The sequence below is a fragment of the Eschrichtius robustus genome, chromosome 14, assembly GCF_028021215.1.
Source record: "Eschrichtius robustus isolate mEscRob2 chromosome 14, mEscRob2.pri, whole genome shotgun sequence".
In the NCBI taxonomy this organism is placed as follows: domain Eukaryota; kingdom Metazoa; phylum Chordata; class Mammalia; order Artiodactyla; family Eschrichtiidae; genus Eschrichtius; species Eschrichtius robustus.
Window position 1 is genome coordinate 87,613,229 of NC_090837.1, and position 63,968 is coordinate 87,677,196.

The 63,968-nt window shown below is 41.6% G+C and overlaps 4 protein-coding genes across 7 annotated transcripts; all 4 read right to left on the reverse strand.

Annotated features, from left to right (window-relative positions):
* Positions 1 to 301: 301 nt before the first annotated feature.
* Positions 302 to 7,433, reverse strand: LOC137776407 (serpin B3-like). The gene is made up of 8 exons (XM_068562860.1): positions 7,327 to 7,433; positions 6,531 to 6,720; positions 5,840 to 5,896; positions 4,464 to 4,592; positions 4,032 to 4,149; positions 2,771 to 2,913; positions 2,318 to 2,473; positions 302 to 706 (listed from the first exon to the last, which is right to left on the reverse strand). Exons 2-8 carry the CDS (start codon positions 6,693 to 6,695, stop codon positions 302 to 304), a joined length of 1,173 nt encoding a protein of 390 aa, XP_068418961.1. The 5' UTR covers positions 6,696 to 6,720; positions 7,327 to 7,433.
* A 9,394-nt stretch (positions 7,434 to 16,827) lies between these two features.
* LOC137776377 (serpin B3-like) lies at positions 16,828 to 24,167 on the reverse strand. 2 transcript variants are annotated; one of them, XM_068562800.1, is made up of 8 exons: positions 24,067 to 24,167; positions 23,137 to 23,326; positions 22,448 to 22,504; positions 20,940 to 21,068; positions 20,508 to 20,625; positions 19,283 to 19,425; positions 18,826 to 18,981; positions 16,828 to 17,232 (listed from the first exon to the last, which is right to left on the reverse strand). In XM_068562800.1, exons 1-8 carry the CDS (start codon positions 24,165 to 24,167, stop codon positions 16,828 to 16,830), a joined length of 1,299 nt encoding a protein of 432 aa, XP_068418901.1. The 2 variants fall into 2 exon arrangements, with proteins under 2 accessions (XP_068418901.1, XP_068418903.1); XM_068562802.1 differs by lacking the exon at positions 24,067 to 24,167 and having other exon boundaries at positions 22,436 to 22,504; positions 23,137 to 23,301.
* A 10,480-nt stretch (positions 24,168 to 34,647) lies between these two features.
* Positions 34,648 to 41,987, reverse strand: LOC137776383 (serpin B3-like). 2 transcript variants are annotated; one of them, XM_068562815.1, is made up of 8 exons: positions 41,887 to 41,987; positions 40,957 to 41,146; positions 40,268 to 40,324; positions 38,760 to 38,888; positions 38,328 to 38,445; positions 37,103 to 37,245; positions 36,646 to 36,801; positions 34,648 to 35,052 (listed from the first exon to the last, which is right to left on the reverse strand). In XM_068562815.1, the coding sequence occupies exons 1-8, from the start codon at positions 41,985 to 41,987 to the stop codon at positions 34,648 to 34,650; spliced, it is 1,299 nt and encodes a 432-aa protein (XP_068418916.1). The 2 variants fall into 2 exon arrangements, with proteins under 2 accessions (XP_068418916.1, XP_068418917.1); XM_068562816.1 differs by lacking the exon at positions 41,887 to 41,987 and having other exon boundaries at positions 40,256 to 40,324; positions 40,957 to 41,121.
* Positions 41,988 to 49,821: 7,834 nt separating this feature from the next.
* On the reverse strand, positions 49,822 to 57,182 carry LOC137776382 (serpin B3-like). Of its 2 annotated transcripts, XM_068562813.1 has the most exons (8): positions 57,082 to 57,182; positions 56,157 to 56,346; positions 55,468 to 55,524; positions 53,960 to 54,088; positions 53,528 to 53,645; positions 52,276 to 52,418; positions 51,820 to 51,975; positions 49,822 to 50,226 (listed from the first exon to the last, which is right to left on the reverse strand). In XM_068562813.1, the coding sequence occupies exons 1-8, from the start codon at positions 57,180 to 57,182 to the stop codon at positions 49,822 to 49,824; spliced, it is 1,299 nt and encodes a 432-aa protein (XP_068418914.1). The 2 variants fall into 2 exon arrangements, with proteins under 2 accessions (XP_068418914.1, XP_068418915.1); XM_068562814.1 differs by lacking the exon at positions 57,082 to 57,182 and having other exon boundaries at positions 55,456 to 55,524; positions 56,157 to 56,321.
* Between the last annotated feature and the right edge of the window lie 6,786 nt (positions 57,183 to 63,968).

Consider the following 63,968-nt stretch of genomic DNA (forward strand, 5'->3'; position numbering starts at 1 on the left):
TAGATACGATGTTTGAAACAGCAGCTATGTTATTTCAAATTCAGGTGAAGATAGAGTGTTGAAATATCCTTTTATCATATCTTGAACATTTTGTCCACATGAGAGTTACCATGGGGAGATACAGTAGGTTTACATGGGTTTGTGGAAAGAGAGAGACATGGTATTTCAACCAACACATTCTTAGTGATGACTATGAGTTTGGAAAGGAAAATGAATCAAAGAGAACCTGTTACTTCCAGCAATCAAGGTTCAGGAACAGCTCTGTGAATGTCCCCTGAGTGTAGCCGCTGGCTAATCACATCTAAGGGGAAGAGACTCTGCCGTAGAAAAGGATGTTGTTGGTCTTGTTGTGCTTGATGAAGAACAGGAAAGGGTGGTCACAACGGAAACTGTCTGGAATTAATCTTGTTTTTGTACGAATTTCTATTCCAGTCGCAGCTGCGGCCTCTGTGCCCTCCTCATTCACCTCCACGAAGGACTTGTGGAGGACTTTCGACACCACCACATCTTGTCTCCCGGTCATGCCTGAGAAGTCGGTGTCCTGGTCACTGAAGGCGTCCACCATCCCCAGAGCTCCCAGCGTGGCCTTGAGGTCATAGCTCTCCTCCACTTTGAACCAAGGTAGGTGTAAATCCACTTGTCTCTCCCTCATATTCTGTGGGCTCGTCCAATCTATTAACTTCTCAGCAGTGAGTTGATCTTCAAGCTATAACAATGGAAAAAGGAAAAACTGGCACGATTGTCAGTGGACATCGAGTCCCCTTAACATTGGATTGAAACATGTGGAAAACCTTTATTTTAACAATAAATGTAAATACAGGAGATTCAGTTATATTATATATATATAAACGTATGTATTTTATAAATATAATATTTATGTATTGTATATAATCTTATTATATATTATAAACTGAATCTTCCATAATATATATGTGATAAACTGAACCTTCTGTATTTTACATGTATAACAGCAGAACCATTAAATAAACTTATTTTGTAAAAGATAAACTATATATCTTCATTTCTCAAGCTGCCAGACCACTACATATTTCATTTTCAAATAACCTTTTCTTGTTAATGCCTTTTTGTATATAACTTTTTACATGGTATAATTATAGTGTACAACCCCTTTTTATTCCTTTTTCTTGCTTGACCTATTTGCAAACTTGTGCTGTATAGATATATATTTCTCTAATCAAGTTTAAATTGTTACATAACACTACCATTAAACAGATATTCAGTGTATATGTCTTTACTAAATTAACATTTTCAAGCATTCACTGTGTGTCAGTCCCTAAGCTAAACTATTGGTAATACAAACATTCACCATGTTTCTTGTTTTAAACTTTTCATTATTTTGAGGCGGTTCTGTCCAAGAGCTTTTCCCTTGTTTATACTTACTGCTGTAGGAATCAATCCTAGGACTGGGGTTCCCGATGTCACTGATGACAGGGATTGCTGAGCTGAAACATAAACATTGTGATGGTTCTTTATATGTCTTGGCATATTACGTTCCCTGAGGAGTTCCAATTTCCAGTGTTACCTTGTATATATTTTGAGCGTGGCTAGTTCACCACAACTTCAGCATCACTGGCTATTATAGTAGTTGCAGATGGCCATTTATGGAATGTCCTCTATATGGCAGATATTGTTATTGGTATTTTTACACATTATCTTGAACCAATATAACAACGCTAAGAGGGAAATTCACTTTTTTTTTCTTTCTCCCAGCAACAAGGCTCTGAATGACTCTGAGAGAATACTTCTAAATAGAAAAGTGAGCATCAAGATAAATCTATGTGTCTCCTGGCTACAAACCACTGTGATTTAGCATCAACAGTGGTATCCACTATTGTATCAATTTGCTTGATTTGGTTTATGAGTGAATATGCATGTATTTTCCCTGTGTCACCTACACCTGAGTCTTAGTTTCCCAGTCTTCAGATGAAGAGACTGGAATAGATGAGGTTATGACGGTTGTAAAATATTAATGTGTGAGCCAAGTATATCGTTTTATCTGAACTGATATTCTAGTTTTCTGAGAATATTACTGGGGCCTGTGACGTTAAGATTTTCTACATATTCATCCATATCACACTGTGATATTTATTGTTTGGAAAGTGACAGGATACCAGGTTCTCCTTCATGATGTTCCCCCGGGCTCTATCCAGGGAAGAGAAGGATGCACTCTAATATCGAGCTCTTACCCCACATCACCAGCGTTCTATGAGCATTGCTTCCATGAGCAGCCCGTACGAGCAGTGTCTCACTAGGAATTTAAGCAATAGTAGGCAGCATTGGAGGTACCAGCTTTTACCTTCTGCAGACCATCTACTTCATTGGGCAGCAGCACCATCATGCTTAGCTCTTGGCCTTTGTACGGTATTTCCAGGATCTTGACTTGCATGTCCTCCAGTGACGTGAAATTGAAGTGATCGGTTTGTTTCATCATCTGCACAGATTTGCTTGTATCCTGCAATAAATTCATGTGGCAAAAAATGCTAAGTGAGCATAAGTCAAAAAGAAAGATAATATCATTGTAATACCAAACACACCCTCCTTCTAAGAGATGATCTCGGAAATCTGTGAATTAGAGACAAGAGTTTCTTCAAGGACTCCCAACTAAATAAAGTAAAAAAGAAAAAAAAGACAAGAAAATAAACCTTGACAACTATCTTCTACCCACAGTTATATATTAATTACTATGTATTTAAATTTCACACTGAATGTGTAGCTATGTTATATTATATACATAATTTATAGACAATACCTTGTTCAGCCAAAATTTTTCCTCCCCAGTGTTTTCTTTCTTAAATTTCTGGCACCACTGCCCTTTGAAATAGACTGCGTTCACCAGAACCAGAACGGTCACGCTACCAAAAGAGTCTTTGGGAAAGAGATCCTTGATTTTTTCTGCAAAGAAAGAAAATCAAAGGTTTGTCATGAAAGGCACAAGTGGTTTGTCTGGAAGATGCTTTGAGAGTTACAACTGATGATTAAATATTCACACAAATCACCACATTAGGGACTCTGTGCCCGATTGTTCACAAGGTGAAGCTCTCCTCATGGCGCCAGCCTGATGGAGTCGCCCTCATGCAGACCCCCCTTCTTCTGACTGGGAACGTGTTTGGTCTCTGTGGTGACATCAGTCACCTCACACTGAATTCTGATGAACTGATGTCAGCTGATCTTTCCACTGGTCAGTTTTCCCCCTCCCTCCCTACTACCCTCCCTGTCCCCTCAATAACCGCCACCCTCCCTTGTTTCCTCCATCCTTCCTTCTATTCTTTTCTTCTTCACTTTCTTCTTTGCTTTCTATTTTTTCAAACTGAACTCACTGCTCAGAGGAAATGGGCCTGAATGTTCTTTAGGACAAATGACATGAGGGCTAAAATCTAACACACGTGTCCAGATACCATTCCCTGGGTGTCTTCCTGTTCATTCTCCACTTTGAATTGCTTAGGTTTGGCCAGTATTTAGGATGGGACGTAGGATATGGTTCATAGGATGGAGACATCGTCCAGCTGCCCGCCATGGTTGGGGAGGACAGCTGTGACCATCCCTGCAGGGTGGGGGGATGGAGAGGTGGGCCGGGCAGCTCCTGCTGCAGGTGGTAGTTTCTACAAGAAGCCTAGTTTAGAGGAGAGTGGCTCGTTTCCCAATTAACAAAGGATAAGGGAACCCTTTCAATATTTTCTCTTTGGGATCATAATCTAGACGTTATGCCTCGAATTTAAAGAAAAAGATGAGAAATCAACCTGAAGTTTGAGCAGAGACTTGGGATCCACAAAGACACTGTCATCTACAGACTCAGCTGAGTTTCCAGGTAGCTGGTCCTGGGATCCCTCCTGGGCTCCCCTTGTTTCTCTCCACACTGACGTGGACCATTCCACCCTCTGCAGTGCCCTCGTCCATCTTCTGTAATCTCATCTCACCCCAGCTCCTGGCACCCCATGCAGGGGCCAGCACAGCATTCACACACAGCGGGGACTCTACAGTGATTTTTAAGGAGTGACTCTCTCATAACCTACCATTAGTTTGGCTTTCCACCCAGGAATTAATCATCTTCCGACTTTCTTCTGCAGCATTGACAAAATCAGCAGATTCCACACTGGCTAGGTAAAATTTCTTAACATTATCCATGTATGCCTATGACATGGGCAGGAAGAAAGGAGGGATTAAGAGTAATTTGTCAGTAACCGTCTAGGTATTCCCAGATTAAACTGTGTTCAGTGATGACCAAAGAGAGTACCTGAAACGATCCTTACACCCACTTCCCCGGTGGGTTGTCAGGCTCTGGGACACTCCAGTGGGGGGCGTCGTGGTCCAGGAGCCGAATGCCCCTGGGGCAAATGCTCCCCATGTGGGTCAGCCAGGCTCCTCTGCCTCCCCCTCCCCCATTAGGAGATGGGATCAGAGGACCCAGGATGCAGACCAAAGGTGTGCCAGGCCATGAAACTTACCTGCAGAAACAGAAAAGTCTTTTCTCCATAGAGCCTGTTGGCTATGTTCAGCTCATAGGCATCAGTGGGTTTCTTTAATTCGGTCAGAAGAGTTTGAAATTGATGATGAACATTTCCTGTATTTTCAACCTTCAAACACCAGAAAGTGAGCTCATTGGATTCTCATTGTACGTAAATACTACACCCCCATAGGTCTGTTAGATCCGTACATAGAGTTTGGTATCCCCACGGATGATGTTTGTTGTTATTTCCCCATATTTGGTGTATTTTACTGGAAATATCCTTTATAATCCTTACATTTGGTCTTCCAGGTAATTCTTCCTTCCTGCTCTAACACACTCCAATCTTTTCTCTTTTGAACTGAGATGCAGAACCATTCCACTATTGGATCGTGTCTTAATTGTTTCAAATGGTCAGGTTTAACTTCCCAGCTTAACTTAAGCTCCTTGAGGGCTAGAATCATAGTGCATGCTTAACAGTCAGGAATTGTATGAGAACATCACATTTGTATATTGTCCTATATTATGATATGATGCCCTGTTATACTCCTTGGTGGGATTACCTTCTAAGACCATTTGACTGTGATCTTCGGCTGTTCACTCATGATGGTCACAGTTTAGGAAGGGTGTGTGCCTGGTACACTGCTAATAGATTTACACCAGCATCTCTAGGTCTTTAGTTCAATTCAGATGAAAACAAGAGAGATCAGAGAACTAAGAGACTTCTCTGTAGAGACAGAGCCAATTTTTCAACTCAGGCTTGTCTCAATCCAGAACCTTCCACTTGCTAGCTAAGAGTTTTGAACTATTTAGACTATAAACCATAAATCTCACAGTCATTTTCCAAAATATATTTGGATGCCTGCTTATTGCTCTTAATCTAATTTATGAGTTAATTAATATTATCCAATTTTAGCAACATGTTGTGATTACTATAATTATTATTATTCTATAATAATAATAAAAGTACATAACATTTATCAGGGTTTCCATTTTCTAGGCACTGCTGTCCTGTTTCACATGTATTTGCATGTCTTGCAGCAGACATTTTATTGCTCCTACTTAATGGAGATGAAGTCACTGTGGCTCAGAGCAGTTGTATTTTGGCACCTTCCTCATTCCTGAACAACAGAGCACAATTGGAAGCTCCTTTGGGTTTCAGAGCCCCCTGCTGTGACGCACATGCTACTCTCCTCTCAGGAAAACAAAGAAATGAAATAAATAAGTATGTAATGTGATATGAGAAACAACTCTGTTTGTCCAATCTGTTTTGCCTAAGATGTCCCCTAAAAATGGACTTTCCCTGTTTATCTGAAATTCCCAGTTTGAACTCTTGGATATGTGATCTCCTTCTAGATTCAATGCTCTGTGACTCACGGGATCAACTGTAGTTCCTCCTTTTTTGTTCCCTGCGATTTCATTAGAGTGCAGGACCTGGAGGAGACAGGGAGTGGGACAAGAAAACTTTACTCTGGTAAATAAAAAAGAAAGAAAGTAAGGAAGGAAGGAAGAAAGAAGGGAGAAAGAAGGAAGGATAGAAAGAATCCAAACAAAACAAAATACCTAACCAATCAAAAAAAACCCAGAAGAAACAAAGAAAAAGAACAAAGAAATGTTCCGTGCAAGCATTTGCTCCTTGAAAAACACAACCTGTGTGTGAAAAACACAACCTGCGTGTGAAAAACACAAAGCTGGTTGATCACCAGCCAGTTCAAAGAATCCTGATTCATTTTTCATTCGTTGCTGAGGAAACATGTAAAGATGTTTCCCATGGATTTTAGTCAATGCACCACTTCTACCTGAACTCTACCATTTAAAGCCTCACCTGTGGTCACTGGGCAGTTGTAGGGTTCATCCCAGCTCCCAAGGGAAGTCTCGGCACAGGGAAGAGATGGGGCGGATCACTGGGGGGAGAGCATATGCTCCCACAGCTCTGTGCCCGCCCAGTCATGGGGAGTTTGCAGCTTGCTGTGCTACCCCTGGGGACAGCCAGATCTGTGATCATCTGCACAGAAGCCGACAGACAAACCTGGACAAACTGGTAAATGTAAAGGAAGCTGCGACCTACCTTCTGGATTTCTGATGCCGTTTGTTCTCGGGCCCCCAAGGAAGTCATGGCTAAGGCTGACATGATACTCAAAGGGGAAAAGAAGATATTTTCCTTCTCTGATTGTCTGATCTGTTGGAACAGGTTGACTGCAAAGTGGTTGATTGCTTCACCGAGTGAACTCATGGTGGCTTGATGTGGTCTGGAACCCCTGGAGAAGCATCAGATTCATTTTATAATGACTTTACTGAGGGGAAGGTTAGTCTGTAATAAGATTTTCCTAAAAGAAATGCCTTATATACTGGCTGTGGGATTCTGGCAAGTAAGGTTTTTCCTCTTTTCACTCTTCAATCATTTCAAAACGTATACATTTCATAATTAGAAGACTGTGAACTTAGTATTTAAAGAAAACTTTTTTGAAAAAGTAATAGAATATCTTTACCTTTTCTTCCTTACTGACTGTATTAAGACTGGGTAGAAAATGCTTTATAACAGATCCCAATACAAAGACTGATGTGGTAACATCCTGCCATCTCCCATTAGGTACCTCCCTGCCTTTTCTTGAAGGACCTCTGGGTTCGGAACATCTACCAGATGTAATCAGGGGACATCTACCCCTGATTACATGTGCTCCTAAGGGAGCATTGGTTTTTTGGGAAATAAATAAATTCTCTAAGGATTAAATCAGGAGAAAACGGTCTTTTGCTCTGGCAGAATAAGTACCATCATACCGAATGAAATAGATGCATGATTTTTAAAAAATGTGCGTTATTATTTTCAGGAAGGATTCATGTAGTCAATCAGAGCTGCTGGAAGCACTTATCTGTGAGCTTGGAGTGAACAGAGGTGGGCAGGCAGCCTGTGAGCTGATGCGCCGTGAATGGTCAGGTCTGGACTATATAACTCTCTCTTGCTGCCTCCCATCCCACACAACAACTGGTATTTCAAATAAAGCAGCTTCTGATTTCTTCACCAGGCTACCCATCACCTTCATGAGCATGAAGTCTCTATGAGTAAAGGCAAGATTATTGTTCTATTCTCGTACATCCTTTTCACCTGCAGAGGAAATTGTGACCTGCGATCACTGGCTCATATGAAATGCATGTAGGTGCCTTTCCAACACCAAGGAGAATAACGTGAAATTGTAACTTCTTCACATGCCCTGAGCTACTGCGCCCAAGCAGAAATAACCCTTAAAGAATCTTTCTTGTCTTACATGTTGAATTGTCTTTAAGACCACTTCTAACACCAACAATGAAAAAGCTTATATTTTCTATTTTATGTTCTGAAAGGGCTTCTCCAACCTGACCATTTCCTTCAGAATTATTCTGTATAACCAGGAAAATAGCTCCAATTCTCAACTTAAGAGATACTGGCGAAGTGTCTCAGCAGTAGGTGGAGAACAGGCATCATTTGCCTTCCCCTAAAGGCTGGACCGTGGCCGTGGTCCTCCCTGTGACCCCCATGCCCCTTGCAGCCAATCCCAGATGGCCAATGACTTCTAAGGTCAGTGGGAAGCTCATTTCCCTGCAGTGTAATCAGCTCTCAGTGAGAAGGACAATGGATCCAAACAGGGGCCATTTTGGTGGCAGTATTCCAATTCTTTGTACAAAGATGTATCAGGAAAATAAATTGTTTCAACTCCAGAATTAAGACTTTTCTCAGTCAGCCTGCTCTTTAGCACGACAGCTTCTGATTCATGGTCTGGACAGTGGAGTAAAATTCCTGAAAGAAAAAATGAGAAGAAATATGTTCATTGAATGCCATGGATAAGTCTGTTATCACTGGAGTCTCATTCTCTTCATGGGCCTCGCGTTCTCATAGCGGAAGTATATTAATAACTGTTGACATTTACTGAGGGGGGATATGTATTCACTCATTACCCGCTTTAACACCTTATTCAGGTCAGCAGCTTTGTTTTCCCCATGTCACAGATGGCAGAAACCAGCACAGAGAGTCTGAGGTTTCTAAGGTAGTTAATTGCCCAGGTGAGGTATCCAGGCAGGCAGCTGGTTCAGGAAGCTGGGTGTGTGTCTGCTCCCAACAAGGTAGACTCTTAGACAGACTCTGGGCTTTTAGTGACATACCTCCACGCGTTGAAATGAAAGAAACTGTTTCTTCTGCACTCTCAAAAGAGATAACATCCTCCCACAAAATCTGAAGGCGTGGGAATGCATCCCCAAAATTCTCCTTTGTGAGCCCTTCAGTCACTAGGAGGGAAGGCCGGGGTTCAGACACTCTTTTCGGGCTGTGTAAAATTTAGGTATTTCAGTGTGGACGTGTGTTGTAATTTCTCAAGCATTTACCTACGAGTGAAACCCTGGGTCAATGGCAAGTCTATGTTTGATTTAGAAGAACTGCCAGACTGCCTTCCCCAGAAGCTGCACCATTTATATTCCCCCCAGACTCTGATGGCAGCACGTGTGTGTGCCGTTCTGATTCTCTGCACGTCTCCAGCACTTGTTACCGTCTTTGGTCCTTTTTAACACCTGCCAGGAACAGAGTCTGTAGTCTCAGCACGTCGCTTATTCACAGGAAGATTCACCTACAACAAGGTCCCAGAAGCACAGGGGATGGAGACACGAGGTGAAGGGAAGAGGAGATCTGTGTTTCTCAACCTGAAAGATGATTCTGCCTGATCCCCCAGCCCCCAGCCCTGCTGCTCTTAGGGCTCCTCTGTCGATATGTGTGCAGTGACCCCTGAGTGATACTGTAGGCCAACGATCCCTGAGCTGGGACCGGGTGGGGCTGAGTGAGGATGTACACTGTTGGCGTTTGATGAAGGAATTAAGTCCCCAAATAGAGGGAAATAAGACAAGACCCAAGATGAAAAATGACAAACACGAGGAATAGGAACTTCTAGTCAAGGTTGCATCACAGGCCACTGGGTTTCTTTGGGCTCAAAGAGAAAGGGATCTGACCTCCATAGACAGTAGCAAGAAGCTCAGCCTGGGCCTGGAGGAAGCAACAGGGGGACAAAGTAGGACAAATGGACACAAGGGAACTACTGACTAAGCTGATTCTTCCTGTGACTAAATTACGGAGGTTTGTCATGCAGAGGTTGGCTTTGAGGAAAAGGCACTAATTGATAAGGACCAGGAATTTGCATAGATTTAGAGAGAACTTGGGTTACTTCAAATAAGAAACCATGTCATGCTTTTTTCGCCCTCTTAATGAAAAGTGCTTCTGGCGTGTAATAGACAAGGTTACGACACCGTGATGTCATACAGTGTCATAGGCGACTCAGCAATTCTCAGAAGATTTTGCAAGTCAGTACTGGCCAACCTATGTCTTTGGGTATTTCTTAAATATACACCAATATCATTGTCGTTAGGAATCCACGAACCCAATACAACTGAAGAGCAAATGACACTTTCTGGAACCATCCTGCTGTTTCCAATTCCTTTATAGGTGGGTTAAGAAATAACTCCTCTGTTTTTCTAAATCTTACTTCCTTGTGAAGGGTGTGAAGATATGTCAGCATTATTGAATTGCCCTTCCTAGGGTGCATTTTATTTCTTCCTTCTTGCAAAATAGGTTGTTGTTCCTGTTTGCAGGTAAACTGGTTATTGTAGAAGATCCTTTGAGCATCCAGTAATTGGATATCTGCCAATTACAGTATCCACTACAGATATAGATGTAGATATACACATGCACGTTGTGAATAACATCCAAACAGGATGAATCAGTGTTGCCTTGATTTTCGTGAGTTAGGGAATGGTCTCACATGTAGGTATGTCATGGAAGATCGAGACAATTCATGTCATCTCCACCTGTCCCCCCCATTTCCATGCCTCCAACTGCACCCGTGACACTCATCCTACTCTGTGCTCATCACCATTTAACTCTGTTACCTTCTGATCTCTTACAAGTCCCTCTTGTTTCATCTTGTCTTTCCTGTTCTGCTGCCAATAAACCTATTGTATTTTCTCCCTTTTCCTGTGACTGTGCTGCTTCCTCCTTGCTTTATCTGTAATATGGATTTTCCCCATGACTGCATGTCCCTTCACCTCTCTTTATGGGCAGCTCCCCGTTCTCCTATTACATACTGTAAAGAAAAGAAAACGTGGTCCACTGGTTCTTTTGTTTCCACTATCTTTTCTAGCCATTGTTCTCTCTTTGTCTCAATGTCCATTTTCCAGTTTCTGGCCATGCAGGTATTTTACCCTGTGCCCACCTACCATCTTGTATGTTACTCTTTGATACTCACTAAAAATCAGTTGCCCCTCCACCATTTATGATTTTGCTCTTCTTGCCAAGTGTGTGCACTTTTCTGGGTGACGTCAAAACTTTTATTCCATAGGCACGGGACGGAATCCATGCTTATTTTATGTTACATCTCTATTCCTGTTGAAGCTCCTCCTTTGTGAAAATCTTGTCATGTCTTTTGTCCTTTTGTTAATTGGATCCATGAGCTTTCTTATCTATTTGGATATGCTTTTCATATAAGGAGCCACTAATTATCGCTGATGCCTGTCACTGGAGTATTAATGGAGATGGAGAGTTCTAGAGGGAAGGAGGAATTTGATTACATGGGATATTGTGTGCTGGGGATTTTATTTTGCTTCTCCAGTTTCACCCTTCACTGGCTCAACCTCCCCTGGTCCTAGGAGGCAGAGATGTAGGGAGACATAATCTGGGTCCTTCTCCTTTAGGGAACCTTGCATCTGGCCTGTGAGTGGAAGCAAGAGTAGACTCGCAGCAGGGTGAGTGCAGGGTGCTCGGTCACCTGCTTCCTCTCAGCGAGGTTGCCAAACAATGGCTGCATTTCTTTACCAAAGACTGCAGATCTTATCGGGCAGCTTTTCTGCAGCTACAGCTACTTTCTGTGGATTTTGGTCACCATTCCTGCCCTTGCCATGTGCGTCTAGGCGTGGCAATGTCCCCCTACTGTTGTTAGCCATGGGTTGCTTCACCATCCTTTCTTGGTTTCTCTTAGCCCTGACCATGCTTTGTATAGTCCCTTTGTTAAACTTTCCTGAATTACCGAATTTGACTGTGTCATTTGTTTTCTGCTATAGCCTTGACTATTACGGTAAGTAAATGGCTTTGGGAAAAACATCTTGGAATGGAATTTTTGGGATCAGGTTGGTCCCATATTGAGAAGAAATGTGGTGAGAGGAGATGGGGGAGTGGTGTAGGGCAAGGCACATGTAGCAGCAAATTCAGAATGGAGGCAAGACGTGAAGTGCAGGTGTAAGACGGGTGTTGGGACATCAGAGGCTGTGGTGCTTAGTAGCTATTGGGACAAGTTGTGGGATCAGCTGCTTTGTTATGATGGGCGTGGGAAAGTCATTCAGCAGAAATTGAAAAACAATGTTAAGGGAGAGAGTAGGGTGGCAGGGAGAGAAGGAGAGGGAGAAAGAGAGGGTGAGAGAGCTTAGAAGGGAGGAAACTGGACAGGGAGAAGGAGAGACTGAAGCCGCTGAAGTGGACGGTGCGTCATGGAACCATGACAGTTCCCTGTATCTGAGGGTGGGAGGCTCCCGCTAAGGCCAACGTCTTCTAAAACAGTGGTCTTCACATGAGAGTGATTCTAACGGTGCCTACAGAGCTGTTTCTATTGTATGAGATTTTCAACATCGCAAGTGTGTGTGTTCTCCTCCCGAAATTTTATCTGCCTAAAAATGTCCTGTGTTCACAGCGGCAGATTCCCCAACTCTACCGCATTTCACAGAAGAAAAGCAAATTGTCACCTCCTTCACATCTTACTGATGAGAGGTGCCCGGGAGCAACAAAGACAAAGCTCTTTTACTGATTAATCAAGACACACAAACCCACTCATAGGGCTTCTGCCTCCCCTGTTTTCTACCGATTCCTATAACGTGTGAAGAGTGGGATGTCAGAAGGGTAGTATTTTAGCTCGCATTTAGGCATTCTGAAGTAAGAATATACATAAATTAAGGCAAGGTGACAGTGGCAGTAATGACAATTTTTCAGTAATAACATAACTTCTTCTTCTCTTTCACTGTTGTCTAGATTGGGTTCCTTTGGAGACTCAACCAGAAGAGCACCTCAAAAACTACTGAAACTAAGTATGCTTTTTCCACCCATGTGTTTACACATGACAAACTCTTTTCTGCTGTTCCTGATACTTAATCAGGCACAAGAAAATCGGACTACCATATGACCCAGCAATCCCACTACTGGGCTATACGCTGAGAAAACCATAATTCAAAAAGAGTCATGTACCACAATGTTCACTGTAGCACTATTTACAAGAGCCAGGACATGGGAGCAACCTAAATGTCCATCGACAGATGAATGGATAGAGAAGATGTGGCACATATACAGAACGGACTATTACTCAGACATAAAAAGGAATGAAACTGAGTTTATTTGGAGTGATTGGATGGACCTAGAGTCTGTCATACAGAGTGAAGTAAGTCAAAGAGAAAGACAAATACCGTATGCATACGCATATGTATAGAACCTAGAAAAATGGTACTGATGTACCTAGTGGTAGGCCAGGAATAAAGATGCAGGCATTGAGAACGGACTTGAGGACACAGGGGGTGAAGGGGAGGCTGCGACATGGTGAGAGAGTAGCATTGACATATATACACTACCACATGTAAAATAGATAGGTAGTGGGAAGCAGCAGCATAGCACAGGACGATCAGCTCGGTGCTTTGTGATGACCTAGAGGGGTGGGACAGGGAGGGTGGGAGGGAGGCTCAAGAGGGAGGGGATATGGGGATATATGTATACATATAGCTGATTCACTTTGTTGTACAGCAGAAACTAACACAACATTGTAAAGCAATTATACTCCAATAAAGATGTATAAAAAAAAAAAGAAATATCAAAAAACGGAAAGTTTACTGGGTTATAGAGCTTTAAGATATTTTGGATAAAAACCATGAAGAAAACCCATGAAATTTCTTGCCGATATGGTCTGTATTATTCAACTAATATAAAAAATCCGTGTCATCAATCCCATCATAAATATTTTCTCCTATGGAAGTGACTCCTCATTTATTTCATCTCTAAAAATGTTTAATGATTCAATCTGCTATTAACAAAGTTCAAGATTATATGTCAGATGCAGAACCAATGAGTGTTTAGCAGTATCCATATTTATCTTAAGTGAAAAAGCACAGAGAAATTATGCTGCGGTTCATCTCATCAAGATACGGTGTTTCAATAAAATATTAGATTTCGTGTTTAATAATTATTCATTAAATTTCTTGTATTTTTTCTTCGTATTTCCCATGATCGTATTGCTCCGTTTCAAAGGTCTCTTTTGTATTGAGATGTAACTACTCTCACTCATAGTATAAAATTGTCATATAAGTGGAATTATATAACATGTACATTTTCTGTTCAGCTTCTTTTTTGCACAGCATAGTGTGTGGGAGTTTTATCCATGTTGCTGCAGGATTCAGTAGTTTCTTCTTGTTTACCTCTAAGTGCCATTCTTTTGTTTGTAATTGTTCACCAGCTGTTAAAAATTTGAGGTCTTGCCAGCTTTTTGTTTGTTAAAATAAGGCTTCAATGAATATTTGCATACTAGTCCTTCTGTGGCGAATGTATTTACATGCCTTGGGTAAAATCAAGGTGTGGAATAACTGGATCATAATTACTGGATCAGTATACGTTTAACTTTGTAAGAAAGTACTGATGCATGTCTCTTTGTACACTTGAGGAAGACTTTCTCTAGAATTGCATTGCTCAGCCATGAAGATTTACAATTTTCTGGAGGGACATCACCCACATGGCAGTGTAGGAGACCCCAGCCTCCACTCCCCCTCAGAGGTCAACAATGAGACAGGTCTCCTTGAACAAAAACAGCTCACAAAGAAGAAATGGTAATGTGATAGAGGTGTCAGCCCAAGCTGTGGTGGTGGCCATTTTGCAGAAAATAAGTGTGTCAAATCCACACGTTGTACACCTTCAACTCACTCAATGTTATGGGTCCATTATATCTCAATAAAGATGGAACAAATAAAATTGCATGACTGTTTTCTGAAGTGGTTGCAGCTTTTGGGTCCGAACCAGTGGTGTAGGAGAGCTCTGGTTCATCTACATTCTCTCCACACGGGGTTTGACCAGTCTTTGTGTTTTAACTTTGGCCACTCCAATGGGGACGAGGTGGTATCTTGTGGGGAGGTATTTTGTATTTACATGTATTTCTTTATTACACTTCTATTATATTTATTTTTATTTTTAAAACCACATAACATGTTGATTTTTACTACTTTCCATTCAAAAATAACTTTATTGATGTAAGATTGATATAGAAAGTGCCGTACATATTTAATGTATGCAACTTCATGAGTTTTGAGATGTGTATACATATGTGAAACCATCATACTAATCTATGTATTAAGTATATCCATCACCTCCAAAAGATTTTTCCTGCCCTAAGAAAAGTTATGTTTTAGGAAATAACAATTGTCAATACTTGTCCTTTATATTTTGGTGTATTTCAGGGTCATATCTTGGCATTCCTTTCTTCTCACTTTATTCTCTCCCAGTATGATCCCATCTTTGCCTTTAGCTACAATTACCGTATTTCTCTCAGTATCTCTAAAATTTATATCATCTCTATTACTTACCAGTTCATATCCCAGTTCTGAGTTCTAGACTCTTAAATTCTTGACATGGGTTACAGAACATTTCATGTTTTGGTAAAAGCTCACCTCTTCAACCTCATCATGCTCTACAATTTTGAATTTTCATGTACGATAATGTATTTCTAAATTACCTTTTCTACGTGTGGTGGGTCACTTGCACTTTGTTGAAAAGAAGAAGCAAGGAAAAGTAACAAATGACAAAAATGACAAGAAAATGGGAGAAAATATGTGCAAACGAAGCAACTGACAAAGGATTAATCTGCAAAATATACAAGAAGCTCATTCAGCTCAATATCAAAAATCAAACAACCCAATCCAAAAATGGGCAGAAGACCTCAGTAGTCATTTCTCCAAAGAAGATATGCAGATTGCCAACAAACACATGAAAGGATGCTCAGCATCACTAATCATTAGAGAAATGCAAATCAAAACTACAATGAGGTATCACCTCACACCAGTCAGAATGGCCATCATCAAAAAAATCTACAAACAATAAATGCTGGAGAGGGTGTGGAGAAAAGGGAACTCTGTTGCACTTGTGGTGGGAATGTAAGTTGATACAGCCACCTTGGAGAAGGGTACGGAGGTTGCTAAAAAAACTAAAAATGGAACTACCATATGACCCAGCAATCCCATTACTGGGCATATACCCTGAGAAAACCATAATTCAAAAAGAGTCATGTACCACAATTTTCACTGCAGCACTATTTACAATAGCCAGGACAAGGAAGCAACCTAAGTGTCCATCGACAGATGAATGGATAAAGATGTGGCACATATATACAATGGAATATTACTCAGCCATAAAAAGAAACAAAATTGAGGTACTTGTAGTGAGGTGGATGGACCTAGAGTCTGTCATACAGGGTGAAGCAAGTCAGAAAGAGAAAAACAAATATGCTAACACGTATATATGGAATCTTAAAAAAAAAAAGGTTCTGACGAACCTAGGGGCAGGACAGGAATAAAGACACAGACGTAGAGAATGGACTTGAGGACACAGGGCGGGGGAAGGGTAAGCTGGGACGAAGTGAGAGAGTGGCATTGACATATATACACTAACAAATGTGAAATAGATAGCTAGTGGGAAGCAGCTGCGTACATAGCACAGGGAGATCAGCTCGGTGCTCTGTGACCACCTAGAGGGGTGGGATCGGGAGAGCGGGAGGGAGATGCAAGAGGGAGGGGATATGGGGATATATGTATACATATAGCTGATTCACTTTGATTTTCTTTGTTATACAGCAGAAACTAAAACAACACTGTCAAGCAATTATACTCCAATAAAGATGTTAAAAAATAAGAATGACAAGAATAAGTCATTGTTTTATTGATAATGCATTTCACAAAATCAAAAAATTTAGACATGTAAGGGTCCCATATATCACCTAAATTCAAATAAATGTGTCTAAGTGAATAGTTTTGAATAGTAGATATAATTTCTGAAATAGAAGGTATGATATTTCAAAATTTGTAGAATATAGAGTGTTGAAATAACCTTTTAGAATATACTGAACATATTGTCCGAAGAGGAGGTACCATGGGGAGACAGAGTAGGTTTACATGGGTTTGTAGAAAGAGAGAGACAGACAGACATGGTATTTCAACCAACACATTCTTAGTGATGACTATGAGTTTGGAAAGGAAAATGAATCAAAGAGAACCTGTTACTTCCAGCAATCAAGGTTCGGGTACAGCTCTGTGAATGTCCCCCGAGTGTAGCCGCTGGCTAATCACATCTAAGGGGAAGAGACTCTGCCGTAGAAGAGGATGCTGTTGGTCTTGTTGTGCTTGATGAAGAACAGGAAAGGGTGGTCACAATGGAAACTCTCTGGAATTATAAATGAGGTAGCAACAGCTACTGCTCCAGTCGCAGCTGCGGCCTCCGTGCCCTCCTCATTCACCTCCACGAAGGACTTGTGGAGGACGTTCGACACCACCAGATCTCGTGTCCCGGTCATTCCGGAGAAGTCGGCTTTCCCCTCACAGAAGGCGTCCACCATCCCCAGGGCTTCCAGCGTGGTCTTGAGGTCATAGCTCTCCTCCACTTTGAACCGAGGTAGGTGTAAATCCACTTTTGTCTCCCTCATAGTCTGTGGGCTCGTCCACTCTATTAACTTCTCAGCAGTGAGCTGATCTTCAAGCTATAACAATGTAAAAAGGAAAAACTGGCACGATTGTCAGTGGACATGGAGCCCCCCTTAACATTGGATTGAAACGTGGAAATCCTTTAACAGTAAACATAAATACAGGAGATTCAGTTGATATGGTTTTATCTGAGGAGGTAAAAATAACAGAGTCCTGAATATATATTATATAATCAAAAAAATGTTCTTACATTTTCATGACTTTGCTATTTTTATGTATATATGTACACATTAATAATATATGCATATGTATAAATATCTATACAAATGTATATATGTATAATATATATGCACACATATATGCAACAGAATGGTGAAATAAAATTAGCTGTAGAAGATGAGCCATCCACTTCTTAGGCTTGTTCTCTATTTCGTGCTTCACTTTCCAGTAACCTCTTGTCAATGTTCTTTCGTCCATAAGTGTTTACATAGTGCATTTACAGCGTATAGCCTACTTTTATTTCTTTTTCTTGCCTCATGTATTTGTACACTTTTCCTGTATGGATATATATTTCTCTAATCACGTTTACATTGTTACATAATACGATCATTAAATTGATATTCAGTATATATATCTTTACTTAATATCTTTTAAGCATTCACTGCATGTCAGTCCCTAACCTAACCGAAGGTAATGCAAACATGTACCAGTTTTCCTCATTTAAAATTTTTCATTATTTTGAGCCACTTCTGTCCAAAAGCTTTTCCCCTGTTTAGACTTGTTGTTATAGGATAAAATCCTAGCACTGAGATTCCCTATGTCATTGATAATGGGGAATTTAGAGCTGAAGCCGAAATATTCTGATGACTCTTCACGTTTATTGCCATGTTGCTTTCCCTAAGAATTTCCAGTTTCCAGTGTTACGAGATGTGTATTTTGAGTGTGGCAAGTTTACTGCCGCTTCTGCATCATCATCGACTATTACAGTAATTGCTTATGGCCTTTTATGGAATGTCCTTTTATGCCAGATATTGTTATTGATATTTTTACATATTAACTTTATTATAACAATGCTAACAGGAAAATTCTATAATCACCCCCTTTTTTGAAATCTTACCAATGAGGCTCCGAATGAGCCTTTGGTCCATTTTGAGCACTTAGGGACCAAATACTTCAAAATTGAAAAGTGGGCATCAAGATACTCTATTTGTCCACGGTCTACAGAAGCACTGTGAATTAGTGGGCAATATGTAACCACTTTGTTTTTTTAATTTCCTTATTTTACTTGTGAGTGAATTTGCAAATATTTCTATGTGTCACCTATGTATGAGTGTTAATTTCCTTGTCTTCAAATGAGTGGACTGGAATATATCAGAGGTTCTTATGGTTGCAAAATAGTTCTGTGTGTATCTAGGGATAGTTTTTTTGTGAACTGACATTCCATAGTTTCATCAGAATATTAATGTGACCTGTGAGGTACAGATACACTATTCGTATCATACTGTGATCCCTAACGTATTGATTTTATTTTTTTGTTGTTTGCTTGAGCTCTGCCAGCCACTAGCACCAGTGTATGAGCAGCCCGTACGAGCAGTGTCTCACTAGGAATTTAAGCAATAGTAGGCAGCATTGGAGGTACCAGCTTTTACCTTCTGCAGACCATCTACTTCATTGGGCAGCAGCACCATCATGCTTAGCTCTTGGCCTTTGTACGGTATTTCCAGGATCTTGACTTGCATGTCCTCCAGTGACGTGAAATTGAAATCATCGATTTTTTTCATCATCTGCACAGATTTGCTTGTGTCCTGCAATAAATTCATGTGGCAAAAAATGCTAAGTGAGCATAAGTCAAAAAGAAAGATAATATTATTGTAATACCAAACACATCCTCCTTCTAAGAGATGATCTCGGAAATCTGTGAATCAGAGACAAGAGTTTCTTCAAGGACTCCCAACGAAATAAAGTAAAAAAAAAAAAAGACAAGAAAATAAGCCTTGACAAATTCTGTCTTCTACCCGCAGCAGCTATATATTAATCACTAGGTATTTAAATTTCACACTGAATGTGTAGCTATGTTATATTATATACATAATTTATAGACAATACCTTGTTCAGCCAAAATTTTTCCTCCCCAGTATTTTCTTTCTTAAATTTCTGGCACCACTGCCCTTTGAAATAGACTGCGTTCACCAGAACCAGAACGGTCAAGCTACCAAGAGAGTCTCTGGGAAAGAGATCCTTGATTTTTTCTGCAAAGAAAGAAAATCAAAGGTTTGTCATGAAAGGCACAAGTGGTTTGTCTGGAAGATGCTTTGAGAGTTACAACTGATGATTAAATATTCACACAAATCACCACATTAGGGACTCTGTGCCCGATTGTTCACAAGGTGAAGCTCTCCTCATGGCGCCAGCCTGATGGAGTCGCCCTCATGCAGACCCCCCTTCTTCTGACTGGGAACGTGTTTGGTCTCTGTGGTGACATCAGTCATCTCACACTGAATTCTGATGAACTGATGTCAGCTGATCTTTCCACTGGTCAGTTTTCCCCCTCCCTCCCTACCACCCTCCCTGTCCCCTCAATAACCGCCACCCTCCCTTGTTTCCTCCATCCTTCCTTCTATTCTTTTCTTCTTCACTTTCTTCTTTGCTTTCTATTTTTTCAAACTTGAACTCACTGCTCAGAGGAAATGGGCCTGAATGTTCTTTAGGACAAATGACATGAACGCTAAAATTGAAAACATGTACTCAGACACCATTTCCCGGGGTGACTTTGTCTTCATTTGCCAGGTTGAGTTGCTGTAGGTTTGGCCTGTATTTAGGATGGGAGGTAGGATATGGTGCATGGAATGGAGACATCATCCAGCCGCTTTCCGTGGTTGGGGAGGACAGCTGTGACCATCCCTGCGGGATGAGGGGATGGGGAAGTGGTCAGGCTGCTCCTGCTGCAGATGGCAAGAAGGGTGGTTTGCAGGAGAGCGGCTCGTTTCCCAGTTAACAAAGGATAAGGGAACCCTTTTAATATTATCTCTTAGGGATCATAATCCAGACGTTCAGCCTCGAATTTAAAGAAAAAATGCGAATCAACATGAAGCTTGAGCAGAGCGTTGGGGTCCATAGAGATACTGTCGTCGACAGACTCAGCTGAGTTTCCAGGTAGCTGGTCCTGGGATCCCTCCTGGGCTCCCGTTGTTTCTCTCCACACTGACATGGACCATCTTCTGTAATCTCATCTCACCCTGGCTCCTGGCACCCCATGCAGGGGCCAGCACAGCGTTCACACACAGCAGGGACTCTACAGTGATTTTTAAGGAGTGACTCTCTCATAACCTACCATTAGTTTGGCTTTCCACCCAGGAATTAATCATCTTCCGACTTTCTTCTGCAGCATTGTCAAAATCAGCAGATTCCACACTGGCTAGGTAAAATTTCTTAACATTATCCATGTATGCCTATGGCATGGGCAGGAAGAAAGGAGGGATTAAGGGTAAGTTGTCAGTAACTGTCTAGGTATTCCCAGATTAAACTGTGTTCAGTGATGACCAAAGAGAGTACCTGAAACGATCCTTACACCCACTTCCCCGGTGGGTTGTCAGGCTCTGGGACACTCCAGTAGGGGGCGTCGTGGTCCAGGAGCTGAATGCCCCTGGGGCAAATGCTCCCCATGTGGGTCAGCCAGGCTCCTCTGCCTCTCCCTCCCCCATTAGGAGATGGGATCAGAGGACCCAGGATGCAGACCAAAGGTGTGCCAGGTCATGAAACTTACCTGCAGAAACAGAAAAGTCTTTTTTCCATAGAGCCTGTTGGCTATGTTCAGCTCATAGGCGTCAGTGGATTTCTTTAAGTCAGTCAGAAGGTTTTGAAATTGATGATGTATATATCCTGGCTTTTCAACCTTCAAACACCAGAAAGTGAGCTCATTGGATTCTCATTGTACATAAATACTACAACCCCATAGGTCTGTGAGCTCCGGACCTAGAGTTTGGTATCCCCACGGATGACATTGGTTGCTATCTCCCCATATATGGTGTATTTTACCGGAAGTACCCTTCATAATCCTTCCATTCAATCTTCCAGGTAATTCTTCCTTCCTGCTCTAACACACTCCAGTCTTTTCTCTTTTGAACTAGAGATGCAGCACCATTCCACTATTGGATTGTGTTTTAATTGTCTCAAATGTTTTGGGACCAGCTAAAACTTAAACTCCTTTGAGCTAGAACCATAGTGCATCTCTAACAGTCATCAACTGCATGAGAACATGAAATTTGTATACTGCCCTATGTTATGGCATGAAGCCCTGTTTTACTCCTTGGAGGGATTACTTTCTAAGACCCCTTGATTGTGCTCTTTGGCTGTTCATTATGCCAGTCACTCTGAAGTAGGAGCAGTGTGTCTCTGGTACACTGCTAACAGCTGTACATCAGCATCTCTAAGTCTTTAGTTCAATTGACATGAAAACAAGAGAGTTCAGAGAACTAAGAAACTTCTCCAAGGAGACAGAGCCAATTTTTCAACTCACGCTTATCTCACCCAGAACCTTCCCCTTGCTAAGGAAGAGTTTTGGACTATTTAGGCTACCAACCATAATTCTCACTCAATCATTTTCCAAAACATAGTTGATCATATGCTTATTGCTCTTACTCTAATTTAGGGGTTAATTAAAATTATATAATTTTAGCAACATATTGTGATTACTATAGTTATTATTATTCTATAATAACAATACATAACGTTTATGGGGGTTTCTGTCATCCAGGCACTGTTGTCCTGTTTCACATGTAGTTGCATGTCTTGCAGCAGACTCTTTATTGCTCCTAGTTAATTTGGATGAAGTCAAATTGTGGCTCAGAGCAGTTGTATTTTGCCACGTTCCCCATTCCTGAACAGAAGAGCACAGTTTGAAGCTCCTGAGTTCCCTGGCGGCCTAGTGGTTAGGATTCCAGGCTTTCATTGCCATGGCCCGGGTTCAAGCCCTGGCCGGGGAAGTGAGATCCTGCCAGCTGCGTGGCATGGCACAAAAACCATTCTTCAGTTTGAAGCTCCTTTGGGTTTCAGAACCCTTGCTCTTAAGAACATGCTACTCTCCTTTCAAGAAAACAAATATATAAAATAAATAAGTACATAATATGATATGAGAAACAACTCTGTCCAATCTATTTTGCTTAAGATGTCCCCTAAAAATTGGCCTTTTCCTGTTTATCTGAAATTCCCAGTTTAAACTCTGAACCTCTTGGACATGTGATCTCCTTCTAGATTCAATGCTCTGTGACTCACGGGATCAACTGTAGTTCCTTTTCTTTTGTTCTCTGCGATTTCATTAAAGTGCAGGACCTGGAGGAGACAGAGAGTGGGACAAGGAAACTTTAGAGATCTATGTACCCCAGAGTAAATAAAAAAGAAAGAAAACAAGGAAAGAAGGAAGAAAGAAAGAAGGAAGGAAAGAAAGAATGCAAACAAACAAGTAAAACAAAATGCCAAATCAAAAAAAAAAAAAACCCAAAAAGAAAGAAAGAAAAAGAACAAAGAAATGTTCCATGCAAGCATTTGCTCCTTGAAAAACACAACCTGCGTGTGAAAAGCACAAAGCTGGTTAATCACCAGCCAGTTCAAAGAATCCTGATTCATTCTTCATCTACTGCTGAGGAAACATGTATAGATGACTCCCATGGATTTTAGACAATGCACCACTTCTACCTGAACTCTACCATTTAAAGCCTCACCTGTGGTCACTGGGCAGTTGTAGGGTTAATCCAAGCTCCCAAAGGAAGTCTCGGCACAGGGAAGAGATGGGGCGGATCACTGGGGGGAGAGCATATGCTCCCACAGCTCTGTGCCCGCCCAGTCATGGGGAGTTTGTAGCTTCCTGTGCTACCCCTGGGGACAGCCAGATCTGTGATCATCTGCACAGAAGCCGACAGAGAAACCATGACAAATTGGTAAATGTAAAGGAAGCTGCGACCTACCTTCTGGATTTCTGATGCCGTGTGTTCTCGGGCCCCCAAGGAAGTCATGGCTAAGGCTGACATGATACTCAAAGGGGAAAAGAAGATATTTTCCTTCTCTGATTGTCTGATCTGTTGGAACAGGTCGACTGCAAAGTGGATGATTGCTTCACCGAGTGAACTCATGGTGGCTTGATGTGGTCTGGAACTCCTGGAGAAGCATCAAATTTATTTTATAATGAGTTTTTTGAAGGGAAGGTTAGTCTGTAATAAAATTTTCATAAGAAATGCCTTATATGTGGGTTGTGGGATTCTGAAAACTATAGCTTCCTTCCTTTTACTTTTAAAGCTTTTTTCAATGTACATGTATATACTTCATAATTAGAAGACTATGGAAATAGTATTTAAAGAAAACTTTTGTGGGGACTTCCCTGGCAGCGTGGTTAAGACTCTGCACTTCCCATGCAGGATGGCGCAGGTTTGATCCCTGGTCAAGGAACTAAGATCCCACATGCCGTGTGGTGCGGCAAAAAAAAAAAAAAAAAAAAAAGGAGAAGAAAACTTTTGTGAAAACTAATAGAATATCTTTTCTTCCTTACTGGCTGTACTAAGACTGGGTAGAAAATGCATTATAACAGATCCAAGGCAAAGATTGATGTGTAACATCCCACCATCTCTCATGAGGCGCCTCTATGCCTTTTTCTTGAGGGATCTGTGGGTACTGGACATCCTACCCCCCAATCACACTTCCTCTTAAGGGAGCATTTGGTTTTTGGAAATAAATAAATTACCTAAAGATTAAAGGAGATGAAAAATTGTTTTACTTTTGCCCACGCTAAAGAATAAAATACCATCAGACAAAACAAATTAGATAAATGATGTAACACACATCATTGTTATTATTTTCAGGAAGGATTCATGTAGTTAAGCAGAGCTGCTGGAAGCACTTACCTGTGAGCCTGGAGGAAGCAGAGGTGGGCAGAGAGCCTGTGAGCTGATGCGCCGTGAATGGTCAGGTCTGGACTATATAACTCTGTCTTGCTGCCTCCCATCCCTCACAACAACTGGTATTTCAAGTAAAGCAGCTTCTGATTTCTTCACCAGGCTACCCATCACCTGCATGAGCATGAATTCTCTATGAGTAAAGGCAAGATTATTGTTCTATTCTCGTACGTCCTTTTCACCTGCAGAAGAAATTGTGACCTGCGATCACTGGCTCATATGAAATGCATGTAGGTGCCTTTCCAACACCAGGGAGAATAAAGTTAAATTGTAACTTCTTCCCATGCCCTGAGCTACTGTGCCCAAGCAGAAATAACCCTTAAAATATCTTTCTTGTCTTACATGTTGAATTGTCTTTAAGACCACTTCTAACACCAACAATGAAAAAGCTTATATTTTCTATTTTATGTTCTGAAAGGGCTTCTCCAACCTGACCATTTCCTTCAGAATTATTCTGTATAACCAGGAAAATAGCTCCAATTCTCAACTTAAGAGATACTGGCGAAGTGTCTCAGCAGTAGGTGGAGAACAGGCATCATTTGCCTTCCCCTAAAGGCTGGACCGTGGCCGTGGTCCTCCCTGTGACCCCCATGCCCCTTGCAGCCAATCCCAGATGGCCAATGACTTCTAAGGTCAGTGGGAAGCTCATTTCCCTGCAGTGTAATCAGCTCTCAGTGAGAAGGACAATGGATCCAAACAGGGGCCATTTTGATGGCAGTATTCCAATGTTTTGTACAAAGATGTATCAGAAAAATAAATTGTTTGAACTCCAGAATTATCACATTTCTCGGTTAGCCTGCTATTCATTACACCATCTTCAAATTCGTGGTCTTGAAAACAGAGTCAAATGCCTGTGAGAAAAAAGCAGGAAAAAGTGTTCTTTTGAATGCCATGGTTAAGTCTCTTATCATTGGAGCTGTATTCTCTTCGGGGGCATGGCATTCTCATAGCAGAATAATATTAAAAACAGTTGACTTTTATTGAGGGGGGTATGTATTCACTCATTTCCCTCTTTAACACCTTATTCAGGCAGATCCCTTTGTTCTCCCCATTTCACAGATGACAGAGATGGGGCCCAGAGTGGCTGAGCAGAAGCCCAGGTCTCTAAGTTAGTGAAGTGCACAGGTGAGGTATCCAGGCAGGCAGCTGGTTCAGGAAGCTGTGTGTGTCCACGCCCCACAGGGCAGTCTGTTGATGGACTCTGCTCTTTTAGTGACATAACTCCTTGTGTCTAAATGAAAAGAACCTGTTTCTTCTGAACTTTCAAAAGAGATAATATCCTCCAGCAAAATCTGAGGTGGTGGGAATGGGTCCCCCAAATGCTCCCCTGTGGGCCCCTCAGTCACTAGGAGGGAAGGCTGGGGTTCAGACACTCTTTTAAGGCTCCATCCAGAGACCACCAGGAGCAGAGAGTGGGGAGTGGAGTTGGGCTGGTTTCCTCGGTGGGTGTGACTCTGAGAGAGGGTCAGGTGCTCACTTTCCATTCCCTCACACTGCTCTATCCAGCTGGAATTTGGTAGAAATGGATCACTTTGAGAGGGGAAAAAAAGATGGAGAAAAGGAAGTGTTTTTCTGCAGAGGACACTGCTCCCAGTGGCATGGCTGTCAGGGGGGAGGGTTGCATTTCCAGGGTATCTGGCCCACTATCTCCGCTGCCACAGGTGTGGGATGTTTGTACCGTGGAGCAGCTTTCCAACAGAGATTATCACTCACATACAGTCAGCCCTCCATATCCATGGGTTCTGCACCCACAGAGTCAGTCAACCAGATGGAAAATATTTGGGAAAAAGTTCTGGAAAGTTCCAAAAAACAATCCTTAAATTTGCCCCACACCAGCAACTATTTTACTTTGTATTTACGACTCTTTACGTAGCCTTTACATTGTACTAGGTATTATAAGAAATCGAGAGATGATTTAAAGTGTAAAGAGAATGTATGTAGGTTATGTGCCATTTTATATAAGGTACTTGAGCATTCCTGTATTTGGGAATCCTTGGGGTGTCCTTGAATCAGTCTCCCGTCGATCCCAAGAAATGTCTGTAGTGTAAGTTTTAGCTTTTAAAAATGTATAAGTCATTGATTTTTAGGCCAGTGACAAGGTTGTGCAACTATCACCATGATCTTTTCCAGAATAATTTCATTTCTCCCCAGAGAAGCTCCCTACATAGCTCTTTCTTCCCCCTGGTTTTTGGAAACCACTAATCTACTTCTTGTTTCTATGGATTTGTTTATTCTGGATATTTCATATAAATGGGATTGCACAGAGTGTGGCCTTTTCTATCAGGCTCCTTTCACTCAGTGTAATATTCTCAAAGTTCATCCATGTTGTAGTATAAAATGGTGCATTTCTTTATATGACTCTATTATGCACCATTGTATGAAGTACCACTTTTAAAAAATCCATTCATGTGTGGATGTACATTTGGGTTTTGTGTACTCTTGTGAGTAATGCCGACATGAACTCTCATGCAGAAATTTCAGTGTTGACGTGTGTTGTAATTTCTCAAGCACTTACCTACGAGTGAAACCCTGGGTCAATGGCAAGTCTATGTTTGATTTAGAAGAACTGCCAGACTGCCTTCCCCAGAAGCTGCACCATTTATATTCCCCCCAGACTCTGATGGCAGCACGTGTGTGTGCCGTTCTGATTCTCTGCACGTCTCCAGCACTTGTTACCGTCTTTGGTCCTTTTTAACACCTGCCAGGAACAGAGTCTGTAGTCTCAGCACGTCGCTTATTCACAGGAAGATTCACCTACAACAAGGTCCCAGAAGCACAGGGGATGGAGACACGAGGTGAAGGGAAGAGGAGATCTGTGTTTCTCAACCTGAAAGATGATTCTGCCTGATCCCCCAGCCCCCAGCCCTGCTGCTCTTAGGGCTCCTCTGTCGATATGTGTGCAGTGACCCCTGAGTGATACTGTAGGCCAACGATCCCTGAGCTGGGACCGGGTGGGGCTGAGTGAGGATGTACACTGTTGGCGTTTGATGAAGGAATTAAGTCCCCAAATAGAGGGAAATAAGACAAGACCCAAGATGAAAAATGACAAACACGAGGAATAGGAACTTCTAGTCAAGGTTGCATCACAGGCCACTGGGTTTCTTTGGGCTCAAAGAGAAAGGGATCTGATCTCCATAGACAGTAGCAAGAAGCTCAGCCTGGGCCTGGAGGAAGCAACAGGGGGACAAAGTAGGACAAATGGACACAAGGGAACTACTGACTAAGCTGATTCTTCCTGTGACTAAATTACGGAGGTTTGTCATGCAGAGGTTGGCTTTGAGGAAAAGGCACTAATTGATAAGGACCAGGAATTTGCATAGATTTAGAGAGAACTTGGGTTACTTCAAATAAGAAACCATGTCATGCTTTTTTCGCCCTCTTAATGAAAAGTGCTTCTGGCGTGTAATAGACAAGGTTATGACACCGTGATATCATACAGTGTCATAGGAGACTCAGCAATTCTCAGAAGATTTTGCAAGTCAGTACTGGCCAACCTATGTCTTTGGGTATTTCTTAAATATACACCAATATCATTGTCGTTAGGAATCCACGAACCCAATACAACTGAAGAGCAAATGACACTTTCTGGAACCATCCTGCTGTTTCCAGTTCCTTTATAGGTGGGTTAAGAAATAGCTCCTCTGTTTTTCTAAATCTTACTTCCTTGTGAAGGGTGTGAAGATATGTCAGCATTATTGAATTGCCCTTCCTAGGGTGCATTTTATTTCTTCCTTCTTGCAAAATAGGTTGTTGTTCCTGTTTGCAGGTAAACTGGTTATTGGAGAAGATCCTTTGAGCATCCAGTAATTGGATATCTGCCAATTACAGTATCCACTACAGATATAGATGTACATATACACATGTACGTTGTGAATAACATCCAAACAGGATGAATCAGTTTTGCCTTGATTTTCGTGAGTTAGGGAATGGTCTCACATGTAGGCATGTCATGGAAGATCGAGACAATTCATGTCATCTCCACCTGTCCCCCCCATTTCCATGCCTCCAACTGCACCCGTGACACTCATCCTACTCTGTGCTCATCACCATTCAACTCTGTTACCTTCTGATCTCTTACAAGTCCCTCTTGTTTCATCTTGTCTTTCCTGTTCTGCTGCCAATAAACCTATTGTATCTTCTCCCTTTTCCTGTGACTGTGCAGCTTCCTCCTTGCTTTATCTGAAATATGGATTTTCCCCATGACTGCATGTCCCTTCACCTCTCTTTATGGGCAGCTCCCCGTTCTCCTATTACATACTGTAAAGAAAAGAAAACGTAGTCCTCTGGTTCTCTTGTTTCCACTATCTTTTCTAGCCATTGTTCTCTCTCTGTCTCAATGTCCCTTTTCCAGTTTCTGGCCATGCAGGTATTTTACCCTGTGCCCACCTACCATCTTGTATGTTACTCTTTGATATTCACTAAAAGTCAGTTGCCCCTCCACCGTTTACGGTTTTGCTCTTCTTGCCAAGTGTGTCCAGTTTTCTGGGTGACGTCAGATCTTTTATTCCATAGGCACGGGACGGAATCCATGCTTATTTTATGTTACATCTCTATTCCTGTTGAAGCTCCTCCTTTGTGAAAATCTTGTCATGTCTTTTGTCCTTTTGTTAATTGGATCCATGAGCTTTCTTATCTATTTGGATATGCTTTTCATATAAGGAGTCATTAATTATCGCTGATGCCTGTCACTGGAGTATGAATGGAGATGGAGAGTTCTAGAGGGAAGAAGGAATTTGATTACATGGGATATTGTGTGCTGGGGATTTTATTTTGCTTCTCCAGGTTCACCCTTCACTGGCTCAAACTCCCCTGGTCCTAGGAGGCAGAGATGTAGGGAGACATAATCTGGGTCCTTCTCCTCTAGGGAACCTTGCATCTGGCCTGTGAGAGGAAGCAAGAGTAGACTCGCAGCTGGGTGAGTGCAGGGCGCTCGGTCACCTGCTTTCTCTCAGCGAGGTTGCCAAACAATGGCTGCATTTCTTTACCAAAGGCTGCAGATCTTGTCGGGCAGCTTTTCTGCAGCTACAGCTACTTTCTCTGGATTTTGGTCACCATTCCTGCCCTTGCCATGTGCGTCTAGGGGTGGCAATGTCCCCCTACTGTTGCTAGCCATGGGTTGCTTCACCATCCTTTCTTGGTTTCTCTTAGCCCTGACCATACTTTGTATAGTCCCTTTGTTAAACTTTCCTGAATTACCCAGTTTGACTGTGTCATTTGTTTTCTGCTATAGCCTTGACTATTACAGTAAGTAAACGGCTTTGGGAAAAACATCTTGGAATGGAATTTTTGGGATCAGGTTGGTCCCATATTGAGAAGAAATGTGGTGAGAGGAGGTGGGGGAGTGGTGTAGGGCAAGGCACATGTAGCAGCAAATTCAGAATGGAGGCAAGACGTGAAGTGCAGGTGTAAGACGGGTGTTGGGACATCAGAGGCTGTGGTGCTTAGTAGCTATTGGGACAAGTTGTGGGATCAGCTGCTTTGTTATGATGGGCGTGGGAAAGTCATTCAGCAGAAATTGAAAAACAATGTTAAGGGAGAGAGTAGGGTGGCAGGGAGAGAAGGAGAGGGAGAAAGAGAGGGTGAGAGAGCTTAGAAGGGAGGAAACTGGACAGGGAGAAGGAGAGACTGAAGCCGCTGAAGTGGACGGTGCGTCATGAAACCATGACAGTTCCCTGTATCTGAGGGTGGGAGGCTCCCGCTAAGGCCAAAGTCTTCTAAAACAGTGGTCTTCATATGAGAGTGATTCTAACGGTGCCTGCAGAGCTGTTTCTATCGTATGCGATTTTCAACATCGCAAGTGTGTGTGTTCTCCTCCCCAAAATTTATCTGCCTAAAAATGTCCTGTGTTCACAGCGGCAGGTTTCCCAACTCTACCGCATTTCACAAAAGAAAAGCAAATTGTCACCTCCTTCACATCTTACTGATGAGAGGTGCCCGGGAGCAACAAAGACAAAGCTCTTTTACTGATTAATCAAGACACACAAACCCACTCATAGGGCTTCTGCCTCCCCTATTTTCTACCGATTCCTATAACGTGTGAAGAGTGGGATGTCAGAGGGGTAGTATTTTAGCTCGCATTTAGGCATTCTGAAGTAAGAATATACATAAATTAAGGCAAGGTGACAGTGGCAGTAATGACAATTTTTCAGTAATAACATAACTTCTTTTTCTCTTTCACTGTTGTCTAGATTGGGTTCCTTTGGAGACTCAACCAGAAGAGCACCTCAAAAACTACTGAAACTAAGTATGATTTTTCCACCCATGTGTTTACACATGACATATTCTTTTCTGCTGTTCCTGATACTTAATCAGGCACTAGAAAATCGGACTACCATGTGACCCAGCAATCCCACTACTGGGCTATATGCTGAGAAAACCATAATTCAAAAAGAGTCATGTACCACAATGTTCACTGCAGCACTATATACAAGAGCCAGGACATGGGAGCAACCTAAGTGTCCATCGACAGATGAATGGATAAAGAAGATGTGGCACATATACAGAACGGACTATTACTCAGACATAAAAAGGAATGAAACTGAGTTTATTTGGACTGAGCTGGATGGACCTAGAGTCTGTCATACAGAGTGAAGTAAGTCAAAGAGAAAGACAAATACCGTATGCATACGCATATGTATAGAACCTAGAAAAATGGTACTGATGAACCTAGTGGTAGGCCAGGAATAAAGATGCAGGCATTGAGAACGGACTTGAGGACACAGGGGGTGAAGGGGAGGCTGCGACATGGTGAGAGAGTAGCATTGACATATATACACTACCACATGTAAAATAGATAGGTAGTGGGAAGCAGCAGCATAGCACAGGACGATCAGCTCGGTGCTTTGTGATGACCTAGAGGGGTGGGACAGGGAGGGTGGGAGGGAGGCTCAAGAGGGAGGGGATATGGGGATATATGTATACATATGGCTGATTCACTTTGTTGTACAGCAGAAACTAACACAATATTGTAAAGCAAATATACTCCAATAAAGATATATATAAAAAAAAAGAAATACCAAAAACCTGGAAAGTTTACTGGGTTATAGAGCTTTAAGATATTTTGGATAAAAGCCATGAAGAAAACCTATGAAATTTCATGCCGGTATGGTTTGTATTATTCAACTAATATAAAAAATCCGTTTCATCAATCCCATCATAAATATTTTCTCCTATGGAAGTGACTCCTCATTTATTTCATCTCTAAAAATGTTTAATGACTCAACCTGCTATTAACAAAGTTCAAGATTCTATGTCAGATGCAGAACCAATGAGTATTTAGCAGTATCCATATTTATCTTAAGTGAAAAAGCACAGAGAAATTACGCTGCGGTTCATCTCATCAAGATACGGTATTTCAATAAAATATTAGATTTCGTGTTTAATAATTATTCATTAAATTTTTGTATTTTTTTCTTCGTATTTCCCATGATCGTATTGCTCCGTTTCAAAGGTCTCTTTTGTATTGAGATGTAACTACTCTCACTCATAGTATAAAATTGTCATATAAGTGGAATTATATAACATGTACATTTTCTGTTCAGCTTCTTTTTTGCACAGCATAGTGTGTGGGAGTTTTATCCATGTTGCTGCAGGAATCAGAAGTTTCTTCCTGTTTACCTGTAAGTGCAATTCTTTTGTTTGTAATTGTTCACCAGCTGTTAAAAATTTGAGGTCTTGCCAGCGTTTTGGTTGTTAAAATAAGGCTTCAATGAACATTTGCATACTAGTCCTTCTGTGGCGAATGTATTTACATGCCTTGGGTAAAATCAAGGTGTGGAATAACTGGATCATAATTACTGGATCAGTATACGTTTAACTTTGTAAGAAAGTACTGATGCATGTCTCTTTGTACACTTGAGGAAGACTTTCTCTAGAATTGCATTGCTCAGCCATGAAGATTTACAATTTTCTGGAGGGACATCACCCACATGGCAGTGTAGGAGACCCCAGCCTCCACTCCCCCTCAGAGGTCAACAATGAGACAGGTCTCCTTGAACAAAAACAGCTCACAAAGAAGAAATGGTAATGTGATAGAGGTGTCAGCCCAAGCTGTGGTGGTGGCCATTTTGCAGAAAATAAGTGTGTCAAATCCACACGTTGTACACCTTCAACTCACTCAATGTTATGGGTCCATTATATCTCAATAAAGATGGAACAAATAAAATTGCATGACTGTTTTCTGAAGTGGTTGCAGCTTTTGGGTCCGAACCAGTGGTGTAGGAGAGCTCTGGTTCATCTACATTCTCTCCACACGGGGTTTGACCAGTCTTTGTGTTTTAACTTTGGCCACTCCAATGGGGACGAGGTGGTATCTTGTGGGGAGGTATTTTGTATTTACATGTATTTCTTTATTACACTTCTATTATATTTATTTTTATTTTTAAAACCACATAACATGTTGATTTTTACTACTTTCCATTCAAAAATAACTTTATTGATGTAAGATTGATATAGAAAGTGCCGTACATATTTAATGTATGCAACTTCATGAGTTTTGAGATGTGTATACATATGTGAAACCATCATACTAATCTATGTATTAAGTATATCCATCACCTCCAAAAGATTTTTCCTGCCCTAAGAAAAGTTATGTTTTAGGAAATAACAATTGTCAATACTTGTCCTTTATATTTTGGTGTATTTCAGGGTCATATCTTGGCATTCCTTTCTTCTCACTTTATTCTCTCCCAGTATGATCCCATCTTTGCCTTTAGCTACAATTACCGTATTTCTCTCAGTATCTCTAAAATTTATATCATCTCTATTACTTACCAGTTCATATCCCAGTTCTGAGTTCTAGACTCTTAAATTCTTGACATGGGTTACAGAACATTTCATGTTTTGGTAAAAGCTCACCTCTTCAACCTCATCATGCTCTACAATTTTGAATTTTCATGTACGATAATGTATTTCTAAATTACCTTTTCTACGTGTGGTGGGTCACTTGCACTTTGTTGAAAAGAAGAAGCAAGGAAAAGTAACAAATGACAAAAATGACAAGAAAATGGGAGAAAATATGTGCAAACGAAGCAACTGACAAAGGATTAATCTGCAAAATATACAAGAAGCTCATTCAGCTCAATATCAAAAATCAAACAACCCAATCCAAAAATGGGCAGAAGACCTCAGTAGTCATTTCTCCAAAGAAGATATGCAGATTGCCAACAAACACATGAAAGGATGCTCAGCATCACTAATCATTAGAGAAATGCAAATCAAAACTACAATGAGGTATCACCTCACACCAGTCAGAATGGCCATCATCAAAAAAATCTACAAACAATAAATGCTGGAGAGGGTGTGGAGAAAAGGGAACTCTGTTGCACTTGTGGTGGGAATGTAAGTTGATACAGCCACCTTGGAGAAGGGTACGGAGGTTGCTAAAAAAACTAAAAATGGAACTACCATATGACCCAGCAATCCCATTACTGGGCATATACCCTGAGAAAACCATAATTCAAAAAGAGTCATGTACCACAATTTTCACTGCAGCACTATTTACAATAGCCAGGACAAGGAAGCAACCTAAGTGTCCATCGACAGATGAATGGATAAAGATGTGGCACATATATACAATGGAATATTACTCAGCCATAAAAAGAAACAAAATTGAGGTACTTGTAGTGAGGTGGATGGACCTAGAGTCTGTCATACAGGGTGAAGCAAGTCAGAAAGAGAAAAACAAATATGCTAACACGTATATATGGAATCTTAAAAAAAAAAAAGGTTCTGACGAACCTAGGGGCAGGACAGGAATAAAGACACAGACGTAGAGAATGGACTTGAGGACACAGGGCGGGGGAAGGGTAAGCTGGGACGAAGTGAGAGAGTGGCATTGACATATATACACTAACAAATGTGAAATAGATAGCTAGTGGGTAGCAGCTGCGTACATAGCACAGGGAGATCAGCTCGGTGCTCTGTGACCACCTAGAGGGGTGGGATCGGGAGAGCGGGAGGGAGATGCAAGAGGGAGGGGATATGGGGATATATGTATACATATAGCTGATTCACTTTGATTTTCTTTGTTATACAGCAGAAACTAAAACAACACTGTCAAGCAATTATACTCCAATAAAGATGTTAAAAAATAAGAATGACAAGAATAAGTCATTGTTTTATTGATAATGCATTTCACAAAATCAAAAAATTTAGACATGTAAGGGTCCCATATATCACCTAAATTCAAATAAATGTGTCTAAGTGAATAGTTTTGAATAGTAGATATAATTTCTGAAATAGAAGGTATGATATTTCAAAATTTGTAGAATATAGAGTGTTGAAATAACCTTTTAGAATATACTGAACATATTGTCCGAAGAGGAGGTACCATGGGGAGACAGAGTAGGTTTACATGGGTTTGTAGAAAGAGAGAGACAGACAGACATGGTATTTCAACCAACACATTCTTAGTGATGACTATGAGTTTGGAAAGGAAAATGAATCAAAGAGAACCTGTTACTTCCAGCAATCAAGGTTCGGGTACAGCTCTGTGAATGTCCCCCGAGTGTAGCCGCTGGCTAATCACATCTAAGGGGAAGAGACTCTGCCGTAGAAGAGGATGCTGTTGGTCTTGTTGTGCTTGATGAAGAACAGGAAAGGGTGGTCACAATGGAAACTCTCTGGAATTATAAATGAGGTAGCAACAGCTACTGCTCCAGTCGCAGCTGCGGCCTCCGTGCCCTCCTCATTCACCTCCACGAAGGACTTGTGGAGGACGTTCGACACCACCAGATCTCGTGTCCCGGTCATTCCGGAGAAGTCGGCTTTCCCCTCACAGAAGGCGTCCACCATCCCCAGGGCTTCCAGCGTGGTCTTGAGGTCATAGCTCTCCTCCACTTTGAACCGAGGTAGGTGTAAATCCACTTTTGTCTCCCTCATAGTCTGTGGGCTCGTCCACTCTATTAACTTCTCAGCAGTGAGCTGATCTTCAAGCTATAACAATGTAAAAAGGAAAAACTGGCACGATTGTCAGTGGACATGGAGCCCCCCTTAACATTGGATTGAAACGTGGAAATCCTTTAACAGTAAACATAAATACAGGAGATTCAGTTGATATGGTTTTATCTGAGGAGGTAAAAATAACAGAGTCCTGAATATATATTATATAATCAAAAAAATGTTCTTACATTTTCATGACTTTGCTATTTTTATGTATATATGTACACATTAATAATATATGCATATGTATAAATATCTATACAAATGTATATATGTATAATATATATGCACACATATATGCAACAGAATGGTGAAATAAAATTAGCTGTAGAAGATGAGCCATCCACTTCTTAGGCTTGTTCTCTATTTCGTGCTTCACTTTCCAGTAACCTCTTGTCAATGTTCTTTCGTCCATAAGTGTTTACATAGTGCATTTACAGCGTATAGCCTACTTTTATTTCTTTTTCTTGCCTCATGTATTTGTACACTTTTCCTGTATGGATATATATTTCTCTAATCACGTTTACATTGTTACATAATACGATCATTAAATTGATATTCAGTATATATATCTTTACTTAATATCTTTTAAGCATTCACTGCATGTCAGTCCCTAACCTAACCGAAGGTAATGCAAACATGTACCAGTTTTCCTCATTTAAAATTTTTCATTATTTTGAGCCACTTCTGTCCAAAAGCTTTTCCCCTGTTTAGACTTGTTGTTATAGGATAAAATCCTAGCACTGAGATTCCCTATGTCATTGATAATGGGGAATTTAGAGCTGAAGCCGAAATATTCTGATGACTCTTCACGTTTATTGCCATGTTGCTTTCCCTAAGAATTTCCAGTTTCCAGTGTTACGAGATGTGTATTTTGAGTGTGGCAAGTTTACTGCCGCTTCTGCATCATCATCGACTATTACAGTAATTGCTTATGGCCTTTTATGGAATGTCCTTTTATGCCAGATATTGTTATTGATATTTTTACATATTAACTTTATTATAACAATGCTAACAGGAAAATTCTATAATCACCCCCTTTTTTGAAATCTTACCAATGAGGCTCCGAATGAGCCTTTGGTCCATTTTGAGCACTTAGGGACCAAATACTTCAAAATTGAAAAGTGGGCATCAAGATACTCTATTTGTCCACGGTCTACAGAAGCACTGTGAATTAGTGGGCAATATGTAACCACTTTGTTTTTTTAATTTCCTTATTTTACTTGTGAGTGAATTTGCAAATATTTCTATGTGTCACCTATGTATGAGTGTTAATTTCCTTGTCTTCAAATGAGTGGACTGGAATATATCAGAGGTTCTTATGGTTGCAAAATAGTTCTGTGTGTATCTAGGGATAGTTTTTTTGTGAACTGACATTCCATAGTTTCATCAGAATATTAATGTGACCTGTGAGGTACAGATACACTATTCGTATCATACTGTGATCCCTAACGTATTGATTTTATTTTTTTGTTGTTTGCTTGAGCTCTGCCAGCCACTAGCACCAGTGTATGAGCAGCCCGTACGAGCAGTGTCTCACTAGGAATTTAAGCAATAGTAGGCAGCATTGGAGGTACCAGCTTTTACCTTCTGCAGACCATCTACTTCATTGGGCAGCAGCACCATCATGCTTAGCTCTTGGCCTTTGTACGGTATTTCCAGGATCTTGACTTGCATGTCCTCCAGTGACGTGAAATTGAAATCATCGATTTTTTTCATCATCTGCACAGATTTGCTTGTGTCCTGCAATAAATTCATGTGGCAAAAAATGCTAAGTGAGCATAAGTCAAAAAGAAAGATAATATTATTGTAATACCAAACACATCCTCCTTCTAAGAGATGATCTCGGAAATCTGTGAATCAGAGACAAGAGTTTCTTCAAGGACTCCCAACGAAATAAAGTAAAAAAAAAAAAAGACAAGAAAATAAGCCTTGACAAATTCTGTCTTCTACCCGCAGCAGCTATATATTAATCACTAGGTATTTAAATTTCACACTGAATGTGTAGCTATGTTATATTATATACATAATTTATAGACAATACCTTGTTCAGCCAAAATTTTTCCTCCCCAGTATTTTCTTTCTTAAATTTCTGGCACCACTGCCCTTTGAAATAGACTGCGTTCACCAGAACCAGAACGGTCAAGCTACCAAGAGAGTCTCTGGGAAAGAGATCCTTGATTTTTTCTGCAAAGAAAGAAAATCAAAGGTTTGTCATGAAAGGCACAAGTGGTTTGTCTGGAAGATGCTTTGAGAGTTACAACTGATGATTAAATATTCACACAAATCACCACATTAGGGACTCTGTGCCCGATTGTTCACAAGGTGAAGCTCTCCTCATGGCGCCAGCCTGATGGAGTCGCCCTCATGCAGACCCCCCTTCTTCTGACTGGGAACGTGTTTGGTCTCTGTGGTGACATCAGTCATCTCACACTGAATTCTGATGAACTGATGTCAGCTGATCTTTCCACTGGTCAGTTTTCCCCCTCCCTCCCTACCACCCTCCCTGTCCCCTCAATAACCGCCACCCTCCCTTGTTTCCTCCATCCTTCCTTCTATTCTTTTCTTCTTCACTTTCTTCTTTGCTTTCTATTTTTTCAAACTTGAACTCACTGCTCAGAGGAAATGGGCCTGAATGTTCTTTAGGACAAATGACATGAACGCTAAAATTGAAAACATGTACTCAGACACCATTTCCCGGGGTGACTTTGTCTTCATTTGCCAGGTTGAGTTGCTGTAGGTTTGGCCTGTATTTAGGATGGGAGGTAGGATATGGTGCATGGAATGGAGACATCATCCAGCCGCTTTCCGTGGTTGGGGAGGACAGCTGTGACCATCCCTGCGGGATGAGGGGATGGGGAAGTGGTCAGGCTGCTCCTGCTGCAGATGGCAAGAAGGGTGGTTTGCAGGAGAGCGGCTCGTTTCCCAGTTAACAAAGGATAAGGGAACCCTTTTAATATTATCTCTTAGGGATCATAATCCAGACGTTCAGCCTCGAATTTAAAGAAAAAATGCGAATCAACATGAAGCTTGAGCAGAGCGTTGGGGTCCATAGAGATACTGTCGTCGACAGACTCAGCTGAGTTTCCAGGTAGCTGGTCCTGGGATCCCTCCTGGGCTCCCGTTGTTTCTCTCCACACTGACATGGACCATCTTCTGTAATCTCATCTCACCCTGGCTCCTGGCACCCCATGCAGGGGCCAGCACAGCGTTCACACACAGCAGGGACTCTACAGTGATTTTTAAGGAGTGACTCTCTCATAACCTACCATTAGTTTGGCTTTCCACCCAGGAATTAATCATCTTCCGACTTTCTTCTGCAGCATTGTCAAAATCAGCAGATTCCACACTGGCTAGGTAAAATTTCTTAACATTATCCATGTATGCCTATGGCATGGGCAGGAAGAAAGGAGGGATTAAGGGTAAGTTGTCAGTAACTGTCTAGGTATTCCCAGATTAAACTGTGTTCAGTGATGACCAAAGAGAGTACCTGAAACGATCCTTACACCCACTTCCCCGGTGGGTTGTCAGGCTCTGGGACACTCCAGTAGGGGGCGTCGTGGTCCAGGAGCTGAATGCCCCTGGGGCAAATGCTCCCCATGTGGGTCAGCCAGGCTCCTCTGCCTCTCCCTCCCCCATTAGGAGATGGGATCAGAGGACCCAGGATGCAGACCAAAGGTGTGCCAGGTCATGAAACTTACCTGCAGAAACAGAAAAGTCTTTTTTCCATAGAGCCTGTTGGCTATGTTCAGCTCATAGGCGTCAGTGGATTTCTTTAAGTCAGTCAGAAGGTTTTGAAATTGATGATGTATATATCCTGGCTTTTCAACCTTCAAACACCAGAAAGTGAGCTCATTGGATTCTCATTGTACATAAATACTACAACCCCATAGGTCTGTGAGCTCCGGACCTAGAGTTTGGTATCCCCACGGATGACATTGGTTGCTATCTCCCCATATATGGTGTATTTTACCGGAAGTACCCTTCATAATCCTTCCATTCAATCTTCCAGGTAATTCTTCCTTCCTGCTCTAACACACTCCAGTCTTTTCTCTTTTGAACTAGAGATGCAGCACCATTCCACTATTGGATTGTGTTTTAATTGTCTCAAATGTTTTGGGACCAGCTAAAACTTAAACTCCTTTGAGCTAGAACCATAGTGCATCTCTAACAGTCATCAACTGCATGAGAACATGAAATTTGTATACTGCCCTATGTTATGGCATGAAGCCCTGTTTTACTCCTTGGAGGGATTACTTTCTAAGACCCCTTGATTGTGCTCTTTGGCTGTTCATTATGCCAGTCACTCTGAAGTAGGAGCAGTGTGTCTCTGGTACACTGCTAACAGCTGTACATCAGCATCTCTAAGTCTTTAGTTCAATTGACATGAAAACAAGAGAGTTCAGAGAACTAAGAAACTTCTCCAAGGAGACAGAGCCAATTTTTCAACTCACGCTTATCTCACCCAGAACCTTCCCCTTGCTAAGGAAGAGTTTTGGACTATTTAGGCTACCAACCATAATTCTCACTCAATCATTTTCCAAAACATAGTTGATCATATGCTTATTGCTCTTACTCTAATTTAGGGGTTAATTAAAATTATATAATTTTAGCAACATATTGTGATTACTATAGTTATTATTATTCTATAATAACAATACATAACGTTTATGGGGGTTTCTGTCATCCAGGCACTGTTGTCCTGTTTCACATGTAGTTGCATGTCTTGCAGCAGACTCTTTATTGCTCCTAGTTAATTTGGATGAAGTCAAATTGTGGCTCAGAGCAGTTGTATTTTGCCACGTTCCCCATTCCTGAACAGAAGAGCACAGTTTGAAGCTCCTGAGTTCCCTGGCGGCCTAGTGGTTAGGATTCCGGGCTTTCATTGCCATGGCCCGGGTTCAAGCCCTGGCCGGGGAAGTGAGATCCTGCCAGCTGCGTGGCATGGCACAAAAACCATTCTTCAGTTTGAAGCTCCTTTGGGTTTCAGAACCCTTGCTCTTAAGAACATGCTACTCTCCTTTCAAGAAAACAAATATATAAAATAAATAAGTACATAATATGATATGAGAAACAACTCTGTCCAATCTATTTTGCTTAAGATGTCCCCTAAAAATTGGCCTTTTCCTGTTTATCTGAAATTCCCAGTTTAAACTCTGAACCTCTTGGACATGTGATCTCCTTCTAGATTCAATGCTCTGTGACTCACGGGATCAACTGTAGTTCCTTTTCTTTTGTTCTCTGCGATTTCATTAAAGTGCAGGACCTGGAGGAGACAGAGAGTGGGACAAGGAAACTTTAGAGATCTATGTACCCCAGAGTAAATAAAAAAGAAAGAAAACAAGGAAAGAAGGAAGAAAGAAAGAAGGAAGGAAAGAAAGAATGCAAACAAACAAGTAAAACAAAATGCCAAATCAAAAAAAAAAAAAACCCAAAAAGAAAGAAAGAAAAAGAACAAAGAAATGTTCCATGCAAGCATTTGCTCCTTGAAAAACACAACCTGCGTGTGAAAAGCACAAAGCTGGTTAATCACCAGCCAGTTCAAAGAATCCTGATTCATTCTTCATCTACTGCTGAGGAAACATGTATAGATGACTCCCATGGATTTTAGACAATGCACCACTTCTACCTGAACTCTACCATTTAAAGCCTCACCTGTGGTCACTGGGCAGTTGTAGGGTTAATCCAAGCTCCCAAAGGAAGTCTCGGCACAGGGAAGAGATGGGGCGGATCACTGGGGGGAGAGCATATGCTCCCACAGCTCTGTGCCCGCCCAGTCATGGGGAGTTTGTAGCTTCCTGTGCTACCCCTGGGGACAGCCAGATCTGTGATCATCTGCACAGAAGCCGACAGAGAAACCATGACAAATTGGTAAATGTAAAGGAAGCTGCGACCTACCTTCTGGATTTCTGATGCCGTGTGTTCTCGGGCCCCCAAGGAAGTCATGGCTAAGGCTGACATGATACTCAAAGGGGAAAAGAAGATATTTTCCTTCTCTGATTGTCTGATCTGTTGGAACAGGTCGACTGCAAAGTGGATGATTGCTTCACCGAGTGAACTCATGGTGGCTTGATGTGGTCTGGAACTCCTGGAGAAGCATCAAATTTATTTTATAATGAGTTTTTTGAAGGGAAGGTTAGTCTGTAATAAAATTTTCATAAGAAATGCCTTATATGTGGGTTGTGGGATTCTGAAAACTATAGCTTCCTTCCTTTTACTTTTAAAGCTTTTTTCAATGTACATGTATATACTTCATAATTAGAAGACTATGGAAATAGTATTTAAAGAAAACTTTTGTGGGGACTTCCCTGGCAGCGTGGTTAAGACTCTGCACTTCCCATGCAGGATGGCGCAGGTTTGATCCCTGGTCAAGGAACTAAGATCCCACATGCCGTGTGGTGCGGCAAAAAAAAAAAAAAAAAAAAAAGGAGAAGAAAACTTTTGTGAAAACTAATAGAATATCTTTTCTTCCTTACTGGCTGTACTAAGACTGGGTAGAAAATGCATTATAACAGATCCAAGGCAAAGATTGATGTGTAACATCCCACCATCTCTCATGAGGCGCCTCTATGCCTTTTTCTTGAGGGATCTGTGGGTACTGGACATCCTACCCCCCAATCACACTTCCTCTTAAGGGAGCATTTGGTTTTTGGAAATAAATAAATTACCTAAAGATTAAAGGAGATGAAAAATTGTTTTACTTTTGCCCACGCTAAAGAATAAAATACCATCAGACAAAACAAATTAGATAAATGATGTAACACACATCATTGTTATTATTTTCAGGAAGGATTCATGTAGTTAAGCAGAGCTGCTGGAAGCACTTACCTGTGAGCCTGGAGGAAGCAGAGGTGGGCAGACAGCCTGTGAGCTGATGCGCCGTGAATGGTCAGGTCTGGACTATATAACTCTGTCTTGCTGCCTCCCATCCCTCACAACAACTGGTATTTCAAGTAAAGCAGCTTCTGATTTCTTCACCAGGCTACCCATCACCTGCATGAGCATGAATTCTCTATGAGTAAAGGCAAGATTATTGTTCTATTCTCGTACGTCCTTTTCACCTGCAGAAGAAATTGTGACCTGCGATCACTGGCTCATATGAAATGCATGTAGGTGCCTTTCCAACACCAGGGAGAATAAAGTTAAATTGTAACTTCTTCCCATGCCCTGAGCTACTGTGCCCAAGCAGAAATAACCCTTAAAATATCTTTCCTGTCTTACATGTTGAATTGTCTTTAAGACCACTTCTAACACCAACAATGAAAAAGCTTATATTTTCTATTTTATGTTCTGAAAGGGCTTCTCCAACCTGACCATTTCCTTCAGAATTATTCTGTATAACCAGGAAAATAGCTCCAATTCTCAACTTAAGAGATACTGGCGAAGTGTCTCAGCAGTAGGTGGAGAACAGGCATCATTTGCCTTCCCCTAAAGGCTGGACCGTGGCCGTGGTCCTCCCTGTGACCCCCATGCCCCTTGCAGCCAATCCCAGATGGCCAATGACTTCTAAGGTCAGTGGGAAGCTCATTTCCCTGCAGTGTAATCAGCTCTCAGTGAGAAGGACAATGGATCCAAACAGGGGCCATTTTGATGGCAGTATTCCAGTGTTTTGTACAAAGATGTATCAGAAAAATAAATTGTTTGAACTCCAGAATTATCACATTTCTCGGTTAGCCTGCTATTCATTACACCATCTTCAAATTCGTGGTCTTGAAAACAGAGTCAAATGCCTGTGAGAAAAAAGCAGGAAAAAGTGTTCTTTTGAATGCCATGGTTAAGTCTCTTATCATTGGAGCTGTATTCTCTTCGGGGGCATGGCATTCTCATAGCAGAATAATATTAAAAACAGTTGACTTTTATTGAGGGGGGTATGTATTCACTCATTTCCCTCTTTAACACCTTATTCAGGCAGATCCCTTTGTTCTCCCCATTTCACAGATGACAGAGATGGGGCCCAGAGTGGCTGAGCAGAAGCCCAGGTCTCTAAGTTAGTGAAGTGCACAGGTGAGGTATCCAGGCAGGCAGCTGGTTCAGGAAGCTGTGTGTGTGTCCACGCCCCACAGGGCAGTCTGTTGATGGACTCTGCTCTTTTAGTGACATAACTCCTTGTGTCTAAATGAAAAGAACCTGTTTCTTCTGAACTTTCAAAAGAGATAATATCCTCCAGCAAAATCTGAGGTGGTGGGAATGGGTCCCCCAAATGCTCCCCTGTGGGCCCCTCAGTCACTAGGAGGGAAGGCTGGGGTTCAGACACTCTTTTAAGGCTCCATCCAGAGACCACCAGGAGCAGAGAGTGGGGAGTGGAGTTGGGCTGGTTTCCTCGGTGGGTGTGACTCTGAGAGAGGGTCAGGTGCTCACTTTCCATTCCCTCACACTGCTCTATCCAGCTGGAATTTGGTAGAAATGGATCACTTTGAGAGGGGAAAAAAAGATGGAGAAAAGGAAGTGTTTTTCTGCAGAGGACACTGCTCCCAGTGGCATGGCTGTCAGGGGGGAGGGTTGCATTTCCAGGGTATCTGGCCCACTATCTCCGCTGCCACAGGTGTGGGATGTTTGTACCGTGGAGCAGCTTTCCAACAGAGATTATCACTCACATACAGTCAGCCCTCCATATCCATGGGTTCTGCACCCACAGAGTCAGTCAACCAGATGGAAAATATTTGGGAAAAAGTTCTGGAAAGTTCCAAAAAACAATCCTTAAATTTGCCCCACACCAGCAACTATTTTACTTTGTATTTACGACTCTTTACGTAGCCTTTACATTGTACTAGGTATTATAAGAAATCGAGAGATGATTTAAAGTGTAAAGAGAATGTATGTAGGTTATGTGCCATTTTATATAAGGTACTTGAGCATTCCTGTATTTGGGAATCCTTGGGGTGTCCTTGAATCAGTCTCCCGTCGATCCCAAGAAATGTCTGTAGTGTAAGTTTTAGCTTTTAAAAATGTATAAGTCATTGATTTTTAGGCCAGTGACAAGGTTGTGCAACTATCACCATGATCTTTTCCAGAATAATTTCATTTCTCCCCAGAGAAGCTCCCTACATAGCTCTTTCTTCCCCCTGGTTTTTGGAAACCACTAATCTACTTCTTGTTTCTATGGATTTGTTTATTCTGGATATTTCATATAAATGGGATTGCACAGAGTGTGGCCTTTTCTATCAGGCTCCTTTCACTCAGTGTAATATTCTCAAAGTTCATCCATGTTGTAGTATAAAATGGTGCATTTCTTTATATGACTCTATTATGCACCATTGTATGAAGTACCACTTTTAAAAAATCCATTCATGTGTGGATGTACATTTGGGTTTTGTGTACTCTTGTGAGTAATGCCGACATGAACTCTCATGCAGAAATTTCAGTGTTGACGTGTGTTGTAATTTCTCAAGCATTTACCTACGAGTGAAACCCTGGGTCAATGGCAAGTCTATGTTTGATTTAGAAGAACTGCCAGACTGCCTTCCCCAGAAGCTGCACCATTTATATTCCCCCCAGACTCTGATGGCAGCACGTGTGTGTGCCGTTCTGATTCTCTGCACGTCTCCAGCACTTGTTACCGTCTTTGGTCCTTTTTAACACCTGCCAGGAACAGAGTCTGTAGTCTCAGCACGTCGCTTATTCACAGGAAGATTCACCTACAACAAGGTCCCAGAAGCACAGGGGATGGAGACACGAGGTGAAGGGAAGAGGAGATCTGTGTTTCTCAACCTGAAAGATGATTCTGCCTGATCCCCCAGCCCCCAGCCCTGCTGCTCTTAGGGCTCCTCTGTCGATATGTGTGCAGTGACCCCTGAGTGATACTGTAGGCCAACGATCCCTGAGCTGGGACCGGGTGGGGCTGAGTGAGGACGTAGGATTGTGGTCCAAAAATAGAAGGAAACGGGAAGAGAAAAGATCCAGGATGAAAAAAGACAAACATGAGGAATAGGAACTTCTAGTCAAGGTTGCATCACAGACCACTGTCCCAGAGAGAGTGGAGGTCCCTGGAGCAGGAACAAGATGGGTTTCTTTGGGCTCAAAGAGAAAGGGAACTGACCCCCGTAGACAGAAGCAAGAAGCTTAGCCTGGTCTTGGAGGAAGAAATAGGGGGACAATGTAGGATAAATTGGTCTTCAAGGGAACTTTCACAAAAGAAAAGCAAATTGTCACCTCTTTCACATCTTACTGATGAGAGGTGCCCGGGAGCAACAAAGACAAAGCTCTTTTACTGATTAATCAAGACACACAAACCCACTCATAGGGCTTCTGCCTCCCCTATTTTCTACCGATTCCTATAACGTGTGAAGATTGGGATGTCAGAAGGGTAGTATTTTAGCTCGCATTTAGGCATTCTGAATTAAGAATATACATAAATTAAGGCAAGGTGACAGTGGGAGTAATGACAATTTTTCAGTAATAACATAACTTCTTCTTCTCTTTCACTGTTGTCTAGATTGGGTTCCTTTGGAGACTCAACCAGAAGAGCACCTCAAAAACTACTGAAACTAAGTATGCTTTTTCCACCCATGTGTTTACACATGACATATTCTTTTCTGCTGTGGCTGATACTTAATCAGGCACAAGAAATTCGGACTACCATATGACCCAGCAATCCCACTACTGGGCTATATGCTGAGAAAACCATAATTCAAAAAGAGTCATGTACCACAATGTTCACTGCAGCTCTATATACAAGAGCCAGGACATGGGAGCAAACTAAGTGTCCATCGACAGATGAATGGATAAAGAAGATGTGGCACATATACAGAACGGACTATTACTCAGACATAAAAAGGAATGAAACTGAGTTTATTTGGAGTGAGCTGGATGGACCTAGAGTCTGTCATACAGAGTGAAGTAAGTCAAAGAGAAAAACAAATACCGTATGCATACGCATATGTATAGAACCTAGAAAAATGGTACTGATGAACCTAGTGGTAGGCCAGGAATAAAGATGCAGACATTGAGAACGGACTTGAGGACACAGGGGGCGAAGGGGAGGCTGCGACATGGTGAGAGAGTAGCATTGACATATATACACGACCAAATGTAAAATAGAAAGGTAGTGGGAAGCAGCAGCATAGCACAGGAAGATCAGCTCGGTGCTTTGTGATGACCTAGAGGGGTGGGACAGGGAGGGTGGGAGGGAGGCCCAAGAGGGAGGGGATATGGGGATATATGTATAGATATGGCTGATTCACTTTGTTGTACAGCAGAAACTAACACAATATTGTAAAGCAAATATACTCCAATAAAGATATATATAAAAAAAAGAAATACCAAAAAACTGGAAAGTTTACTGGGTTATAGAGCTTTAAGATATTTTGGATAAAAGCCATGAAGAAAACCTATGAAATTTCATGCCGATATGGTTTGTATTATTCAACTAATATAAAAAATCCGTTTCATCACTCCCATCATAAATATTTTCTCCTATGGAAGTGACTCCTCATTTATTTCATCTCTAAAAATGTTTAATGACTCAACCTGCTATTAACAAAGTTCAAGATTCTATGTCAGATGCAGAACCAATGAGTGTTTAGCAGTATCCATATTTATCTTAAGTGAAAAAGCACAGAGAAATTATGCTGCGGTTCATCTCATCAAGATACGGTATTTCAATAAAATATTAGATTTCGTGTCTAATAATTATTCATTAAATTTTTGTATTTTTTTCTAGGTATTTCCCATGATCGTATTGCTCCGTTTCAAAGGTCTCTTTTGTATTGAGATGTAACTACTCTCACTCATAGTATAAAATTGTCATATAAGTGGAATTATATAACATGTACATTGTCTGTTCAGCTTCTTTTTTGCACAGCATAGTGTGTGGTAGTTTTATCCATGTTGCTGCAGAAATCAGTAGTTTCTTCCTGTTTACCTCTAAGTGCAATTCTTTTGTTTGTAAATGTTCACCAGCTGTTAAAAATTTGAGGTCTTGCCAGCGTTTTGGTTGTTAAAATAAGGCTTCAATGAACATTTGCATACTAGTCCTTTTGTGGCGAATGTATTTACATGCCTTGGGTAAAATCAAGGTGTGGAATAACTGGATCATAATTACTGGATCAGTATACGTTTAACTTTGTAAGAAAGTACTGATGCATGTCTCTTTGTACACTTGAGGAAGACTTTCTCTAGAATTGCATTGCTCAGCCATGAAGATTTACAATTTTCTGGAGGGACATCACACACATGGCAGTGTAGGAGACCCCAGCCTCCACTCCCCCTCAGAAGTCAACAATGAGACAGGTCTCCTTGAACAAAAACAGCTCACAAAGAAGAAATGGTAATGTGATAGAGGTGTCAGCCCAAGCTGTGGTGGTGGCCATTTTGCAGAAAATAAGTGTGTCAAATCCACACGTTGTACACCTTCAACTCACTCAATGTTATGGGTCCATTATATCTCAATAAAGATGGAACAAATAAAATTGCATGACCGTTTTCTGAAGTGGTTGCAGCTTTTGGGTCCGAACCAGTGGTGTAGGAGAGCTCTGGTTGATCTACACTCTCTCCACACGGGGTTTGACCAGTCTTTGTGTTTTAACTTTGGCCACTCCAATGGGGACGAGGTGGTATCTTGTGGGGAGGTATTTTGTATTTACATGTATTTCTTTATTACACTTCTATTATATTTATTTTTATTTTTAAAACCACATAACATGTTGATTTTTACTACTTTCCATTCAAAAATAACTTTATTGATGTAAGATTGATATAGAAAGTGCCGTACATATTTAATGTATGCAACTTCATGAGTTTTGAGATGTGTATACATATGTGAAACCATCATACTAATCTATGTATTAAGTATATCCATCACCTCCACAAGATTTTTCCTGCCCTAAGAAAAGTTATGTTTTAGGAAATAACAATTGTCAATACTTGTCCTTTATATTTTGGTGTATTTCAGGGTCATATCTTGGCATTCCTTTCTTCTCACTTTATTCTCTCCCAGTATGATCCCATCTTTGCCTTTAGCTACAATTACCGTATTTCTCTCAGTATCTCTAAAATTTATATCATCTCTATTACTTACCAGTTCATATCCCAGTTCTGAGTTCTAGACTCTTAAATTCTTGACATGGGTTACAGAGCATTTCATGTTTTGGTAACAGCTCACCTCTTCAACCTCATCATGCTCTACAATTTTGAATTTTCATGTATGATAATGTATTTCTAAATTACCTTTTCTACGTGTGGTGGGTCACTTGCACTTTGTTGAAAAGAAGAAGCAAGGAAAAGTAACAAATGACAAAAATGACAAGAAAATGGGAGAAAATACTTGCACACGAAGCAACTGACAAAGGATTAATCTGCAAAATATACAAGCAGCTCATTCAGCTCAATATCAAAAATCAAACGACCCAATCCAAAAATGGGCAGAAGACCTAAGTAGTCATTTCTCCAAAGAAGATATGCAGATTGCCAACAAACACATGAAAGAATGCTCAGCATCACTAATCATTAGAGAAATGCAAATCAAAACTACAATGAGGCATCACCTCACACCAGTCAGAATGGTCATCATCAAAAAAATCTACAAACAATAAATGCTGGAGAGGGTGTGGAGAAAAGGAAACTCTGTTGCACTTGTGGTGGGAATGTAAGTTGATACAGCCACCTTGGAGAAGAGTACGGAGGTTGCTAAAAAAACTAAAAATGGAACTACCATATGACCCAGCAATCCCATTACTGGGCATATACCCTGAGAAAACCATAATTCAAAAAGAGTCATGTACCACAATTTTCACTGCAGCACTATTTACAATAGCCAGGACAAGGAAGCAACCTAAGTGTCCATCGACAGATGAATGGATAAAGATGTGGCACATATATACAATGGAATATTACTCAGCCATAAAAAGAAACAAAATTGAGGTACTTGTAGTGAGGTGGATGGACCTAGAGTCTGTCATACAGGGTGAAGTAAGTCAGAAAGAGAAAAACAAATATGCTAACACGTATATATGGAATCTTAAAAAAAAAAAGGTTCTGACGAACCTAGGGGCAGGACAGGAATAAAGACACAGACGTAGAGAATGGAGTTGAGGACACAGGGCGGGGGAAGGGTAAGCTGGGACGAAGTCAGAGAGTGGCATTGACATATATACACTACCAAATGTGAAATAGATAGCTAGTGGCAAGCAGCTGCGTACATAACACAGGGAGATCAGCTCGGTGCTCTGTGACCACCTAGAGGGGTGGGATCGGGAGAGTGGGAGGGAGATGCAAGAGGGAGGGGATATATGTATACATATAGCTGATTCACTTTGATTTTCTTTGTTATACAGCAGAAACTAAAACAACACTGTCAAGCAATTATATTCCAATAAAGATGTTAAAAAAAAGAATGACAAGAATAAGTCATTGTTTTATTGAAAATGTATTTCACAAAATCAAAAAATTTAGACATGTAAGGGTCCCATATATCACCTAAATTCAAATAAATGTGTCTAAGTGAATAGTTTTGAATAGTAGATATAATTTCTGAAATAGGAGGTATGATATTTCACACTTTGTAGAATATAGAGTGTTGAAATAACCTTTCAGAATATACTGAACATCTTGTCCGAAGAGGAGGTACCATGGGGAGACAGAGTAGGTTTACATGGGTTTGTAGAAAGAGAGAGACAGACAGACATGGTATTTCAACCAACACATTCTGAGTGATGACTATGAGTTTGGAAAGGAAAATGAATCAAAGAGAACCTGTTACTTCCAGCAATCAAGGTTCGGGAAGAGCTCTGTGAATGTCCCCCGAGTGTAGCCGCTGGCTAATCACATCTAAGGGGAAGAGACTCTGCCGTAGAAGAGGACGCTGTTGGTCTTGTTGTGCTTGATGAAGAACAGGAAAGGGTGGTCACAATGGAATCTGTCTGGAATTCTAACTGAGTAACCAACAGTTTCTACTCCAGTCGCAGCTGCGGCCTCCGTGCCCTCCTCATTCACCTCCACGAAGGACTTGTGGATGACTTTCGACACCACCAGATCTCGTGTCCCGGTCATGCCTGAGAAGTCGGCTTTCCCCTCACTGAAGGCGTCCACCATCCCCAGTGCTCCCAGCGTGGTCTTGAGGTCATAGCTCTCCTCCACTTTGAACCGAGGTAGGTGTAAATTCACTTGTCTCTCCCTCATATTCTGTGGGCTCGTCCACTCTATTAACTTCTCAGCAGTGAGTTGATCTTCAAGCTATAACAATGGAAAAAGGAAAAACTGGCACGATTGTCAGTGGACATGGAGCCCCCCTTAACATTGGATTGAAACGTGGAAATCCTTTAACAGTAAACATAAATACAGGAGATTCAGTTGATATGGTTTTATCTGAGGAGGTAAAAATAACAGAGTCCTGAATATATATTATATAATCAAAAAAATGTTCTTATATTTTCATGACTTTGCTATTTTTATGTATATATGTACACATTAATAATATATGCATATGTATAGATATCTATACAAATGTATATATGTATAATATATATGCACACATATATGCAACAGAATGGTGAAATAAAATTAGCTGTAGAAGATGAGCCATCCACTTCTTAGGCTTGTTCTCTATTTCGTGCTTCACTTTCCAGTAACCTCTTGTCAATGTTCTTTCGTCCATAAGTGTTTACATAGTGCATTTACAGCGTATAGCCTACTTTTATTCCTTTTTCTTGCCTCATGTATTTGTACACTTTTCCTGTATGGATATATATTTCTCTAATCACGTTTACATTGTTACATAATACGATCATTAAATTGATATTCAGTATATATATCTTTACTTAATATCTTTTAAGCATTCACTGCATGTCAGTCCCTAACCTAACCGAAGGTAATGCAAACATATACCATTTTTCCTCATTTAAAATTTTTCATTATTTTGAGCCACTTCTGTCCAAAAGCTTTCCCCCTGTTTAGACTTGTTGTTATAGGATAAAATCCTAGCACTGAGATTCCCTATGTCATTGATAATGGGGAATTTAGAGCTGAAGCCGAAATATTCTGATGACTCTTCACGTTTATTGCCATGTTGCTTTCCCTAAGAATTTCCAGTTTCCAGTGTTACGAGATGTGTATTTTGAGTGTGGCAAGTTTACTGCCGCTTCTGCATCATCATCGACTATTACAGTAATTGCTTATGGCCTTTTATGGAATGTCCTTTTATGCCAGATATTGTTATTGATATTTTTACATATTAACTTTATTATAACAATGCTAACAGGAAAATTCTATAATCACCCCCTTTTTTGAAATCTTACCAATGAGGCTCCGAATGAGCCTTTGGTCCATTTTGAGCACTTAGGGACCAAATACTTCAAAATTGAAAAGTGGGCATCAAGATACTCTATTTGTCCACGGTCTACAGAAGCACTGTGAATTAGTGGGCAATATGTAACCACTTTGTTTTTTTAATTTCCTTATTTTACTTGTGAGTGAATTTGCAAATATTTCTATGTGTCACCTATGTATGAGTGTTAATTTCCTTGTCTTCAAATGAGTGGACTGGAATATATCAGAGGTTCTTATGGTTGCAAAATAGTTCTGTGTGTATCTAGGGATAGTTTTTTTGTGAACTGACATTCCATAGTTTCATCAGAATATTAATGTGACCTGTGAGGTACAGATACACTATTCGTATCATACTGTGATCCCTAACGTATTGATTTTATTTTTTTGTTGTTTGCTTGAGCTCTGCCAGCCACTAGCACCAGTGTATGAGCAGCCCGTACGAGCAGTGTCTCACTAGGAATTTAAGCAATAGTAGGCAGCATTGGAGGTACCAGCTTTTACCTTCTGCAGACCATCTACTTCATTGGGCAGCAGCACCATCATGCTTAGCTCTTGGCCTTTGTACGGTATTTCCAGGATCTTGACTTGCATGTCCTCCAGTGACGTGAAATTGAAATCATCGATTTTTTTCATCATCTGCACAGATTTGCTTGTATCCTGCAATAAATTCATGTGGCAAAAAATGCTAAGTGAGCATAAGTCAAAAAGAAAGATAATATCATTGTAATACCAAACACACCCTCCTTCTAAGAGATGATCTCGGAAATCTGTGAATTAGAGACAAGAGTTTCTTCAAGGACTCCCAACGAAATAAAGTTAAAAAAAAAAAGACAAGAAAATAAGCCTTGACAAATTCTATCTTCTACCCGCAGCAGCTATATATTAATCACTAGGTATTTAAATTTCACACTGAATGTGTAGCTATGTTATATTATATACATAATTTATAGACAATACCTTGTTCAGCCAAAATTTTTCCTCCCCAGTGTTTTCTTTCTTAAATTTCTGGCACCACTGCCCTTTGAAATAGACCGCGTTCACCAAAACCAGAACAGTCATGCTACCAAGAGAGTCTTTGGGAAAGAGATCCTTGATTTTTTCTGCAAAGAAAGAAAATCAAAGGTTTGTCATGAAAGGCACAAGTGGTTTGTCTGGAAGATGCTTTGAGAGTTACAACTGATGATTAAATATTCACACAAATCACCACATTAGGGACTCTGTGCCCGATTGTTCACAAGGTGAAGCTCTCCTCATGGCGCCAGCCTGATGGAGTCGCCCTCATGCAGACCCCCCTTCTTCTGACTGGGAACGTGTTTGGTCTCTGTGGTGACATCAGTCATCTCACACTGAATTCTGATGAACTGATGTCAGCTGATCTTTCCACTGGTCAGTTTTCCCCCTCCCTCCCTACCAAACTCCCTGTCCCCTCAATAACCCCCACCCTCCCTTGTTTCCTCCATCCTTCCTTCTATTCTTTTCTTCTTCACTTTTTTCTTTGCTTTCTATTTTTTCAAACTTGAACTCACTACTCAGAGGAAATGGGCTTGAATGTTCTTTAGGACAAATGACATGAACGCTAAAATCGAAAACATGTACTCAGACACCATTTCCCGAGGTGATTTTGTCTTCATTGGCCAGGTTGAGTTGCTGTAGGTTTGGCCTGTATTTAGGATGGGAGGTAGGATATGGTGCACGGAATGGAGACATCATCCAGCCGCCTTCCGTGGTTGGGGAGGACAGCTGTGACCATCCCTGTAAGATGCGGGGATGGGGAAGTGGTCAGGCTGCTCCTGCTGCAGATGGCAAGAAGGGTGGTTTGCAGGAGAGCGGCTCGTTTCCCAGTTAACAAAGGATAAGGGAACCCTGTTAATATTATCTCTTAGGGATCATAATCCAGACGTTCAGCCTCGAATTTAAAGAAAACATGCGAATCAACATGAAGCTTGAGCAGAGAGTTGGGATCCATAGAGATACTGTCACCCACAGACTCAGCTGAGTTTCCACGTAGCTGGTCCTGGGATCCCTCCTGGGCTCCCCTTGTTTCTCTCCACACTGACATGGACCATTCCACCCTCTGCAGTGCCCTCCTCCATCTTCTGTAATCTCATCTCACCCTGGCTCCTGGCACCCCATGCAGGGGCCAGCACAGCGTTCACACACAGCAGGGACTCTACAGTGATTTTTAAGGAGTGACTCTCTCATAACCTACCATTAGTTTGGCTTTCCACCCAGGAATTAATCATCTTCCGACTTTCTTCTGCAGCATTGTCAAAATCAGCAGATTCCACACTGGCTAGGTAAAATTTCTTAACATTATCCATGTATGCCTATGGCATGGGCAGGAAGAAAGGAGGGATTAAGGGTAAGTTGTCAGTAACCGTCTAGGTATTCCCAGATTAAACTGTGTTCAGTGATGACCAAAGAGAGTACCTGAAACGATCCTTACGCCCACTTCCCCGGTGGGTTGTCAGGCTCTGGGACACTCCAGTAGGGGGCGTCGTGGTCCAGGAGCTGAATGCCCCTGGGGCAAATGCTCCCCATGTGGGTCAGCCAGGCTCCTCTGCCTCCCCCTCCCCCCTTAGGAGATGGGATCAGAGGACCCAGGATGCAGACCAAAGGTGTGACAGGTCATGAAACTTACCTGCAGAAACAGAAAAGTCTTTTTTCCATAGAGCCTGTTGGCTATGTTCAGCTCATAGGCGTCAGTGGATTTCTTTAAGTCAGTCAGAAAGTTTTGAAATTGATGATGAATATATCCTGGCTTTTCAACCTTCAAACACCAGAAAGTGAGCTCATTGGATTCTCATTGTACGTAAATACTACAACCCCATAGGTCTGTGAGCTCCGGACCTAGAGTTTGGTATCCCCACGGACGACATTGGTTGCTATCTCCCCATATATGGTGTATTTTACCGGAAGTACCCTTCATAATCCTTCCATTCAATCTTCCAGGTAATTCTTCCTTCCTGCTCTAACACACTCCAGTCTTTTCTCTTTTGAACTAGAGATGCAGCACCATTCCACTATTGGATTGTGTTTTAATTGTCTCAAATGTTTTGGGACCAGCTAAAACTTAAACTCCTTTGAGCTAGAACCATAGTGCATCTCTAACAGTCATCAACTGCATGAGAACATGAAATTTGTATACTGCCCTATGTTATGGCATGAAGCCCTGTTTTACTCCTTGGAGGGATTACTTTCTAAGACCCCTTGATTGTGCTCTTTGGCTGTTCATTATGCCAGTCACTCTGAAGTAGGAGCAGTGTGTCTCTGGTACACTGCTAACAGCTGTACATCAGCATCTCTAAGTCTTTAGTTCAATTGACATGAAAACAAGAGAGTTCAGAGAACTAAGAAACTTCTCCAAGGAGACAGAGCCAATTTTTCAACTCACGCTTATCTCACCCAGAACCTTCCCCTTGCTAAGGAAGAGTTTTGGACTATTTAGGCTACCAACCATAATTCTCACTCAATCATTTTCCAAAACATAGTTGATCATATGCTTATTGCTCTTACTCTAATTTAGGGGTTAATTAAAATTATATAATTTTAGCAACATATTGTGATTACTATAGTTATTATTATTCTATAATAACAATACATAACGTTTATGGGGGTTTCTGTCATCCAGGCACTGTTGTCCTGTTTCACATGTAGTTGCATGTCTTGCAGCAGACTCTTTATTGCTCCTAGTTAATTTGGATGAAGTCAAATTGTGGCTCAGAGCAGTTGTATTTTGCCACGTTCCCCATTCCTGAACAGAAGAGCACAGTTTGAAGCTCCTGAGTTCCCTGGCGGCCTAGTGGTTAGGATTCCGGGCTTTCATTGCCATGGCCCGGGTTCAAGCCCTGGCCGGGGAAGTGAGATCCTGCCAGCTGCGTGGCATGGCACAAAAACCATTCTTCAGTTTGAAGCTCCTTTGGGTTTCAGAACCCTTGCTCTTAAGAACATGCTACTCTCCTTTCAAGAAAACAAATATATAAAATAAATAAGTACATAATATGATATGAGAAACAACTCTGTCCAATCTATTTTGCTTAAGATGTCCCCTAAAAATTGGCCTTTTCCTGTTTATCTGAAATTCCCAGTTTAAACTCTGAACCTCTTGGACATGTGATCTCCTTCTAGATTCAATGCTCTGTGACTCACGGGATCAACTGTAGTTCCTTTTCTTTTGTTCTCTGCGATTTCATTAAAGTGCAGGACCTGGAGGAGACAGAGAGTGGGACAAGGAAACTTTAGAGATCTATGTACCCCAGAGTAAATAAAAAAGAAAGAAAACAAGGAAAGAAGGAAGAAAGAAAGAAGGAAGGAAAGAAAGAATGCAAACAAACAAGTAAAACAAAATGCCAAATCAAAAAAAAAAAAAACCCAAAAAGAAAGAAAGAAAAAGAACAAAGAAATGTTCCATGCAAGCATTTGCTCCTTGAAAAACACAACCTGCGTGTGAAAAGCACAAAGCTGGTTAATCACCAGCCAGTTCAAAGAATCCTGATTCATTCTTCATCTACTGCTGAGGAAACATGTATAGATGACTCCCATGGATTTTAGACAATGCACCACTTCTACCTGAACTCTACCATTTAAAGCCTCACCTGTGGTCACTGGGCAGTTGTAGGGTTAATCCAAGCTCCCAAAGGAAGTCTCGGCACAGGGAAGAGATGGGGCGGATCACTGGGGGGAGAGCATATGCTCCCACAGCTCTGTGCCCGCCCAGTCATGGGGAGTTTGTAGCTTCCTGTGCTACCCCTGGGGACAGCCAGATCTGTGATCATCTGCACAGAAGCCGACAGAGAAACCATGACAAATTGGTAAATGTAAAGGAAGCTGCGACCTACCTTCTGGATTTCTGATGCCGTGTGTTCTCGGGCCCCCAAGGAAGTCATGGCTAAGGCTGACATGATACTCAAAGGGGAAAAGAAGATATTTTCCTTCTCTGATTGTCTGATCTGTTGGAACAGGTCGACTGCAAAGTGGATGATTGCTTCACCGAGTGAACTCATGGTGGCTTGATGTGGTCTGGAACTCCTGGAGAAGCATCAAATTTATTTTATAATGAGTTTTTTGAAGGGAAGGTTAGTCTGTAATAAAATTTTCATAAGAAATGCCTTATATGTGGGTTGTGGGATTCTGAAAACTATAGCTTCCTTCCTTTTACTTTTAAAGCTTTTTTCAATGTACATGTATATACTTCATAATTAGAAGACTATGGAAATAGTATTTAAAGAAAACTTTTGTGGGGACTTCCCTGGCAGCGTGGTTAAGACTCTGCACTTCCCATGCAGGATGGCGCAGGTTTGATCCCTGGTCAAGGAACTAAGATCCCACATGCCGTGTGGTGCGGCAAAAAAAAAAAAAAAAAGGAGAAGAAAACTTTTGTGAAAACTAATAGAATATCTTTTCTTCCTTACTGGCTGTACTAAGACTGGGTAGAAAATGCATTATAACAGATCCAAGGCAAAGATTGATGTGTAACATCCCACCATCTCTCATGAGGCGCCTCTATGCCTTTTTCTTGAGGGATCTGTGGGTACTGGACATCCTACCCCCCAATCACACTTCCTCTTAAGGGAGCATTTGGTTTTTGGAAATAAATAAATTACCTAAAGATTAAAGGAGATGAAAAATTGTTTTACTTTTGCCCACGCTAAAGAATAAAATACCATCAGACAAAACAAATTAGATAAATGATGTAACACACATCATTGTTATTATTTTCAGGAAGGATTCATGTAGTTAAGCAGAGCTGCTGGAAGCACTTACCTGTGAGCCTGGAGGAAGCAGAGGTGGGCAGACAGCCTGTGAGCTGATGCGCCGTGAATGGTCAGGTCTGGACTATATAACTCTGTCTTGCTGCCTCCCATCCCTCACAACAACTGGTATTTCAAGTAAAGCAGCTTCTGATTTCTTCACCAGGCTACCCATCACCTGCATGAGCATGAATTCTCTATGAGTAAAGGCAAGATTATTGTTCTATTCTCGTACGTCCTTTTCACCTGCAGAAGAAATTGTGACCTGCGATCACTGGCTCATATGAAATGCATGTAGGTGCCTTTCCAACACCAGGGAGAATAAAGTTAAATTGTAACTTCTTCCCATGCCCTGAGCTACTGTGCCCAAGCAGAAATAACCCTTAAAATATCTTTCCTGTCTTACATGTTGAATTGTCTTTAAGACCACTTCTAACACCAACAATGAAAAAGCTTATATTTTCTATTTTATGTTCTGAAAGGGCTTCTCCAACCTGACCATTTCCTTCAGAATTATTCTGTATAACCAGGAAAATAGCTCCAATTCTCAACTTAAGAGATACTGGCGAAGTGTCTCAGCAGTAGGTGGAGAACAGGCATCATTTGCCTTCCCCTAAAGGCTGGACCGTGGCCGTGGTCCTCCCTGTGACCCCCATGCCCCTTGCAGCCAATCCCAGATGGCCAATGACTTCTAAGGTCAGTGGGAAGCTCATTTCCCTGCAGTGTAATCAGCTCTCAGTGAGAAGGACAATGGATCCAAACAGGGGCCATTTTGATGGCAGTATTCCAGTGTTTTGTACAAAGATGTATCAGAAAAATAAATTGTTTGAACTCCAGAATTATCACATTTCTCGGTTAGCCTGCTATTCATTACACCATCTTCAAATTCGTGGTCTTGAAAACAGAGTCAAATGCCTGTGAGAAAAAAGCAGGAAAAAGTGTTCTTTTGAATGCCATGGTTAAGTCTCTTATCATTGGAGCTGTATTCTCTTCGGGGGCATGGCATTCTCATAGCAGAATAATATTAAAAACAGTTGACTTTTATTGAGGGGGGTATGTATTCACTCATTTCCCTCTTTAACACCTTATTCAGGCAGATCCCTTTGTTCTCCCCATTTCACAGATGACAGAGATGGGGCCCAGAGTGGCTGAGCAGAAGCCCAGGTCTCTAAGTTAGTGAAGTGCACAGGTGAGGTATCCAGGCAGGCAGCTGGTTCAGGAAGCTGTGTGTGTCCACGCCCCACAGGGCAGTCTGTTGATGGACTCTGCTCTTTTAGTGACATAACTCCTTGTGTCTAAATGAAAAGAACCTGTTTCTTCTGAACTTTCAAAAGAGATAATATCCTCCAGCAAAATCTGAGGTGGTGGGAATGGGTCCCCCAAATGCTCCCCTGTGGGCCCCTCAGTCACTAGGAGGGAAGGCTGGGGTTCAGACACTCTTTTAAGGCTCCATCCAGAGACCACCAGGAGCAGAGAGTGGGGAGTGGAGTTGGGCTGGTTTCCTCGGTGGGTGTGACTCTGAGAGAGGGTCAGGTGCTCACTTTCCATTCCCTCACACTGCTCTATCCAGCTGGAATTTGGTAGAAATGGATCACTTTGAGAGGGGAAAAAAAGATGGAGAAAAGGAAGTGTTTTTCTGCAGAGGACACTGCTCCCAGTGGCATGGCTGTCAGGGGGGAGGGTTGCATTTCCAGGGTATCTGGCCCACTATCTCCGCTGCCACAGGTGTGGGATGTTTGTACCGTGGAGCAGCTTTCCAACAGAGATTATCACTCACATACAGTCAGCCCTCCATATCCATGGGTTCTGCACCCACAGAGTCAGTCAACCAGATGGAAAATATTTGGGAAAAAGTTCTGGAAAGTTCCAAAAAACAATCCTTAAATTTGCCCCACACCAGCAACTATTTTACTTTGTATTTACGACTCTTTACGTAGCCTTTACATTGTACTAGGTATTATAAGAAATCGAGAGATGATTTAAAGTGTAAAGAGAATGTATGTAGGTTATGTGCCATTTTATATAAGGTACTTGAGCATTCCTGTATTTGGGAATCCTTGGGGTGTCCTTGAATCAGTCTCCCGTCGATCCCAAGAAATGTCTGTAGTGTAAGTTTTAGCTTTTAAAAATGTATAAGTCATTGATTTTTAGGCCAGTGACAAGGTTGTGCAACTATCACCATGATCTTTTCCAGAATAATTTCATTTCTCCCCAGAGAAGCTCCCTACATAGCTCTTTCTTCCCCCTGGTTTTTGGAAACCACTAATCTACTTCTTGTTTCTATGGATTTGTTTATTCTGGATATTTCATATAAATGGGATTGCACAGAGTGTGGCCTTTTCTATCAGGCTCCTTTCACTCAGTGTAATATTCTCAAAGTTCATCCATGTTGTAGTATAAAATGGTGCATTTCTTTATATGACTCTATTATGCACCATTGTATGAAGTACCACTTTTAAAAAATCCATTCATGTGTGGATGTACATTTGGGTTTTGTGTACTCTTGTGAGTAATGCCGACATGAACTCTCATGCAGAAATTTCAGTGTTGACGTGTGTTGTAATTTCTCAAGCACTTACCTACGAGTGAAACCCTGGGTCAATGGCAAGTCTATGTTTGATTTAGAAGAACTGCCAGACTGCCTTCCCCAGAAGCTGCACCATTTATATTCCCCCCAGACTCTGATGGCAGCACGTGTGTGTGCCGTTCTGATTCTCTGCACGTCTCCAGCACTTGTTACCGTCTTTGGTCCTTTTTAACACCTGCCAGGAACAGAGTCTGTAGTCTCAGCACGTCGCTTATTCACAGGAAGATTCACCTACAACAAGGTCCCAGAAGCACAGGGGATGGAGACACGAGGTGAAGGGAAGAGGAGATCTGTGTTTCTCAACCTGAAAGATGATTCTGCCTGATCCCCCAGCCCCCAGCCCTGCTGCTCTTAGGGCTCCTCTGTCGATATGTGTGCAGTGACCCCTGAGTGATACTGTAGGCCAACGATCCCTGAGCTGGGACCGGGTGGGGCTGAGTGAGGATGTACACTGTTGGCGTTTGATGAAGGAATTAAGTCCCCAAATAGAGGGAAATAAGACAAGACCCAAGATGAAAAATGACAAACACGAGGAATAGGAACTTCTAGTCAAGGTTGCATCACAGGCCACTGGGTTTCTTTGGGCTCAAAGAGAAAGGGATCTGATCTCCATAGACAGTAGCAAGAAGCTCAGCCTGGGCCTGGAGGAAGCAACAGGGGGACAAAGTAGGACAAATGGACACAAGGGAACTACTGACTAAGCTGATTCTTCCTGTGACTAAATTACGGAGGTTTGTCATGCAGAGGTTGGCTTTGAGGAAAAGGCACTAATTGATAAGGACCAGGAATTTGCATAGATTTAGAGAGAACTTGGGTTACTTCAAATAAGAAACCATGTCATGCTTTTTTCGCCCTCTTAATGAAAAGTGCTTCTGGCGTGTAATAGACAAGGTTATGACACCGTGATATCATACAGTGTCATAGGAGACTCAGCAATTCTCAGAAGATTTTGCAAGTCAGTACTGGCCAACCTATGTCTTTGGGTATTTCTTAAATATACACCAATATCATTGTCGTTAGGAATCCACGAACCCAATACAACTGAAGAGCAAATGACACTTTCTGGAACCATCCTGCTGTTTCCAGTTCCTTTATAGGTGGGTTAAGAAATAGCTCCTCTGTTTTTCTAAATCTTACTTCCTTGTGAAGGGTGTGAAGATATGTCAGCATTATTGAATTGCCCTTCCTAGGGTGCATTTTATTTCTTCCTTCTTGCAAAATAGGTTGTTGTTCCTGTTTGCAGGTAAACTGGTTATTGGAGAAGATCCTTTGAGCATCCAGTAATTGGATATCTGCCAATTACAGTATCCACTACAGATATAGATGTACATATACACATGTACGTTGTGAATAACATCCAAACAGGATGAATCAGTTTTGCCTTGATTTTCGTGAGTTAGGGAATGGTCTCACATGTAGGCATGTCATGGAAGATCGAGACAATTCATGTCATCTCCACCTGTCCCCCCCATTTCCATGCCTCCAACTGCACCCGTGACACTCATCCTACTCTGTGCTCATCACCATTCAACTCTGTTACCTTCTGATCTCTTACAAGTCCCTCTTGTTTCATCTTGTCTTTCCTGTTCTGCTGCCAATAAACCTATTGTATCTTCTCCCTTTTCCTGTGACTGTGCAGCTTCCTCCTTGCTTTATCTGAAATATGGATTTTCCCCATGACTGCATGTCCCTTCACCTCTCTTTATGGGCAGCTCCCCGTTCTCCTATTACATACTGTAAAGAAAAGAAAACGTAGTCCTCTGGTTCTCTTGTTTCCACTATCTTTTCTAGCCATTGTTCTCTCTCTGTCTCAATGTCCCTTTTCCAGTTTCTGGCCATGCAGGTATTTTACCCTGTGCCCACCTACCATCTTGTATGTTACTCTTTGATATTCACTAAAAGTCAGTTGCCCCTCCACCGTTTACGGTTTTGCTCTTCTTGCCAAGTGTGTCCAGTTTTCTGGGTGACGTCAGATCTTTTATTCCATAGGCACGGGACGGAATCCATGCTTATTTTATGTTACATCTCTATTCCTGTTGAAGCTCCTCCTTTGTGAAAATCTTGTCATGTCTTTTGTCCTTTTGTTAATTGGATCCATGAGCTTTCTTATCTATTTGGATATGCTTTTCATATAAGGAGTCATTAATTATCGCTGATGCCTGTCACTGGAGTATGAATGGAGATGGAGAGTTCTAGAGGGAAGAAGGAATTTGATTACATGGGATATTGTGTGCTGGGGATTTTATTTTGCTTCTCCAGGTTCACCCTTCACTGGCTCAAACTCCCCTGGTCCTAGGAGGCAGAGATGTAGGGAGACATAATCTGGGTCCTTCTCCTCTAGGGAACCTTGCATCTGGCCTGTGAGAGGAAGCAAGAGTAGACTCGCAGCTGGGTGAGTGCAGGGCGCTCGGTCACCTGCTTTCTCTCAGCGAGGTTGCCAAACAATGGCTGCATTTCTTTACCAAAGGCTGCAGATCTTGTCGGGCAGCTTTTCTGCAGCTACAGCTACTTTCTCTGGATTTTGGTCACCATTCCTGCCCTTGCCATGTGCGTCTAGGGGTGGCAATGTCCCCCTACTGTTGCTAGCCATGGGTTGCTTCACCATCCTTTCTTGGTTTCTCTTAGCCCTGACCATACTTTGTATAGTCCCTTTGTTAAACTTTCCTGAATTACCCAGTTTGACTGTGTCATTTGTTTTCTGCTATAGCCTTGACTATTACAGTAAGTAAACGGCTTTGGGAAAAACATCTTGGAATGGAATTTTTGGGATCAGGTTGGTCCCATATTGAGAAGAAATGTGGTGAGAGGAGGTGGGGGAGTGGTGTAGGGCAAGGCACATGTAGCAGCAAATTCAGAATGGAGGCAAGACGTGAAGTGCAGGTGTAAGACGGGTGTTGGGACATCAGAGGCTGTGGTGCTTAGTAGCTATTGGGACAAGTTGTGGGATCAGCTGCTTTGTTATGATGGGCGTGGGAAAGTCATTCAGCAGAAATTGAAAAACAATGTTAAGGGAGAGAGTAGGGTGGCAGGGAGAGAAGGAGAGGGAGAAAGAGAGGGTGAGAGAGCTTAGAAGGGAGGAAACTGGACAGGGAGAAGGAGAGACTGAAGCCGCTGAAGTGGACGGTGCGTCATGAAACCATGACAGTTCCCTGTATCTGAGGGTGGGAGGCTCCCGCTAAGGCCAAAGTCTTCTAAAACAGTGGTCTTCATATGAGAGTGATTCTAACGGTGCCTGCAGAGCTGTTTCTATCGTATGCGATTTTCAACATCGCAAGTGTGTGTGTTCTCCTCCCCAAAATTTATCTGCCTAAAAATGTCCTGTGTTCACAGCGGCAGGTTTCCCAACTCTACCGCATTTCACAAAAGAAAAGCAAATTGTCACCTCCTTCACATCTTACTGATGAGAGGTGCCCGGGAGCAACAAAGACAAAGCTCTTTTACTGATTAATCAAGACACACAAACCCACTCATAGGGCTTCTGCCTCCCCTATTTTCTACCGATTCCTATAACGTGTGAAGAGTGGGATGTCAGAGGGGTAGTATTTTAGCTCGCATTTAGGCATTCTGAAGTAAGAATATACATAAATTAAGGCAAGGTGACAGTGGCAGTAATGACAATTTTTCAGTAATAACATAACTTCTTTTTCTCTTTCACTGTTGTCTAGATTGGGTTCCTTTGGAGACTCAACCAGAAGAGCACCTCAAAAACTACTGAAACTAAGTATGATTTTTCCACCCATGTGTTTACACATGACATATTCTTTTCTGCTGTTCCTGATACTTAATCAGGCACTAGAAAATCGGACTACCATGTGACCCAGCAATCCCACTACTGGGCTATATGCTGAGAAAACCATAATTCAAAAAGAGTCATGTACCACAATGTTCACTGCAGCACTATATACAAGAGCCAGGACATGGGAGCAACCTAAGTGTCCATCGACAGATGAATGGATAAAGAAGATGTGGCACATATACAGAACGGACTATTACTCAGACATAAAAAGGAATGAAACTGAGTTTATTTGGACTGAGCTGGATGGACCTAGAGTCTGTCATACAGAGTGAAGTAAGTCAAAGAGAAAGACAAATACCGTATGCATACGCATATGTATAGAACCTAGAAAAATGGTACTGATGAACCTAGTGGTAGGCCAGGAATAAAGATGCAGGCATTGAGAACGGACTTGAGGACACAGGGGGTGAAGGGGAGGCTGCGACATGGTGAGAGAGTAGCATTGACATATATACACTACCACATGTAAAATAGATAGGTAGTGGGAAGCAGCAGCATAGCACAGGACGATCAGCTC

Coding starts and splice junctions, on each gene's coding strand:
- LOC137776407 (XM_068562860.1), bottom strand. CDS start 6,695: ATGAGTTCACTCGGTGAAGCAATCAACCACTTTGCAGTCAACCTGTTC. Junction 2,914..4,031: donor GGTGGAAAGCCAAACTAATG/GTAGGTTATGAG, acceptor CTTTCTTTGCAG/AAAAAATCAAGGATCTCTTT. Junction 2,474..2,770: donor AAAAATTTTGGCTGAACAAG/GTATTGTCTATA, acceptor AATTTATTGCAG/GATACAAGCAAATCTGTGCA.
- LOC137776377 (XM_068562800.1), bottom strand. CDS start 24,167: ATGGGAGGCAGCAAGACAGAGTTATATAGTCCAGACCTGACCATTCAC. Junction 22,505..23,136: donor CGGCATCAGAAATCCAGAAG/GTAGGTCGCAGC, acceptor TGTCTCCTCCAG/GTCCTGCACTTTAATGAAAT. Junction 17,233..18,825: donor AAGTAGATGGTCTGCAGAAG/GTAAAAGCTGGT, acceptor ACATTGTTATAG/CTTGAAGATCAGCTCACTGC.
- LOC137776383 (XM_068562815.1), bottom strand. CDS start 41,987: ATGGGAGGCAGCAAGACAGAGTTATATAGTCCAGACCTGACCATTCAC. Junction 41,147..41,886: donor TGCTTCCTCCAGGCTCACAG/GTAAGTGCTTCC, acceptor ATGCTTCTCCAG/GAGTTCCAGACCACATCAAG. Junction 37,246..38,327: donor GGTGGAAAGCCAAACTAATG/GTAGGTTATGAG, acceptor CTTTCTTTGCAG/AAAAAATCAAGGATCTCTTT.
- LOC137776382 (XM_068562813.1), bottom strand. CDS start 57,182: ATGGGAGGCAGCAAGACAGAGTTATATAGTCCAGACCTGACCATTCAC. Junction 55,525..56,156: donor CGGCATCAGAAATCCAGAAG/GTAGGTCGCAGC, acceptor TGTCTCCTCCAG/GTCCTGCACTTTAATGAAAT. Junction 51,976..52,275: donor AAAAATTTTGGCTGAACAAG/GTATTGTCTATA, acceptor AATTTATTGCAG/GATACAAGCAAATCTGTGCA.